Raw genomic sequence first — 72,089 nt, 5'->3', positions numbered from 1 at the left:
ATTTGGGTGAAAACCGCGCCACATAATAGGGATCAGAGTCTAGAGTGTGGCAGTCGCCACGAAATGTGGATTAGAGCCCATGTGTGCTAGTCTTTCATACCCAAATCCACGATTTTAGGTTTTGGAACGTCTTTAAGCATAAGGTTCTACATTTTTGCAGCCTCCACCACCTCTAGGACCCCTTGGCAGAAACCCTAGCCTCCATCTTCAAGATTTGAGCTTCTCCCGTCTCCTCTATTCTCCTTTGGATGCTTTTTATGATATTTTGATGAATTTTGAAGATCAACAAGGTTCTTTTTCTTTCAAGGAAATTTGTTTCAAGTTTGGATCCATCAAAGGCACTACATTTCTGGACTATTGTATGTATAAAGTTTCGATCTTACTATCTAGTTCCTTAGATCGTTTCATCTCGGGGTTTTGGAACTTTTGGTCCATTTCATGGGTAACCTTCAATTTGTGTAAACTCCAACATCTTTTGATCAGTTTAGAATGATTTTTGGACCTCATGGACTAAGAAAGTTATGATCTTTTGCCTTCCCTTCTAGCCATGCAAGTTATCTTGGTACTTTAGGTAATTTTGGTGTATTAAAGTTTAGATATTGATAGTTGGTGACATTATTATGGATAAAGTTGGAAACTTTATCCATCTAAACATCATGTTGATCTAGATCTGAAGGATGAAGACTTGGACTTAACAGATTAACTTAAGAAAGATGCATTTTGGGTCCCTTTGTGACTTAAAGTCCACATCTTGGTGGTTTGGACCTTCGTAATAGATAAAGTTAGAAACTTTATCCATTATGACCTTGGAAAGGATCAAATTTGAGCTTTAGAGCTCTTGAAATCGGAAGAAAATGGATTAAGCTCGTTTGAGTTGTTCAGACCAGTCCCCACAGCGTGGCCTTCAGGTGAGTTTTCTCACTATGCCTATGGGTCGAAGGCACTAAGGCCAAACCATTAATTATGTTTTTTACTTGATTTAGGATTATTATGTGATTAATTGTTATTTTTAAATGTCGACATATTTGAGAAGGTTGGGTTGAGGCGGGAAGCGAACAAACCCAAATGGTTGGGTTGAGGTATTGGGCCAACAAACCCATGATTTTCGGATGGGTATTTTAGGAAATTCGCTAAGCATTGGCTTACAATTTGATTTCATGGTTTCGGGTATTTCAGATGATCGGGGGAAGGCAAAGGTGTGATTGTGCACATCATCCTTGGATATTTTATGGATACATGATTTTCGGATACTCTGATTTACGATTATGGCTTTTTGGAAACAATATTTTGTATGACTTTTGGATTCGGTTGTTTATTGTCTTTATTTTGCATTTTCCGTCAGGTCCTTCTGATCATACGACTTGTGTGGTAACGAAATGAAGATGCTAGCTTAACACCAATGACAAATCCAAAAAAAAAAAAAAAACATACACATGGTCACATGGACGCCGGTTGTTTTAATGGTATTGGGTTTGTGAAATTAATAGTGTTTTCATTAGGTAATTAGTAATTACCATTAATACCATAATTACCCTTTGAGTTGCATGGATCTCATGGTGTCCTAAGCCATCTTAAATCTTTATGTGAGACAAAGGGCTCAACTCTCAGTTGTGTAGCCAAGGGATCTGGTCTGGTTAATCAAAATTTTAAGAGGGTTATTTTTACTTTCTAATTTTTTATTGTTTTTTTAATTTAGAGTTTTTTTGGAGAAAGAAAACGAGAAAGATGCATTTGTGAAAGCTACATATAGCTAACTTAAATTTTCTATAGTTTTTGTCCCTATAGTTTTGATCCTTGTATAGTTTTTGTTCCTCCAATAGTTTTGGTCCATGTTGCAACAATTTTGGTCCTTGTGGTTTTGTCTAATTTATTATTTTTATCCCTATAATAGGTTTGGTCCAGTATGTATTTTTTTCTAATCTTTTGCTTCTTGATCATATCCTTATGTAATTGTATCCATATAACAGTTTGGGTCAAGTCTGTCGATCGTTTTGAGTAATATTGTTCTCTGGTTTATCTGAAAACATGGGAGGTATGTTTTTTTATGTAATCATAATCAAATATAAAAAAATAGATTCTATTTATATGAATCATGTTTCCCACATTACACTTCATCTTCCTTAACATGGACATTCCATTTTTATACCGATTTTTCTTATATTCAATAACAACTATTTCTGTAAAGATTTGAAGTATCTTTGGATACAGGCGTTCTAGGCCTGCAACTTTTTTATTTTGTTCTTGAAGTTGCTTGGTTTTTAGTTTCTCATAAATTGGTTTGTTGAATTTTCTAATTAAATAAACTCTCAAGCATGATCAAGAGTACTTAACATGAGATGCTTACATTATGCTTTATGTTTAGTTGTTTACTAACATCATGCGATCTAAATTTAAAGACCATGTAAAATTTTATCTTCTTTATTTTTGTTGTTGTTGATGATATTATTGTCGTATTAAGTATTTCAATATATCTTTTTTTATCGTTTATTATATAAAGTTTATATTATTGTCAATTGGAATGGAATAGAGTAGTTCTCACGAAATGTGATTCTTTCTCATGGGCTTAATTTTATTCAATGGGGGATGAGAGGTGCTTTATTCCATTCCTTGATGGAATGGAATGATATATTTATAACTATTAATTACTTTAATTTATTAAATATTCAATAACACTATTTTTTCGTAAAATTGATAAAACTCTAATTAAATTAGTTTTAGTCGGTTTCAAACAATGACTAAATATATTATTTTAATGTAATTCTATTTTGAGATTTCAGGGTATTTAATCTAATTTAAAATTTTACTTTTGTGATTTGTTATCGATATCTCGATACTTGATCAAAGTTCAATTTTATAAAATACTGTTATTGTACTGATTTATCAATTTAATGTCATTTACTTTTCCAAATGTACTAAAAAGCAAAATGTTTGAATGACTCATTCCATTCCTTCAAGCCAACCAAACATAATAATGGAATGTAATGACCGTGTTCCATTACCTTGCTCAGTTCATTGTTTTTGTTCATTCCATTCCATCATACCAGACAAATCATAATTGATACCAGAACAATTCATTTTTTATTTACAAAAAAAAATTTAATTGCTTGGTGGTAATGCATATTTTCCTGTTAATATGCACAAGAAGGAACAACTTCGTGACAAGGTGGTGTCCATGATGCAATCCCAACAACATTTTCCTGTACAAGCTTAATTTATTAACTATTTAATAAAGCAAATTTTAATTTTATAAACTAGCCAACAAGTAATATTTTATTATCTATGATTCCCAACTATGAATATAAGGTGGATTCAGCTTCGGAGGTGCATATTCATCACATCAACAACAACAACATGCTCTCATAAACGGTGGTGGTCTCTCATACTTTCCTGCAAACAATCAAGATCTCCATTTTCATGGTTATGAAGTGGTGTTTACTCCCTTACAATCTTAATTTATTAATAGAGCTTTTGCTTGTGTTTTGTGGTAAAATCCATAAAAAATGGAACAATTGAATTTTGTCCATTCGGAATCCAAACATGCCATGGAACGGAATCACGAGTTCCAATACTGTAGTTCTATAAACTTTTCAGCACAATCTAAATGAATAAGACACTATTTTTTCATCCCAGGAACAACGGAATGCTTCCAACGGGATCACGACCTGTGAGCGTATTGGGTGGGTCCTACGATCAACTGATACAACAGTACCAACACTTCCAAACACAATCCTAAATACACCTAGTTAGCCCCTTTAGAGACCAAGATCTAAAATTCCCTCAACCATCACAATCTTGTGCTGACCGATTCCGTTTACTCGGTTTATATTTGTCAAAGAAGAAACTACAGTCTTGCATGCTTTACAAATAGATATAGAATCTAAGAATATCTTCAGACCCCAAATCAGGGCCATTATCTGCACTTCTTGTGGAAGGCTCTATGAATACAACATCTAAAATCCAGAACCTTCATCAACAATAGAAGATTTGGAATGATTATTACTATTTGTTGTGAAGGTGGTAAGCAAGTCAAGCAAAGTAGCTCAGATGTTGTGAAAGTGGTCGACAAGTTCTTCTGGTACTACTACTATATGTTGATGACTTTCATCTCCTTCACATTTGATGTATTACATTTATCCACTATTGGAATGATTATTTGTATGCCATTAAATTTTTTTCAATGGATTGTATTTCTTGTATATAATATTTTATTTTGTATTATGAGACATTAAATGCTAATTTAATTTGAAAATTAGTAAATCTATATATAATATTTTTTTAAACATTTAAAATTATGATACGCAAATGTGTGTCATAAGGTTACTACACGCAGATGTGTGTTGTCTTCCTTTATGACAGAGCCTTCCTTGACACGGAATGCGTGTTGTAAATGCGCGTCGTAAGTTTACAACGCGCAAAAACGCGTCGTCTTCCTTTATGAAAGGGTCCTCCTTAATATGCATTTGTGTGTCATCTGTGGCTTTTACGACATGCAATGCATGTCATTAAAGGGTATTTTTGGAGTAATGACGTCTATTATCCTGTTTAAGCATCATACTTTTTATCTCTTTGTCATTTTGACATCATGTCGTAGATTTTATGATTATTCATCCTCCAACATTATTACTTTATGTCATTGGAAACATTTATCGTTAAGTTTAAGATGCTTAACATTTGATACATTCCAACGGTCTTGTACCTCACAACTTAACTCATATTGGGTGCTCACCTTGTAACTTAATTTCCATGTCGCATTACACATCACGCTCCACATAATAGTTATGACTTGTTTTATTACTAGAGTACTACTTGTACATAAGTCTCATTTGTCTTAACACTTGTTGCATAACATTTCTTATGTATGACCACAGTATATCATGACATACATTTTCCTTAAATTTCTACCTTAATCAAATTCCTTCCAAGCATTGCACTTTCATCTAATGGTTATAAGGTAGTGTACCTTGGTTTATTGCTTATTCAAACGATCGAAAATTCACCATTTACTTATTGCAATATTTTTATCATTCCGTAGACTAATTCCATGACTTTAAATCCGTTCACTCATTATATAATGCATAACATCACACTTTAATTCCCATTTAAGTATACTATTTTCAATATTTCTATTTTAAATAACTCATTATATCGGTTTCATGCATCATTCCATGCATAATATGCAACAAACTTTCCATAAAGTCCACGCCCAATACCATTCTATCATCTTATCCTTATACATCTATTATCATGTTTAAGCATCATACTTTTTATCTCTTTGTCATTTAGACATCGTGTCTTATCTTTTATGATTATTCGTCCTCCAACATTATTACTTTATGTCATTGGAAATATATTTTTATGTGTCTTATTACAACTACCAGGTTTTCCATATAGTGGTATGTAAAGGACTACTTAAAAGTGCATTACACACAACCGTTTTTTAAATTCATTTTAAGGAATATGTTATTAATCATGAACTCCAAATACAAACATACCTAAAATCGTAATTTTCTGGATATTACATCTTTTATCTCCTCATTTGGCGTGAAATAATCCTCATTACGGAATTATGAATATCATAATGTTACATTTACTACTAAGAAATCGTGTGTCACCGTTTGCTTGTATAAGATATGGGTATTCCATTTCTTCACCAAATGTGATCGGGTGTCACAATAGATGTGTTACCCATATTTCCTATAATGACATGTTTCATGAACACAACAAGCACCTTAAGATTAATTGGCATTTTGTATTGATAATTTGTCACTAGAAGTATAGTTTGTCTATCTCCCACCTCCTCCATCCGCTAGCATACTTATGTATTTATTATAGCTTTTATCACCAGGGATGCTTCTCTACACTTCTTTCCATAAAATTATATAAAGACGTAAATCATAATAACTTTGAGGAGGGATGATACTGGTATGTATATTTCTTTTCTAAACGACATATATTAAGAAAAAATGAGCCCATGTTAGGCACATGCTAGCGAGGAAAAACATGTCATTTCAACAAATTACATATTCAAGCTAGATGAGTTTAACCAAGTACACCTATCCAAATTAATTTTTCTACTCCTTACCGAAATCCAATAAAACGCTTTCACAATACTGTTTTGAAAAAGAGTCTCCAGTTCTCCACACAGCCTTTCGAACGATAGATGATAATGATGTTTCTTAAATTCCATAGTTCCCACAAAAGCGAAGCAGACACAACAAACAAAAGAATTTTCTCTATATTTGACACCCGAAATGAGATATTACAGTGTCCAAGTCTTATATTCCATAGTTCCCCCACAACACATGACCCACGACCATCACATGAGAGGTAAATCGCATAATACAAACGAGCGAGGGATGATGCGTGGGTTCTAATCCCAACACCAACAATATAGGACTCCGCTTCTCAATGGATGGGCTCCCATTGCAGGGACTCCTTTAAATGATTGGGGTGGCTGGGCAACATATGGTTTTTTGTTACTTAGCTCAAGCTGGGTTTACATCTCGAATGTGAGAGTGTGCTGGTATTGGATCTTGGTGTCACAATGGAGGGCATCTGAAGAAAGAACACTCCAGAGGCTAAAAATGAATGGTCCGCGCGACATAACTAGAAAAAAGGAGAGCCTGTGTGGTCGTCTCCCTTAAAATCAAAGTCAATAGAGATATATATAAAAAATAGTAAAAAGCTGTTCACAAAACAAGAACGTTGTGAAGCATAAATAAATAAATAAAGTTGTCAATTAATTCTGAATTAGTTACCCACCGGCAATAAAAAACAAACGAAAAATAACAACTTGTCATTAAAGAATAATATATTTATTGCATGTGATTCAATTATAAACTTAAACTGAAAATAAAGGAGTTACACTTTGATGAGGTAGGTATATGATGATGCGTTTGTGTAGAGGGAGAAATTAAAGAGTTTTGTTAGTCCCACATCGGTAGGAAAGTAGAAGGTGTTGAAAGAGAGGGAGGAATAAAAGGTGAGGTGGACGAGCATTACAAGCATCTTTGCGCTTGGGGCAATGACGCAGCTAATGAGGTATTAACCGAGGCGCGTCAATTGCTGGTTGAAAACTATTTCCAAACCCCCTCTTTGGCCTTGGGTCTCCCTTGGCCATCGAGAATTTCTGGAAGGGTTTCCTTTGACTGGGAAGCCCTAAAAATTCTTAGTTTGTCAAAAGCTTTTATATCCTAATCCTCTTAATTAGATTAGATGGCCAAAGAGTAATATTTTCATGTAATTAAAAAAAAGTCGTTAGTAATTATGACAATAATATTTGTTTGTATGGTGATTTTTTTTGTATTTAAATATGGATAGTAATAGTATTTATGACCAATTAATATTTGGGAATTATACAGGAGACTAAATCAGTCAACACAGAAGTGAAGGTTCCCTCCCACATCGGGTGAGAGAAGATTACATACAAGATGGCAGTGGATATAGAAAGCAAGCCCCAAGAAAACGAAAAGCATACCTTTCTCGGCCTTTTGGCTAAGATCAAGTGTAGTATCTGTTCTTATCAGTTTAATATCTGATATGTAGGCCATCGGCCTACTCGATATTAATCTTATTTTTTATGGGGGAGAGTCCATCACAGTAGCTTGCTGCTGGGTCTCTCGAGTGTCGCCTTAGCGTTGCACTACAGCCTGGGCGTGGCGCACCCCTCCAATCCTAGTCCAAAACTACTTTAATAGACTTTACTTGTTACCTTGTTATGGCTAATAATGCTATCAATTTATTCGAACCAGGATCCAACATTCCAAAGAAGAGGTCGGAAGTGTTTAGCCTTGGCTTGGCACACCCGTAGCTCCAATGTAAGTTTAAAACTTATATATTGGCCTTTAATTAAGTCGTTTTCATGAGATAGGAAGCAAGCTTTTCCTGTGTTCGGAAGGCATATATAGTATAACAGATCCTGCTCAATTAGTAATAAGATGGTGATCAGTTTTCTCAACGTTTCCTGATCGCACTGTTCCTGTTACAAAATGGTTACACTTCATCTATAAATTGACATCGGTAATACTACAGAACAAATAAGCATATTATGTGGAATTTAATTATGACAAGTTTTTTTTTATCCAAATTAAGAAAACATTGTAATTCAGAAGCATGCATCAACTTTGTCTTAATCTTCATTTTTGGAATGGACTTCTCCCATTTACCACAATCAAAGATTACAATTCTTTTGAGAGGGAGAGACCGTATTGATCTAACAGGCCCAGACACACTTGAAATAATGCAATTATATAACTGCCACTTAATTGGCTGTGCGCTTTAATTTGCCCAGAGGATAGGGGAACTAATGGAACACTATAATATGTCTCATGTGATGTGAACCTGATCCCACATTGGAGGCTGAAGAAAGAAAACAGAAGCTGGATTGTTGCATAAAAGGTGAGGGCAGGAGAATGGAAAACTCACTTACCTGGACAGGGTCTATGGGCCATCAAGAAGGTCCATGGCCTAGGTTGGTGATCTCCATTGCACATTACGGAGAGGTGCCTGTCTAAGGTCGGCCCAAGTTGGTCGAACCTATGTCATAATTTGTGCCAGTGGGGGCCTGCGTTCGCGCGGCCCCTACCAATATCCTAGTTTTAACATCTACTTTTTTTATTTTATTGGTTCTTTTATTATTTTCAGATAACTTAAATCTGAAAATAAAATTTAAAGAGGATATGTTACAAAGCAGTGCTTTCAAAATTGACGATTTGTTAAAGGTGTAGATTTTTTTTTTCTAAATAAGGAAGAACGTGTTGACCAAGTGACTCCGTGTCACATTTTTCCTTTCTCGTCTTTTCAATATGAACTTTCTCTCTACATCTTAATCATGAGAGCTCCTCTTGTAACACCTCTCCCTGGCTACGTTGGTTACTGATCTATCTGGACCGGGCTTTGTAAGAATGGGGAAATCGTAAAATACAAGGTAACACTTCAACAACTGAAATCCACTACACTTTGGGTTGTTTGTAACCGTAAAAGAAATATGTGATTTCCCAAAGCTTTCTGTATAGAGACAAATGTGGCTCATAAGTGTCGGCTTATCCGACGTCTAAAATAATATCAAACACTTGGTCACATAAAACAAGTGTAGAACCAACCAACGAAACGGATTAAAAACTAGGATGCATAAATACGATAACAATACCTACAAAATTGAAAAAAAAACGTTCCAAGATAAGAAACTGTAAATGACAATTAGTCAACACATGGATACGAGTTTCTAATTAACATTTTTCCACCATCAGGGACACGCTCGGAAAAAATATTTCGGAGCCTCTAAAATATAAAAAATTTAGGCGATAAGACTAACAAGACTAACGGATGTAAAAAATACTAAAATGTGTCCCTTTATCCAATTAAATCTAATTAACATGTCTAAGTCCACCATTACATTATTTATCTCGTGAAACTCTTATTTAAACTATATTTTATTATCAGCAATTCTCTGATTCCGATTAATGAACATCGCATAATAACTTTCAAAATGCACGTCCAAATAATTTTTATCAATAAAAATTTCGCATCCTAACACTCTTTATTATGTTACCACCAACTCCCAATCATGTTTAATATTCATGGATTCAAGATTTCTAATCCTAATGAAAAACATGTCATCTTTTATCTTGCCATCGTTGGCCAATAATCACAATGTGCATTCGTAGGTGCACACATAGAACACACCAAAATGCACTTAACTATTTTGTCTCTTTGGTATTTTCATAGAGAGAAACAGCTTGTTGGCTTAACTTTTTTTTATCACTTATGGTCGGACTGTAGATGTAAAATCTCTGATGTGGTTCCCACTAGTGTCTTAATGGATAAAATTTTCAACTTTATCCATTGAGATGCTCCAAATAATAAAGATCTAAACCCCTAATTCATTAAATGCCCAAAAACTCACTTTTTCTCATGCACGGAGTAAAGAGAACACCACCAATTCCTAGATCTATGAATGAAGAAAATGAAGCTTAGATCTTTATGACTTTCAAGGGTCCAAGTGGTGTATGAGGGTTGATCTCTTTAGATGTAAATCTTCAATGACCAATCTTTCAAGAACGTACACTTCACTCTAAAACCACCAAAAACACACCAAAAGTGGATGAGAGGATAGAGAAGGAGCTTAACAAACCCTAAAAGGGAGGCTAGGGTTTCATAAGAATCGTTCATGGGTTGATGGAGGCTGAGAATGAAAACTCCCTAGGGGTTAATGTTCTTTAAATAGTTAGCAAACCTTAAAAAGACGTTCAACCCACGGGCTTGATGTCTCCTGTCCCCTTAATTTTTAAGTTACTAAATTTCAGCTAAATAAGCAGTTTAAGCCCGAACGAGCTACATATCGTGACTCGGGTGTTACACACAATTTATGTAAACCATATTTACTATCTAGATTCACCAATTACGATTAGTAAACATGACAATACAACTTTAAAATTGTGCATCCCTAAATCCCATATAATTCATATTGCATATAGAAATAACTTTTATTTTTGTTATCACTAATTCCAAATTCTGTTTTGTATTCATGGATTCAGTATTCCACTAATTGTGCAAAACTTGCCATTTCCATGTTGTTGTTGCGGGCCAATAATCACAATGCCCAACTATATCAACGCAAAAAATGGATCAAAATCTACTTGACTACTCGCTTCTTTTGTGTTTACATAGAAAGAATAAACAACTTTGTTGGTGGAAATTTTTATGTTTTCTTTTCTAGGAGTTCAAGCCTAACTCTATAAGTGAAATCTAAATGCCTAGTGAAAAAAAAAGATTACATGAAAAAATATGTGAAATATACAAAAAAATCACTAAAAACAAAGAGTGTTAGAAACTAACATCTAAACAAGGATTACCCTAATTAAGTGAAACAGATGTGGTTTTAGGATAACTTCCACATTGTACAATTAATTATCTTTGTCAAAAAAAGTTGTTTGAAAAAAATGGATATTTAGTTAAATTCCTTTGGTATTGTTTGAGTTTTTGAGAAAACGTGGCATAATGACAAATGGAACCTGCTCCCACATTGGAGGCTGAAGAAAGAAAACATCCCACATTGGAGGCTGAAGAAAGAAAACAGAAGCGGGATTGTTGCATAAAAGGTGAGGGCAGGAGAATGGAAATCTCACTTACCTGGAGAGGGTCTATGGGCGATCAAGAAGGTCCATGGCCTAGGTTGGTGATCTCCATTGCACATTACAGAGAGGTGCATGTCTAAGGTCGGCCCAAGTTGGTCGAACCTATGTCATAATTTGTGCCAGTGGGGGCCTGCGTTCGCGCTTTTTTTATTGGTTCTTTCATTATTTTTAGATAACTTAAATCTGAAAATAAAAATTAAAGACGATATGTTACAAAGCGGTGCTTTCAAAATTGAAGATTTGTTCAAGGTGTAGATTTTTGTCTAAATATGGAAGAACGTGTTGACCAAGGGACTCCATGTCACATTTTTCCTTTCCCATTCTTTTTAATATGAATTTTCTCTCTACATATTAATCACGTTCTCTTGTAGCACCTCTCCCTTGCTATGTTGGTTACTCTATCTGGACCGGGCCTTTTAGGAATGGCACAACAAAAAGTGTAACCTTTAGCGGCGACAAAAATCGTCGTAATTGATGCCACTTGTTGTCGCTAAGGGTATAAGCGACGACATGTCGTCTCTAACGGGTCGTCGTTATTACCTCGTAGCTAATACTCGTAAGTCGTCATTATTGATGTCGTCTCTATTGACTTTCCGGCAAAGCTTCTCGGAGTTATGTGTCGTCGCAATTGGTCCATGTCGTCCCTAAAGGTGTCGCTGTTTTTGTTTTTTTTTTTTTTTTTTTTGAAAAAAAACATATTTTTTATGATATTAGTTTATATATATTATAAAATGTAGATTGGATAAAAATACACAAATAAATACATACCACACTACATAAAACATCAAATATACCATATTACATATATCTAATAAATCCCAAATAAACATCTAATATATCATCCATAAACTATCTAATAAATCCCAAATAAACATCATCCATAACATAAAACAAGAATTATTATGTGTCTTCGTCTTCCCCATTGTTGTTTTCCTCGTTGTTGACTTGGTTTTTAAACGAGCGGATAATTTCTCCAATGGCCGTCACAGATGTACGTCGAGTTTTGAAGAAAAGCATTCACATCAACATCTTACAATTAAGTCACAAGCACATTAAGTCATTAACAATTTAACAAACTATCAAACCATCAAATCACAAAATGAATTAAATCGTTAACAATTTAACAAACTATTAAACGACTAAATCAATTAAGTCTTTAACAATTTAACAAATTACCGAGCTACCAAAAATTACTACAAATACATTAAGTTCTTAACAATATAAAAAAGATACTAAATTCATTAAAATTTTAACAAGTAAGTGTGTTGGTTGCGGTGCTTGTGACTGTGACTGACATTGGGATGGAACACTTGTACCCGCAGCTAAAGAAGGTTTAGGCCTAATGCCTCTCACATGCCCCCTTTGTGTACCCAACAACCCGAAATTAAATTTTAAATGAATTTCGGGCGGGTATTTCTAGGCTTTTGATGATTTAAAAATAAGAGACTTAAACTAAAAAAAACTTACTTTTTTATTATAGCATTGTACTTTAGCGTCTTAATTTTGATTTTGATTTTGATTTTTTATTATGGCATTGTACTTTCAACGATATTATATATTTGTTATTTATATCATTTTTTTTTCCATATTTTGATTTTTAATCTCAACTTATTTTTGTTTTTATTTTTCTATTTTGAATAAATTACAACTTAGTAGATTTAGCGTTTTAATTTTTTATTTTTATTTTTTCTTATAACATTGTACTTTAAACGATATTATATATTTGTTATTTATATCATCTTTTTTTTCCATATTTTGATTTTTAATCTCAACTTAATTTTGTTTTTATTTTTCTATTTTGAGTAAATTATAACTTAATAGATTTAGCGTCTTAATATTTCATTTTTATTTTTTATTATAGCATTGTACATTAAATGATATTATATTTTTGTTATTTATATCATCTTTTTTTTTTTTTCATATTTTGATTTTTAATCTCAACTTATTTTTGTTTTTATTTTTCTATTTTGAGTAAATTATAACTTAGTATATTTAGCATCTTAATTTTTCATTTTTATTTTTTCTTATAACATTGTACTTTAAATGATATTATATATTTGTTATTTATATCATCTTTTTTTTCCATATTTTGATTTTTAATCTCAACTTAATTTTGTTTTTATTTTTCTATTTTGAGTAAATTATAACTTAATAGATTTAGCGTCTTAATTTTTCATTTTTATTTTTTATTATAGCATTGTACTTTAAATGATATTATATATTTGTTATTTATGTCATCTTTTTTTTTTTCATATTTTGATTTTTAATATCAACTTATTTTTGCTTTTATTTTTCTATTATAATACTTTAAAAAGACATTGTAATTTATAACATTTTTTTTAATTATAACTTCCTATCATAACATACATATACATCCAATAATAACATATTTTATCATAACATACAATATACACACATACAAATGCACTTAAACATATTTTTTTACATATAAATACCTACATTTTCACATAAAAATGCCTACATTTCATATACATACATTTTTTCATATTTATATATATATATATATATATATATATATATATATATATATATATATATATATATATATATATATATATATATATTTCACATAGAAATATACTTATACACACATTTTCACATACATTTTTTTCATATATACAAATACATATACATTTTTTCATACATATTCACACATACACATTTGCATATACATTTTACATACATATTCATACATTTTATCTAGATTTCACATACCAAAATATACAAATTTCACATACCAAATTATATACATTTCACATACATTTCATATACATTAACAACAGAAAAAAAAGAACCTGCTGTTGCCGGAAAAGGAAAGCTGTCGTCGGAAAATTCGACCACTCGCCGGAAAATGATGAAAATGGTGGTGATGTGGTGGTGGTCACCACCGGAGTTTACTTAAAATCACAAAAAATGAAATTAGGGTTAAATATTGGTCAGAAAACAAAAGAAAGAGAAAAGGGAAGAGAAAACGCACCATACCGGAGGTTTATTGTCGCTGGAGAAACAATGTATTTGGCGGAAAACGCCGAAAATTGGCGGAAAACACCGGAAAAGGAAAGCCTACCAGCAATCTATGTTAGTGGTGGTTTGTGTTGGTGTAGTACGTCGGAAAAACGCAGCAGAGGACCTTGGTCGCTGGAGCTTTGCGAGAAGGAGGGTTACGTAGAAACTGAGTCGTCTGGGACGAAGGAGTGGTCAAAAGGACGGTACCTTTAGCGGCGACACTGAGACAGTAGCGGCGACAAGTTGGAGGTAAAAACATGCGCCATTCTTTGGTGCCTAGTAGCCGTCCGATCTAAAAGCAATTGAATGGTCACGATGACATTCACGTGGATCGCTATCAATAGCGGCGACACGTCGTCCCAATTGGTGTCGCCACTATTACTTCTCACCAGATGAAACCCCAACCGATGGATCACTATAGCAGCCTACGGTCACGATCAAATGGCGTGTGGCACAAGAGGATCGCCGGTGGAAGCCCTTTAGCGACGACAACTATAACAGTGACAATAACCTTTAGCGACGGCATTATCTATTGTCGCCGCTAAAGGCCAGTGTCGTCGCTAAAGCTTCCATCGCTAAAGGGCTTATTTCTTGTTGTGTGGTGAAATCGTAAAATACAAAAATGTGTACCTTTAGCCATTTAAATCTAACATGTCTAAGTTAACTGTTACATTGTTCATCTCGTGAAATTCTTATTTAAACTATTTTATTATCACAATTCTCCAATTCGGATTAATAAACATCGCATAATAACTTTCAAATTGCAAGTCCAAATATCTTTTATCATTCAAATTGCAAATCCAAACACTCTTTAGTATGTTACCCCCAATTCCCAATCATGATTAATAATCATGAATTCCAGATTTCCACTCATGACGAGAAACATGTTATCTTTCATGTTGTCATCGTTGGCCGATAATCACAATATCCATTCGTAGGTGCACACAAAGAACACACCAAAATGTACTTAATTGGTCTGTCTCTTTTGTATTTGCTTAGAGAGAAGTTACTTGTAGGCTCAACTTTATATGTTTTTTTCTAGAATTTATAGTCGAACCGTAGATTTGAAATCTAAAAGTTTAATCAAAACAACCAAAAAGAACAAAATATATTTGAAACTTACAAAAAGAAATTATATATTCATCAAAAAGACAAGGAATGTGAGAAATCATTGACTAAAAAGGGACTACCTTAATAAAATGAATTGTTAGTTTAATATGTGGTTCTAACTAATACGTATTAGTTTGTCTTTTCTGGCAGGTTGTGTGTAACTATAAATAACAGGGTTCGTCATATGAGAATTAACGCATTATGTGAATAAAATTTTACAGCCATTTCCATTCTTTCTACTCTCAATACACTAATTGATTCTTTTTCGTCTTACCAGATCTTTCTCTTCTTCAATCTACTTTCGGGTTTCATTCTTCAATCGATTGATTTTGTGATTCCGCTCGTATAATCGTTTTGACTTCCTCTTAATCAATTCCGTCTTGGAATCGTTTGTCTAGTTCCTTGTTTCTTATCTTCTTTTGATGAATCACAATTTATAGTGTGCGATTCAAGGTGGAGCTGGTTGAATATGAAGTTGAACAATCTTCGATTGGAAGTGTCGACTATTCTAGGCAACTATATTACAATCAAATGATTTTTGGATTCGTTGATTCTTGGAGGTCAATTTGAAGTTATCGACTGATTTGATTCTTGGAAGTCGATTTGGATTTGTTCGTACCTGGTTACCAGTTTTTGAATCAAGAATCAAAGATTGTTTTCAGAATTCAAGAAAAATACCTCTACATATGATCAAGATCGACAAGTTCACCGGTAAGAACAGTTTTAGCTTATGGAGAATCAAGATGAGGACTCTCCTGAAACACAGGGCATCTAGGCACCTTTGGTAGGAGCTAGACCTGATGACATTTCCAAATCAGATTTCACCAAACAAGATGAGAAGGCCATTCTACCATCTTATTGTCTCTGACTGATGAGGTGATTTATGAAGTGATAGATGAAGAAACTGATGCATCTCTATGGTTGAAGCTTGAGAGTCTTTATATGACCAAGTCTTTAATAAACATTTTATTGTTGAAGCAAAGATTATTTTGTATGAAGGAGGGAATGTTATTGAAGGATCATCTTGACGAATTGAATTCCATTCTTATAGTTTTAAAGAATGTTGATGTCAAGATTGATGATGATGATGTTGCTCTCATTTTATTGGTTTCATTGTCCTCCTTTTATATATATATATATATATATATATATATATATATATATATATATATATATATATATATATATATATATATAGAGCTAGGTTCAGGTGTTTAAAGTAATTATTGTGTTATTGTATGCATAAATGTGGGCCAATCAAAATTTAAAATAAAAATAAATAATTAAATTAATAAATAAGGGAAAATAGGTAATTTGATAATTAGTTTCCACAAATAATATACTATAATTATGGTAATTTGATATTAATCACGTATATTTATAGATGATAATTTTAGGGTTTCAATTTTCCAATTGACTTCTACCCAGAGTCAAGATCAAAATCCTGATTTCTCGACATCAACACATCACTCATCAGCTTCGTGAGATTCGTCGTCCGTCGATACTCGATTGCCTGTCCGTCTTCACCGAATCACCGTCTCTGGTCGTCTTCACCGTGTCCGGTCGTCTTCCTCGTCTCTGTCTGCCGAGTGCCGACTGCCGACCTGCTGCTGCCTCCGATCAAGCCTCACCGACCCTCCTATCTTGACGAAAAAGCAAGCCTAAGAAGCCCCTGCACCATGTCGATCTCGGCTACACCCATTCCGACCACAAACAACCCTACCTAAGAACCCATGCACGGTGTAAAATTAGGTTACAAATCAGCGACTCTTATTATGTTTATTTACATACTGCGGCTAGCAAGGGAGGCTATGAGTGGGCTTTTCCCGCTAACTCCTGCAATGTGGCAGCAATGGGCAAATGACGAAATTTCTCTCACCCTGTCTTCTGGGTAGGCTATTGTTATGGCTGGAGTGTTAGGTATTTATGGTTTGATTATCGCTGTGATTATCTGGAATTAACCCTAAGGCTAAATCCTATTACCTTTTCGATGGATATGCTCATCTTTCCTCCGGTCTTGCTTGTGGCCTTGCTGGTCTTTCTGCTGGTATGGCTATCGGAATCGTCGGTGATGCTGGTGTTAGGTAATTTCCTTCAGTATCTCATTCTATACGTCTCTGTTACTGTTTTATTTTTAATTACTTCAAACTTATATTTTCCACATTTCAGATCAGTATCCACATGATAATCTGTAAGTTAACATGAACGTTTTATCATGAATCCATTAAGATTAATTCAATTTCTCATAAGTTGAAAGCTTTACCATACATACAGTTGAAGTTCCAAGATTTTGATTTTTGTTCAAGTTCTTGTTTTCATACATTGCAACTGCAACAAGACTACAACCCTTCATTCATCTCTAGTTTCTTGAACTCTTGGTAACTTGAATTTGTTTCTTCAGAGCCAATGCACAACAACCAAAACTATTTGTTGGGATGATCTTCATCCTCATTTTTGCTGAAGCTCTTGCCCTATATGGTCTCATTGTTGGCATCATTCTTTCTTCTCGTGCTGGTCAATCCAGAGCAGATTAGAAGGTATTCATTCTTTCTGATTTAACACTTCATTTATGTGGACAGTGCAGGATCTTGACAAGGTTGAATTCTGAAAAGGTATCAAGTTTGTTTTTGTAGATGATTCAATGGTTGATATTGGTGAAATTCCAATTCTATTGGAATGGAATCACGAATTCCAATTCTGTTGGAATGCAAAACGGGAGCCCAATTCTGTTGGAATCACAGAATTTGATGCTTGAAGAACGGACAACAAAATTGAAACGGACCACATTATTCTTTTAGAATGTATTAGTCGTTGTTAGATTTTGATGTAATTCTTAACAATTGTTACCCGTATTCTAAAAGAAATAATGCATTTTTTGTTTTTATTCTTCAATTGATTGTTCAAGAATTTGTTATTCTACAAGAAGTTTTTAAATTCATGATCAAGAAATAGGTTCAAGAATATTTTTATTATTTATGGTTCAAGAATATTTTTATTTTTTGAATATACTCATAAACATATTCTGTCAGAATGTCCGAATTAAAAGAATTATAATTCGTAAAATCAGATTTTTAAAATTAATAGAATCTATGATCCCTTAAAAAATGCAATTTTCCTTTACTAAATCTATATTAATTGACTAAATTACCCTTGTAATTAATTAAGATGATATTTTTCAATTATATTTAATTCAATAATATATATTAATCACTTTCTTAAAATAAGTAAATTTGATTGGCCCACATTTATGCATACAATAACACAATAATTACTTTAAATAGAATAACCTAAGCCTATATATATATATATATGAGAATTTTGTAAATTCGTTCGTTTTTGGAAGAGATATTATCACCATAATATAAGTTTGTTCAAATCTACACTCTAGAGGGCTACGTCACAAAGCTTCTGGAAATATTTCAGATAACCAATCAGTAGGGCTATCAGTAGTGAACAAAGACAAAGAAAGAGGCAGAAATAGAGGTAGCGATAAAGGAAAATGGAATTGGAAGGGAAGAGGTAGATCAAGATCAAAGACTAGAGGTTCAAATGGAAACTCAATGATGGTTGCCACTACTGTTTACAAGGTCACTGGAAGAAAGATTATTCGAAATTGAAGGCAAAAGGTACAACTGCAGTTGCAAAAGATGCTTCTGGTTCAGAATTTGATTTGATGCTTTCAATGATTGTTTATAGAAGTCAATCAGATGTTTAGGTTCTTGACTGTGCATGTTCTCTCACACGACATCAAGAAAAGATTGGTTCAATTCATATGAAAATGTGGCAACTAGAAATGTCCTAATGTGCAATGATATGCCATGTAGTGTTGCTGGAATAGGGTCAGTAAACATCAGAATGCATGATGGGACAAATAGAACCTTAACTGATATTCGACATGTGCTTGGTCTAAAGAAGAATTTAATTTCTTTAGGAGTGCTAGTTTCTAAATGTTTAAAGTACAATGTTGAAGATGGAGTAATAAGAGTCACCGGGGGTGATTTATTAGTGATGAAAGAAATCAAGAAAGGTTCCTGGTATGTACTTGAAGGAAACATAATGGTTGGAACAACATCAGTTCAAGATTCTTTGATAAGATTATGGAACATGAGGTTGGGATGTTGGTGAAAAGGGGACGATAGTTCTTAGCAAGAAAGGACTTCTTGGAGGTCATAAGGTTGCTGAGTTGGGATTTTGTGAGCATTACATCTTTAGAAAGCAAAAGAGAGTAAGTTTTGCTAAAGCTGTTCACACAACTAAGTCTACTTTAGATTATTTGCATGTTGATTGTTAGGGTCCTACATCACTCACTTCTCTAGGTGGTGGTCGCTATTTTCTTTCTATTAGGTTCATAATGTTTAGATCTGATGATGGAAACATGTACATTGTTTTATACTTATACTACTCATTATTAACATACATTCTTGACTAAGTAAGTGTGAATATTACAACTTAGCAAGATACGCTGTTAGGCAGCCAAGTCATCTTTGTGTTGTGAGTTGTTTTATTTTGTATAATGTTGGAGTTGCCAAAGACTGAAGATAGATATATGTTACTGCTCTACCAAACCCTGAAGTCCATATGTCAAAGAATAAAGACTAGATCTGAGATGCCTTAGCTACTGAAGAGTTTTGATGTTGCTGAAGTTTTTGGTGCTACTGAAGATCATAATCTATTGACCAGAACTGAAGACATGCTGATGACATGCACTGATGGTGTTATTGGCATGTGAGGCCACTGAAGATGTTATCAGCACGAAAATCCACTGAAGATCTTATGCCGCTGATGATACACGACCAGATACCATTAGTTGAAGCTAAAGCTACTTGAGTTGAAGCTGAAGCTGAAGCTGATCAGTAGATGACCCGCTATGCTGATGTCCGAATCTGGAACATATCATAATTACTGTAAGATATTAAACTAGTGTTACCTTGGTGTCCAAGGATGAAATCTGAACAGGAAAAAACCCGAGAGAAACTTTAAGATTGAGATTACTATGTACACAAAACTTTATTGCTGGAATACTTAAAAAAACAAAGACAATGCCCTTATTTATACTAAAAGAGATAACATCCTAATCTAACTCAAATTCTGCTAAAAAGGAAGGTTTCCATAAAAAAAACCATGTACTCAAAATATTCGATTAACCCAACAATCACCCCCTTAATCGGATTGGTCATACCACTCGTTCAAAACACTGTCGGTTCATCTTCGATTAGACCCGCTTCTTCCTTTTCCCATTTAGGACACTTGTTTTTATAGTGACCAAGCTCACCACATTTGTAACATAAAACATGACTTTTATCCCGGACACGTTCATTACCATCTCGACTTCTCCCGGACCCCCGACCCCTTCCCCGATCATGTCCAAAGTCATCCCGATTTGAATGTCCATTGTCACAATGCTTACAAACATGTGATTTTTCCTCACTAGATAACAACAACCCACCTTGAGTGTCCTCCACTTTTTCAGTTCCTCTTATACGCTCCTCGTATGCCTTCAATCTACCAACCGCTTCATCGAATCCAACTCGAAACATTGCTCTATTGACGCCACGATTTGAAGAAACGACTTAGCCATCAAATTAAGTAAACTTTTCACCAAATCAACTTCTTCAAGCTCGTAAACAAGGCTCCTTACTTTTGACGTTAAACCGGATAATTTCGTCACAAAATCGTCAATGGTTTCACCCTCCTTCATGCGTAAACTTTCAAGCTCCCTTTTTAAGGTTGCAAGTCGAGCCGTTATCACCCGATCATCTCCCAAATACTGTGTTTTTAGTCCATCCCACACTTGCTTTGGGTCGGTGTAACTCGCCATTTGCAACACCATGTCTTCGGGTATTGCTTGAAACAAAAAGGCAAGAGCTTGTTTTGACTTCTTTTGATCCAATGCTTCACCTAACGCCTTTGGTTCGACCGTCTCCCATATGCCGTGTGCATCCATAATCAACTTAACTTTAATCGCCCACACCGGATAATTCGTTGGAGTCAAAACCGGAACTTGATACGTCATCGAACCTCCTTCTTTAACCAACGACATATTTTTCTCCTTAACCCCGACCTCTTTGATCAAGCTTGTTCCGAAAGCACTCTTCCACCGGACAACAAAACAAGGTCACGAACACCTTTACCATCTTCCGTCACCCGCAAAACGAACCGAATCAAAGACACCCGCTTTGGCGTCTTCCCGTCCATTTATTCCGCACCTACGGTTAGTCTCTCACTAGCCTGATTAAGAGAAGTCGGGGTTGCTTGTAATCAACCTCGAATCACACCCCCTTCACCAAAACCGCTCTGATACTAAGTGTAAGATATTAAACTAGTGTGGCATTTGTGCCCAAGGATGAAATCAGAACAGGAAAAAAACACGAGAGAAACTTTAAGATTAAGATTATTATGTACACAAAACTTTATTGTTGGCATACTTAAAAAAAACAAAGACAATGCCCTTATTTATACTAAAACATATAGCATCCTAATCTAACTCAAATTCTGCTAAAAAGGAAAGTTCCATAAAAAACCATGTACTCAAAATATTCGATTAACCCAAAGTCATCAACCAAAAACAAGGAGATATAGAAGATTTGGAGAAGAAACTTGTAGAAAAAGAAAAGGAGATCTCAGAGCTGAAGGAGAAGCTTGAAGAAAGAGAAGTTATAAAGAAGAACTTTCATCTATAAGTGTTCAAAAATAAGAAGTACCTAAAGAAAATTTGTCCTCAAGAAACCCTAAAGCTCGTACTGATGAACCTTACAACATTTATCACGCTGATGAACATCAACAGTTCTCGTGCTGAAGAATATCACAAAGAATTTCAAACTGATAAACTTGTTGGGTTTCTTTTAAAAATAGTCTATAAAAACTACAAGATTAGGCAACAGAAGCATTCAAAAAAATAAAATCCGCACCATCGGCTTTTGCGTCGGTTTCGATTTTTCGGTGGCGGTTTATTGCGGTTTTTGTTGTTTATATTTTAACGGTTCGGTTTTTGCTCACCCCTAAACGGATGTACAAAATAATAAAATGTGTCCCTTTATCCAATTAAATCTAACATGTCTAAGTCCACCATTACATTATTTATCTTGTGAAACTCTTATTTAAACTATATTTTATTATCAACAATTCTCTGATTCCGATTAATGAACATCGCATAATAAATTTCATAATGCACATCCAAATAATTTTTATCATTAAAATTTCGCATCCTAACACTCTTTATTATGTTAGCACCAACTCCCAATCATGATTAATATTCATGGATTCAAGATTTCTAATCCTGATGAAAAACATGTCAACTTTTATCTTGCCATCGTTGGCCAATAATCACAATGTGCATTCGTAGGTGAACACATAGAACACACCAAAAATGTACTTAACTATTTTGTGTCTTTGGTATTTTCATAGAGAGAAGCAGCTTGTTGGCTCAACTTTTTTTAGCACGTATGGTCGGACTGTAGATGTAAAATCTATGATGTGGTTCCAACTAGTGTCTTAATGGATAAAATTTTCAATTTTATCCATTAAGATGCTCCAAATAATAAATATCTAAACCCCTAATTCATAAAATGCCCCAAAACTCACTTTTCCTCATGCACGGAGTAAAGAGAACACCACCAATTCCTAGATCTATGAATGAAGAAAATGAAGCTTAGATCTTTATGACTTTCAAGGGTCCAGGTGGTGTATGAGGGTTGATCTCTTTAGATGTAAATCTTCAATGACCAATCTTTCAAGAACATTCACTTCACTCTAAAACCACCCAAAACACACCAAAAGTGGATGAGAGGTGTAACGCCGTAAATTTTTAAACAAATTTTTTTCATAAAAATAAAACAATTATCTCATTCCCAAAAAATAACAAAAATCCCACAAGCATCAAGTTATCAAAACATATGGCTATGTGTTTTGCCCAGAGGATAGGGGAACAAATGGAACCTGCTCCCACATTGGAGGCTGAAGAAAGAAAACAAAAGCGGGATTGTTGCATAAAAGGTGAGGGCAGGATAATGGAAAACTCACTTACCTGGATAGGGTCTATGGGCGATCAAGAAGGTCCATGACCTAGGTTGGTGATCTCCATTGCACATTACAGAGAGGTGCCCGTCTAAAGTCGGCCCAAGTTGGTCGAACCTATGTCATAATTTGTGCCAGTGGGGCCTGCGTTCGCGCGGCCCCTACCACTATCCTAGTTTCAACATCTACTTTTTTATTGGTTCTTTCATTATTTTCAGATAAACTAAATATGAAAATAAAAATTAAAGACGATATGTTACAAAGCGGTGCTTTCAAAATTGACGATTTGTTCAAGGTGTAGAATTTTGTTTATGGAAGAACGTGTTGACCAAGGGACTCCGAGTCACATTTTTCCTTTCCCATTCTTTTTAATATGAAATTTCTCTCTACATATTAATCATGAGAGCTTCTCTTGTAGCACCTCTCCCTTGCTATGTTGGTTACTCTATCTGGATCGGGCCTTTTAGGAATGGCACAACAAAAAATGTAACCTTTACCGGCGACAAAAATCGTCGCAATTGATGCCACTTGTTGTCGCTAAAGGTATTAGCGACGACATGTCGTCTCTAACGGGTCGTCGCTATTACCTCGTAGCTAATACTCGTTTGTCGTCGCTAATACCTGTCGTCTCTAATACTCGTAAGTCGTCGCTATTGATGTCGTCTCTATTGACTTTCCGGCCACCGGACGGAGTTTTTCCGGCAAAGCTTCCCGGAGTTATGCGTCGTCGCAATTGGTCCATGTCGTCCCTAAAGGTGTCGCTGCTAAGGTTTTTTTTTTTTTTTTTTTTTTTTTTTTCGAAAAAAACATATTTTTTATAATATTAGTTTATATGTATTATAAAATGCAAATTTGATAAAAATACACAAATAAATACATACCACACTACATAAAACATCAAATATACCATATTACATATATCTAATAAATCCCAAATAAACATCTAATATATCATCCATAAACTATCTAGTAAATCCCAAATAAACATCATCCATAACATAAAACAAGAATTACTATGTGTCTTCGTCTTCCCCATTGTTGTTTTCCTCGTTGTTGATTTGGTTTTTAAACGAGCGGATAATGTCTCCAATGGCCGTCACAAATGTCGGGTTTTGAAGAAAAGCATTCACATCAACATCCTACAATTAAGTCGCAAACACATTAAGTCATTAACAATTTAACAAACTATCAAACCATCAAAGCACAAAATGAATTAAATCGTTAACAATTTAACAAACTATTAAACGACCAAATCAATTAAGTCTTTAACAATATAACAAACTACCGAGCTCCCAAAAATTACTACAAATACATTAAGTTCTTAACAATATAAAAAAGCTACTAAATTCTTTAAGAATTTAACAAGTACTTGTGTTAGTTGCGGTGCTTGTGACTGTGACTGACATTGGATGGAACACTTGTACCCGCAGCTGAAGAAGGTTTAGGCCTAATGCCTCTCACATGCCCCCTTCGTGTACCCAACAACCCGAAATTAATTTATAAATCAATTTCGGGCGGGCATTTCTATGCTTTTGATGTATTAAAAAGAAGAGACTTAAACTAAAAAAAACTTACTTTTTTATTATAGCATTGTACTTTAGCGTCTTAATTTTGATTTTTATTTTTTATTATGGCATTGTACTTTCAACGATATTATATATTTGTTATTTATATCATTTTTTTTTCCATATTTTGATTTTTAATCTCAACTTATTTTTGTTTTTATTTTTCTATTTTGAGTAAATTATAACTTAGTAGATTTAGCGTCTTAATTTTTCATTTTTATTTTTTCTTATAACATTGTAGTTCAAACGATATTATATATTTGTTATTTATATCATCTTTTTTTTTCCATATTTTGATTTTTAATCTCAACTTAATTTTGTTTTTATTTTTCTATTTTGAGTAAATTATAACTTAATAGATTTAGCGTCTTAATTTTTCATATTTATTTTTTATTATAGCATTGTACCTTAAATGATATTATATTTTTGTTATTTATATCATCTTTTTTTTTCCATATTTTGATTTTTAATCTCAACTTATTTTTGTTTTTATTTTTCTATTTTAAGTAAATTATAACTTAGTATATTTAGCGTCTTAATTTTTATTTTTTCTTATAACATTGTACTTTAAACGATATTATATATTTGTTATTTATATCATCTTTTTTTTCCATATTTTGATTTTTAATCTCAACTTAAATTTGTTTTTATTTTTCTATTTTGAGTAAATTATAACTTAATAGATTTAGCGTCTTAATTTTTTATTTTTATTTTTATTATAGCATTGTACTTTAAATGATATTATATATTTGTTATTTATATCATCTTTTTTTTCATATTTTGATTTTTAATATCTACTTATTTTTGTTTTTATTTTTCTATTATAATACTTTAAAAAGACATTGTAATTTATAACATTCTTTTTTCAATTATAACTTCCTATCATAACATACATATACATCCAATAATAACATATTTTATCATAACATACAATATACACACATACAAATGCACTTAAACATAAATTTTTACATATAAATACCTACATTTTCACATAAAAATGCCTACATTTCATATACATACATTTTTTATGCTAGTTTCAACATCTACTTTTTTTTATTGGTTCTTTCATTATATTAAGATAACTTAAATCTGAAAATAAAAATTAAAGACGATATGTTACAAAGCGGTGCTTTCAAAATTGACGATTTGTTCAAGGTGTAGATTTTTTTTCTAAATAAGGAAGAACGTGTTGACCAAGTGACTCCGTGACACATTTTTTCCTTTCTCGTCTTTTCAATATGAACATTCTCTCTACATCTTAATCATGAGAGCTCCTCTTGTAACACCTCTCCCTGGCTATGTTGGTTACTGATCTATCTGGATCGGGCTTTGTAAGAATGTATCACTTCAACAACTGAAACCCACTACACATTGGGTTGTTTGTAACCGTAAAAGAAATATGTGATTTCCCAAAGTTTCTGTATTGAGACAAATATGGCTCATAAGTGTCGGCTTATCTGACATCTAAAATAATATCAAACACCTGGTCGCATTAAACAAGTGTAGAACCAACCAACGAAACGGATTAAAAACTAGGATGCATAAATACGATAACAATGCCTACAAAACAGGAAAAAAAACATGTTCCTAAGATAAGAAACTGAAAATGACAATTAGTCAACACATGAGACACGGGCTTCTAATTAAAAATTTTCCACCATCAGGGACACGCTCGGAAAAAAATATTTCGGAGCGTCTAAGATATAAAAAATTTAGGCCCTAAGACTATAACAAGAATAACGGATGTACAAAATACTAAGATGTGTCCCTTTATCCAATTAAATCTAACATGTCTAAGTCCACCATTTCATTATTTATCTCGTGAAACTCTTATTTAAACTATATTTTAATATCAGCAATTCTCTGATTCCGATTAATGAACATCGCATAATAACTTCCAAAATGCACGTCCAAATAATTTTTATCATTAAAATTTCGCATCCTAACAGTCTTTAATATGTTACCACCAACTCCCAATCATGATTAATATTCATGGATTCAAGATTTCTAATCGTGATGAAAAACATGTCATCTTTTATCTTGCCATCGTTGGCCAATAATCACAATGTGCATTCGTAGGTGCACACATAGAACACACCAAAAATGTACTTAACTATTTTGTTTCTTTGGTATTTTCATAAAGAGAAACAGCTTGTTGGCTCAACTTTTTTTAGCACGTATGGTCGGACTGTAGATGTAAAATCTCTTGATGTGGTTCCGACTAGTGTCTTAATGGATAATATTTTCAATTTTATCCATTGAGATGCTCCAAATAATAAAGATCTAAACCCCTAATTCATAAAATGCCCAAAAACTTACTTTTCCTCATGCACGGAGTAAAGAGAACACCACCAATTCCTAGATCTATGAATGAAGAAAATGAAGCTTATATCTTTATGACTTTCAAGGGTCCCGGTGGTGTATGAGGGCTGACCTCTTTAGATGTAAATCTTTAATGACCAATCTTTCAAGAACGTACACTTCACTCTAAAACCACCAAAAACATACCAAAAGAAGATGAGAGGTGTAACGCCGTAAATTTTCAAACAATTTTTTTTTTCATAAAATTAAAAAAAATATTTCATTCCCAAAAAATCACAAAAATCCCACAAACATCAAGTTATCAAAACACATGTCCCAAAACTTTTTATAACACAAATTCAGGATCCTCAAAAACATATCTCCGACTCGTGTGTGTGTACAATCAAGCCGGTGCCTTCCCGTGATTCTGAGAGGTACCTGAAACACATAAAACATAACACGGTAAGCACGAGGCTTAGTGAGTTCCCCAAAATACCACACATATCTCATTATCCTCTCATGGCTATGCTCAAAATAAGACCCTCCGGTCAATGTGTCTCAGTAGGACTCTTCGGTCCTACAACACGGGTGGACCCTCCGGTCCTAACTCAGTAAGCTCAGAATAATGCACGGCATAAATCACATAGACATAATGCAGGATATCATAATACTCAATATAAGCACATAAGACCCTCCGGTCACACAAAGGTTACCCCTCTAGGTAAGTATAGTGAGAAGACTCACCTCGTAATCAAGTAAGTAATGATCGCGTACACGAATCTCGAACTAGCCTCCGCCTAACACATAAGATAATAATATCTAATCAACACTTAAATCACGACTCGAAATAAACTAGGTTAATCTCCCTCTCAAACTCATTGAATGGGTAAAAGACCATTTTACCCCTCCACGGTCCTCACACTCCCTGCCTTGACCAACCCTAAAGTCAACAAAAGTCAACACTCGAGTCAACTGTACATGTCGAGTCAACTGTCCATGTTGACCCGACTCGCCGAGTGCATCTATGTGACTCGCCGAGTCCCCCTTGTTCCTTCAGAACCTCGCGAAAACCCAACTCAACTCGTCGAGTTGTCTCGTCAACTCGCTGAGTTACCGATGTTCAGACTCATCGGGGAAAACCCTAGCCGACTCGTCGAGTCAGCTCTTTGACCCGTCGAGTCCCTTAAGTCAAATTCTCGTTCAGACGTTTTAAGGCAGATCATTCACTCCAAACTCTAGATCTAGCCTCTCAAGGGTGGAATGTCACGTAAAGCTTCGATCTGTACGTTCATGCATGGCATGTTTGCTCCATAATGCCAATTAAAAGCTCTAGCCAAGGTGTTTAATCACAATAACTCTTTATGGATGGATAAAGTTGGGACCTTTGGACTCTATGGACCTCACAAGGTCCAGATCTGATGTCTCAATGCTTGGCAAGCACAAGTCATACCAAATCTCAAGGAAATATGGAAAAAGCCCCAAAAGTTTCTCATTAACAATATCTAAACAACATGATGAGCAAGGTGACGACTTTTACCTTCCAACAGAAGCTCCAAGTGAATGAATACTGGATCTCACAGACTTTCCTCGTTCCTTGCTTGAATCTCACTTCTTCTTCCAATGTTTCACCAAAACACTCAAATATTAGCTTTATCACTCTCTCTTAGCTCAATGGCTGATTAGGGTTTCTCTCAGGGAAGTAGGGTAGCTGGTGAGGCGGAAATGAGGACATAAGTTTCCTTAAATAGGCCCCAAACCCGGGGAGTTAGGGTTTCCTCACACAGCGCCAACTCGGCGAGTCGCCATCTTTGACTCGTCGAGTCGGTTTTTTAACCCGCGTGCTCAAATCCAACTCTACTCGGTGAGTCGAACACATAACTCTCCGAGTCACTCATTATTTCCCATAAATAAATAAATAAATAAATGTAATACCTAGGAGTCGGGATGTTATAATTCTCCCCCACTAGAATCAAACTTCGCCCTCGAAGTCATGCTTCAGAAATAACTCTGGATACTGCTCTCACATCTCGGACTTCGGCTCCTAAGTCCACTCGGACCCTTTCCGATGTTGCCACTGGACCTGAACCAGGAGCACCTCTTTGTTCCTCAGAATCTTTACCTTCCGATCAAAGATGGCAACCGGTCTCTCGATGTAATTTAGGCTCGCATCAACTTGAATGTCCTCTAATGATATCACCGCCATCTCATGGGCTACACACTTCCTCAACTGAGACACGTGGAAGGTGCTATGGATTTGGCTCAACTCTACAGGTAGCTCTAGCCGGTAAGCTACCTTACCCACTCTGGCGGTCATTCTGAAAGGAACGATGTATCTAGGGCCCAACTTGCCCGGTTTCCTGAATCGGATCACCCACTTCCATGGGGATACCTTCAGGAGGACAAAATCTCCAACCTGGAACTCTAGCTCTGATCATCGTCGGTTTGCATAACTCTTCTGGCGACTCTGGGTTGTCAGAAATCTCTGTCTGACCTGATGAATCTGATCGGTCTTCTTCAGCACTATCTCAGTGCCATCTATCACTCGTTGCCCTACCTCTCCCCAACAGATGGGAGTCCGACACCTCCTCCCGTATAGAAGCTCAAAGGGAGGCATGCCAATGATGGAATGGTGGCTGTTGTTGTATGAAAACTCAACCAAGGGCAAATAGGTGTCCCAACTTCCTCCAAAGTCCATAACACATGCACGCAGCATGTCCTCAAGCGTCTGAATCGTCCGCTCACTCTACCCGTCTGTCTGTGGGTGGTAAGCTGTGCTGAAGTGCAGCCGGGTACCCAACTCCTCAGGAAACTTCTTCTAGAACCTGGAAGTAAAATGCACATCCCGATCTGACACTATCAATGTCGGCACCCCATGTCGTGCCACCACCTCTCGAACATAAATTTTGGCTAATTTCTCTGCAGAAGAGCTCTCACTGATAGCGGGGAAGTGAGCACTCTTCGTCAACCGATCTACAATCACCCATATCGCGTCTACCCCACGCGCGGTACTCGGTAGCTTGGTGATGAAATCCATGCTGATCTGTTCCCACTTCCCACTGGGGAACCTCTAAAGGCTGTAGTTGACCATGGGGTCGATGGTGCTCTGCATTGACTCGACGACAGGTCAAGCATCTCTTGACTACCCAAGCCACATCCCTCTTCATACAGGGCCACCAATAACCCTTTTCATATCCAAATACATCTTAGTGGCCCCAGGTACTTCAGGCTCTTCAGGCTCTTTTGGTCCGTGTATATGGTACACCAGACACCATAAAGATAGCGGCGCCAAATCTTGAGGGCGAACACCACCTCCCCCAACTCCAAATCATGGGTGGGATACCTCGTCTCATGAGGCTTCAGCTGCCTCGACGCACATGCTATCACGTGACCCCTCTGCATCAACACTGCACCCATCCCTGAAATAGACGCGTCATAATCGACTACGAAGTCCTCCACTCCCTCCGAAAGGGCTAACACCGGAGCTTCGCACAACCTCTGGCGAATAGTCTCGAATGATGCCTGCTGATCAGGCCCCCAAACAAAAGTAACGCCCTTCCGAGTCAATCTGGTGAGAGGGACCACAATCTTGGAGAAATCCTTAATAAATCTCCGATAGTATCCGACCAATCCCAGAAAAATCCTGATCTCGGATGGGGATCTCGACACCTCCCATCACATAACTGCCTCAATCTTGGCCGGATCGACCAAAATTCCATTATGATTTACGAGGTGTCCCAGGAACTGGATCTCTTGTAACCGGAAATCACACTTGGAGAATTTGGCATATAGCCTCTCCGACCTCAATACCCCAAGAACCTCTTGTAGATGCTCCTCATGCTGCTCTCTGGAACTCGAATACACCAAGATGTCATCAATGAACACGATCACCGACCGGTCCAACATAGGCTTGCACACCCGGTTCATGACATCCATGAACACTGCTGGTGCGTTGGTGAGCCCGAAAGGCATCACCATAAACTCGTAATGCCCATAACAAGTTCTAAAGGCTGTCTTCTGAATATTCTCCTCGCATACTCTCATTTAGTGAAATCTAGATCTCAAATCAATCTTGGAAAACCAAGATGCCCCCTGCAACTGATCGAATAAATCGTCGATCCTCGGAAGTGGATAACAGTTCTTGACCGTTAGCTTGTTCAACTCCCGGTAATCAATACACATCCGGTGTGAACCATCTTTTTTCTTGACAAAAAGGATCGGTGCTCCCCACGGTGAGCTACTCGGTCTGATAAAACCCTTCCCCAGTAGCTCCTAGAGCTGTGAGGATAACTTCTGCATCTCTGGTGGCGCAAGGCGATAAGGTGCCTTGGCAATAGGAGCCGCTCCCGGAACCAAATCAATCTGGAACTGCACCTGCCTCTCGGGAGGCACGCCCAACAACTCCTCGGGGAAAACATCCGGAAACTCGCACACTATCAGAACCTCGGTGGTAGAACTCGGCCTCTCTGTGGGAACCTGCGTATCCATCACATACATCAAAAAACCCATACAGCCCTAATGTATACTCTGTCTTACTCTGGCAGCAGAGCAGAAAGCTGACCCAGATCTGGTACCCTCTCTATACATTGTAAGCACTCCCCCACTGGGGTCTCGTATAGTCATCAACTGACGCTCGCATTCGATCACTGCTCCAAAACGGCTCAACCAATCCATGCCCACGATGACACAGACATCACCCATCGCTATCGGCACCATACCTATTGGGAACTCGACACCAAAAATCTCCAACACACATCCTCAGAATACATCAGTAGCAAAAACCGCATGCTCGTCAGCTATGGAAACCCTCAGAGGTCGACTCAACGCCTCACGTCGGATACTGATGTTGCGACTAAAATCTAAAGACACGAAGGATCGACTCGCACCCGAGTCAAATAACACCAAAGCAGGTACATAACTCACAAGAAATGTACCTAAATACAACACAGATTAAGCACAATAAATCTCAAATAAATAGATATGGAAATGCGTGCCAGCCACGACATCAGGTGCTGTGCGGACCTCCTCCACTGTCAGCTGAAAAGCTCTCCCACGAGCCCTCGAAGCCTCGGCCTTCACCGGCCGACTATCAATATCACACAAAGCAGTAGGAGTGGAACCCTGGGCTGATCCCTGAACAGGCTGTGGGCACTCGGCCTTCCGATGGCCGGTCTGATTGCAGTGAAAGCAAACTGCAAATCCCTTGGGGCAGTCCTTCGCCATATGCCCCTCTTTGCCACATTTGTAGCAAATCCCCGTCCGGCAAGATCCCTCATGACTCTTGACGCACTTGCCACAAATGCAGCCCTTCTGGCCTCTTGATCTCGAATCAGCGGGCTTAGCCCGCTTAGCTGCCGGCTGTGACTGCGCCTCCCATCGGTCTCTCCCCTGAGACTCCGCCTCCTCCCTGGCCTGAGTCTCCAACTCGATCTCCCTCCTCTTGGAATTTGCCTGAAGCTTGGCAAATGTCCGATAAGACGAGTTCACCATGAACTCTCGAATATCCCTCCTCATAATGCTCAAATACCGGCTCATGCGTGCCTGCTCAGTAGATACGTGCTCAAGGAAGAACAACGCCCTCTCGTGAAACATCCTCGTAATCTCCGTCACCGACTCTGTCTTCTGCTTGAGAGACAGAAACTCTTAGGCCAACCGTTCCCTCTCCACCGGGGGAACATACTCATCTCGGAACATCAGTGTAAACCTCTCCCATGACACTGCAGTATGCTTTGCAGGAGTAAAACTGGTTGTCACAAATATCCACCAGTCCTTCGCTCCCATGACACTGCAGTAGCATCCTGTACTGTGAAAGGATTTATGCATTATAGAAAGGTATGGATTGTGTTGTGTTGTGTTGAGAGGGATGTTGATTAGGGTTACTGCAACTCAGTAGGTCGATGGATGATTACCTTCAAGCCCCTATGGTGTTGGTCGCGAGTCTTTAGGCCTATGATGGAATGAAGGCAAGATCGGCGTGGTATCGTGGGCTTATCGTTATATTGGCTAGAGGGTGTCATGATGTATCGTGAACGAGTGGTTATATGACTCATATCGGTGGGACCCGGTAGACATTTTATTGAGACTCTTAGGTCTCGGATCATTAGTATTATTGGCATGGTTAGGTGTTCGTGCATTTTTGGCAGTCGAGAGACTTAGTGACCAGCTCTGTTTGGATCATGTGGACAATAAAATTTTATTGAGAGTATTAGTTACGCATCATATGTCTATTGATAAATGGTTGCATTTGTGGGATTTTATTAGGAGCTAGATTGCATAGATGAGTCTTGGATCTAAAACTTAGGGTTGTGAGGATGGTTGATATGTCTCGAATGATTTGTCAAGTGGTTGTACGCCTAATCTGATGAGGGATGTATATGCAACATGAGATTCTTGGATGGACCATCAATATGCTCTTGGGATCAGTGGTTTGGTGATGACTTGTCAGGAAGTCAAGTAGGTATTTAATATTTTTGGGCACAACTTATGGATTTGGGATTGGTCAGAGTTCATGATCAATATGTTTTGAGTTTTCATTCGGAATGGTTTGGTGGTGTTCCTAGTCAAGGACTAGAGGTAGGTACGTCAAATAGATGATAATCAATCTTAAGGTATGGTTCCTGGAGTTTAGACTTATGGGTTCCTAGTTTTGCGGAGTTTACTAATGGAAGTAGTTTGTAATCCTAATTTTTGAGAAGTTTTCCTCTTTGAGTGGTTGTCGTTGTGATTTGGGTCTTACAGTTAGGGAGAGAAAGATAGTGGTTGTGGTTGAGTATTTTCAAGTTATTGAGTTGTTTGTTGACAACTGTGGGTTTTCGAGCAATCTCTCGACTTATATATATAGATGCCTTGATTTTGGAAAGGGTAGAAGAATCTTATGGAATATGTTGGTGTTGTTTTTAGAGATTCTAACCAAGACGAATTTTGAGGACGAAATCCAATTTTAGTGGGGGAGAGTTCTAACATCCTGTTTCGAGAAGTTTCTTATTTCGAGATTATGGATAATAAATGGAATAAGAAGAGGCCTTGGGCTTCAACTGAATAGGGTTTAAAACTTATTGGATGTAGATAATATTGGTTATGTGATCTAAGCCCTGGCTTGTGTTTTGAAGTCAAACGGTAAAATGGGATAAGTAGTATTATGGACTTTATCCATGGATTATGGTTTTTATTTCAACATGTGTTAATCCAATTTTAACTAGATATCAATGTGGGGCTTGTCAAGACCTTTCGATCTTGCTATCTAGTTCCTTAGATTTTTTTCATTTGGGGGGTTTTGGCACTTTTGGTCCATTTCATGGGTAACCTTGGAGTTGAGTGAACTCCAACATCTTTGATCTGTTTAGAATGATTTTTGGACCTCGCGGACTAAGAAAGTTATGATCTTTTGCCTTCCCTTCGAGCCATGCAAGTTATCTTGGCACTTTAGGTAATTTTGGTGTATTAAAGTTTAGATCTTGATAGTTGGTGACATTATTATGGATAAAGTTGGAAACTTTATCCATCTAAACTTCATGTTGATTTAGATCTGAAGGATGGAGACTTGGACTTAATGGATTAAGTTAAGAAAGATGCATTTTGGGTCCCTTTGTGACTTAAAGTCTACATCTTGGTGGTTTGAGATTCTAACCAAGACGAATTTTGAGGACGAAATCCAATTTTAGTGGGGGAGAGTTCTAACATCCTGTTTCGAGAAGTTTCTTATTTCGAGATTATGGATAATAAATGGAATAAGAAGAGGCCTTGGGCTTCAACTGAATAGGGTTTAAAACTTATTGGATGTGGATAATATTGGTTATGTGATCTAAGCCCTGGCTTGTGTTTTGAAGTCAAACGGTAAAATGGGATAAGTAGTATTATGGACTTTATCCATGGATTATGGTTTTTATTTCAACATGTGTTAATCCAATTTTAACTAGATATCAATGTGGGGCTTGTCAAGACCTTTCGATCTTGCTATCTAGTTCCTTAGATTTTTTTCATTTGGGGGGTTTTGGCACTTTTGGTCCATTTCATGGGTAACCTTGGAGTTGAGTGAACTCCAACATCTTTGATCAGTTTAGAATGATTTTTGGACCTCGCGGACTAAGAAAGTTATGATCTTTTGCCTTCCCTTCGAGCCATGCAAGTTATCTTGGCACTTTAGGTAATTTTGGTGTATTAAAGTTTAGATCTTGATAGTTGGTGACATTATTATGGATAAAGTTGGAAACTTTATCCATCTAAACTTCATGTTGATTTAGATCTGAAGGATGGAGACTTGGACTTAATGGATTAAGTTAAGAAAGATGCATTTTGGGTCCCTTTGTGACTTAAAGTCTACATCTTGGTGGTTTGAACCTTCCTAATTGATAAAGTTAGAAACTTTATCCATTAAGACCTTGGAAAGGATCAAATTTGAGCTTTGGAGCTCTTGAAATCGGAAGAAAGTGGATTAAGCCCGTTTGTGTTGTTCAGACCAATCCCTACAGCGTGGCCTTTAGGTGAGTTTTCTCACTATGCCTATGGGTCGAAGGCACTAAGGCCGAACCATTGATTATTTTATGTACTTGATGTAGGATCATTATATGATTAATTATTATTTTCATATGTCGACATATTTGGAAGGTTGGGTTGAGGCGGGAAGCGAACAAACCCGAATGGTTGGGTTGAGGTATTGGGCCAACAAACCCATGATTTTCGGATGGGTATTTAGGAAATTCGCTAAGGATTGGCTTACAGTTTGATTTCATGGTTTCGGGTATTTCAGATGATCGGAGGAAGGCAAAGGCGTGATTGTGCACATCATCATTGGATATTTTATGGATACATGAATTTCGGATACTCTGATTTACGATTATGGCTTTTTGGAAACAATATTTTTTATGACTTTTGGATTCGGTTGTTTATTATCTTTATTTTGCATTTTCCTTCGGGTTCTTCTGATCATATGACTTGTGTGGTGATGAAATGAAGATGCTAGCTTAACACCAATGACAAATCCAAAAAACAAAAAAAACAAACATACACATGGTCACATGGACGCTGGTTGATTTAGTGGTGTTGGGTTTGTGAAATTAATAGTGTTTTCACTAGGTAATTAGTAATTACCATTAATACCAGAATTACCCTTTGAGTTGCATGGATCCCATGGTGTCCTAAGCCATCTTAAATCTTTATGTGAGACAAAGGGCTCAACTGTCATTTGTGTAGCCGAAGGATCTGGTCAGGTTACTCAAAATTTTAAAAGTGTTATTTTTATTTTCTAGTTTTTTATTGTTTTTTTTTTAATTTAGAGTTTTTTTGGAGAAAGAAAACGAGAAAAATGCGTTTGTGAATGCTACATATAGCTAACTTTAATTTTCTATAGTTTTTGTCCCTATAGTTTTGGTCATTGTATGGTTTTTGTCCCTCTAATAGTTTTGGTCCATGTTGCCACAGTTTTGCTCCTTGTGTTTTTGTCTAATTTATTATTTTTATCCCTATAACAGGTTTGGTCCAGGATGTATTGTTTCTAATCTTTTGCTTCTTGATCATATCCTTATGTAATTGTATCCCTATAACAGTTTTGGTCCAGTCTGTCGAACGTTTTTAGTAATATTGTTCTCTGTGTTTTATTTAAACACGTGGGAGGTATGTTTTTTTTATGTAATCATAATTAAATATAAAAAATAGATTATATTTATATGAATCATATTTCCCACATTAGATTTCATCTTCCTTAACATGGACATTCCATTTTTATACCCATTTTTATTATATTCAATAACAACTATTTATGTAGAGATTTGAAGTATCTTTGGATACAAGCGTTTTAGGCCTACAACTTTTTTATTTTGTTTCTGAAGTTGCTTGGTTTTTAATTTCTCATAAATTGGTTTGTTGAGTTTTATAAATAAACTCTCAAGCTTGATCAAGAGTCAAACCTTCATGTACTTAACATGAGATACTTACATTATGCTTTATGTTTAGTTGTTTACTAACAACATGCGATCTAAATTTAAAGACCATGTAAAATTTTATCTTCTTTATTTTTGTTGTTGTTGATGATATTATTGTCGTATTTAGTCTTTCAATATATCTTTTTTTATCGTTTATTATATAAAGTTTATATTATTGTCAATTGGAATGGAACAGAGTAGTTCTCACGGAATGTGATTCTTTCTCTTTGGCTTAATTTTATTCCATGGGGGATGAGAGGTGCTTTATTCCATTCCTTGATGGAACGGAATGATATATTTATAACTATTAATTACTTTAATTTATTAAATATTCAATAACACTATTTTTTCGTAAAATTGATAAAACTCTAATTAAATTAGTTTTAGTCGGTTTCAAACAATAACTAAATATATTATTTTAATGTAATTCTATTTTGAGATTTCAGGGTATTTAATCTAATTTAAAATTTTAGTTTTGTGATTTGTTATCGATATCTCGATACTTGATCAAAGTTCAATTTAATAAAATATTGTTATTGTACTGATTTATCAATTTAATGTCATTTACTTTTCCAGATGTACTAAAAAGCAAAATGTTTGAATGACTCATTCCATTCCTTCAAACCAACCAAACATAATAATGGAATGTAATGACCGTGTTCCATTACCTTGCTCATTTCTTTGCTTTTGTTCATTCTATTCCATCATACCAGACAAATCATAATTGATACCAGAAGAATTCATTTTTTATTTACAAAAAAAAAAGATAATTGCTTGGTGGTAATGCATATTTTCCTGTTAATAAGCACAAGAAGGAACAACTTCGTGACAATGTGGTGTCCATGATGCAATCCCAACAACATTTTCCAGTACAATCTTAATTTATTAACAATTTAATAAAGCAAATTTTAATTTTATAAACTAGCCAACAAATAATATTTTATTATCTAGGATTCCCAGCTGGGAATATCAGGTGGATTCGGTTTGGGAGGTGCATATTCATAACATCAACAACAACAACAACATGTTCCCATAAACGGTGGTGGGCTCTCATACTTTCCTGCAAACACTCAAGATCTCCATTTTCATGGTTCGGAGGTGGTGTTTACTCTCTTACAATCTTAATTTATTAATAGAGCTTTTGCTTGTGTTTTATGGTAAAAATCCATAAAACATGGAAGAATTCAATTTTGTCCATTCGAAATCCAAACATACCATGGAACAGAATCACGAGTTCCAATCCCATAGTTCTATAAACTTTTCAGCGCAATCTAAACAAATATGACACTATTTTTTCAGGCAAGGAACAACGGAATTCTTCCAACGGGATCACGACCTGTGAGCGTATTGGGTGGGTCCTATGATCAACTGTTTGCAACAATACCAACACTTCCAAAAACAATCCCAAATACACCTAGTTAGCCCCTTTAGAGACCAAGAACTAAAATCCCCTCAACCATCACAATCCTCTGCTGACCGATTCGGTTTATATTCGTCAAAGAAGAAACTACATTCGTGCATGCTTTGCAAATAGATATAAAATCTAAGAATATCTTTAGACCCCATATCAGGGTCATTATCTGCACTTCTTGTGGAAGGCTCTACGAATACAACATCTAAAATTCCAGAACCTTCGTCAACGATAGAAGATTTGGAATGATTATTACTATTTGTTGTGAAGGTGGTAAGCAAGTCAAGCAAAGTAGCTCGAATGTTGTGAGGTGGTTAGCAAGTTCTTGTGGTACTACTACTATTTGTTTATGACTTTCATCTCCTTCACATTTGATGTATTACATTTATCTACTATTGGAATGATTATTTGTATGACATTAATTTTTTTCAATGGATTGTATTTTTTGTATATAATATTATATTTTGTATTATGAGACATTAAATGCTAATTTAATTTGAAAATAAGTAAATCTATATAAAATATTTTTTTTAACCATTTAAAATTATGATACACAAAAATGTGTGTCATCTACATTTATGATGGGGCTTTAATGATATGTATTTGCGTGTCGTTAACGCGTGTCATAAGGTTACGACATGCAGATGTGTGTCGTCTTCCTTTATGACAAAGCCTTCCTTGACACGCAATGCGTGTCGTAAACGCGCATCGTAAGTTTACAATGCGCAAAAATGCATCGTCTTCCTTTATGACAGGGTCTTCCTTAACATGCATTTGCGTGTCATCTGTGGCTTTTACGACACGCAATGCGTGTCATTAAAGGGTATTTTTGGAGTAGTGACATCTATTATCTTGTTTAAGCATCATACTTTTTATCTCTTTGTCATTTTGACATCATGTTTTAAGTTTTATGATTATTCGTCCTCCAACATTATTACTTTATGTCATTGGAAACATTTATCGTTAAGTTTAAGTTGCTTAACATATGATATATTCCAACAGTCTTGTACCTCACAACTCAACTCATATTGGGTGCTCACCTTGTAACTTGATTTCCATGTCGCATTACACATCACGCTCCACATAATAGTTATGACTTGTTTTATTACTAGAGTACTACTTGTACATAAGTCTCATTTGTCTTAACACTTATTGCACAACATTTCTTATGTATAACCACAATATATCATGACATACATTTTCCATAAATTTCTACCTTAATCAAATTCCTTCCAAGGATTGCACTTTCATCTAATGGTTATAAGGTAGTGTACCTTGGTTTATTGCTTATTCAAACGATCGAAAATTCACCATTTACTTATTGCAATATTTTTATCATTCCGTAGACTAATTCCATGACTTTGAATCCGTTCACTCATTATATAATGCATAACATCACACTTTAATTGTGACAACCCAGAACTTTTATCTTGTACACTTAGTCAATTCAATCAACGTTAAACTTGTTCTGTTGACTTCTTGTACTGTTTAAGGGTCCATTTAAGTGTTCTAAGCTTGAGTATAGCCAAGGTTGAGTTTAGGAATGAGTCAGCAAGGCGTATAGTGTAAAAACCGGGCCATACACACCCTTAGGGGGAGTGTACGGCCGTACACATGGGTGTGCGTCCGCACACTCACCTCTTGGCCGCACACTCACTTCTAGGCAGCACACCCACCCTTATATAAAGGGTAGACCCCTTTCCTTTCATTCCTTTAACACCTTGGCAACACACCACTCCATTTCTCTCAAGCTTCTTCAACCACAAACCCTCCAAAGCTTCAAAAACGTGAGTAATTCATCCTCTAGCTTGAAAACCATGAAAGACCACTCTATCTAAGCCTTAAGTGTGAAATTTTCGTCATGTTCTTCGTGTTTGGAAGTGAGTGCGGCCTCATACCCCCATAAGGTGGCCGCACACTCTTAAAATACCCACCAAAGTGAGAGTTTGACTTCCATATTCGAGTTGGACATGACCCTAGCTTTGCTACACCTTAGAATTGCCATTTTGGACATCATCATGTAGGGTGTACGACCGCACACACCTGTATACGGCCGCACATACCCTTGTGCAGTAACACACTCCTTGTGTGCGGCAGCACACTCCCGTGTGCGACCACACACTCATCCTAGGGCCGCAAACCCACTTCTAGGACCCTTAACTTGCACTACAATTGAGTATAGACCTAGGACACTTCATGGATGCAAGTATGGACCTTGAAACACCTCAAAGACACTTTCTAACATGAGTGTACGACCGCACACCCCTTGGGCCGCACACCCATGGCCGCACACACCTTTAAGGTGGCCATACACCTCCCTCATGCAATCCTTTAAGGTCCTAACACTTAGTGCAAGTAGTTCCAAGTCCCTATAGTGGTTCTCCATCACATCTAGTGGTGAAATACCTTCATTTGACTCCTTTATGTGTCATTACGTGTTAATTAGGATCCCTTTTTGTAATATGTTGAGCATAAGGGAAACTTTTATTTTGGAATTCTAACTTCATAGCTTTCAAAAAGGTTTTTACAAAGCATTTTCCATAACAATTCTATTAAACTATAATGGGTATAGTTTGGGATAACCCTCTAGGCAGTCTTTACCAAATCAGATTTCATGGACGAATATATATAAACTATGGCAGATTTAGTTTATGTTATATATTTTCTTAGGAGTGTAAAGTACAATTATTCAAGGATAAATATTGTTTTATACTGTTTCTAGATCGTAAATTAGATTATACAGAATTGTGAGGCTCTACTTCAATACTGTACCCTTATGTGTACAGGGCTATCCTATCTCAGTATAACCAGAGTCTCCTGGAGGGAGAGCGTGAGATTTGTGAATAGATCTATTCGGGACTGACAATCCCACACCAGAACTGCTAGCTACAGTTAGGCAGTCATGCCTGTGGTGGACAAATGCCATTTAGCTTAAAGCCTGAAGAACGTTATAAAGGTTTCTAGGTCATATCAAGTATGGTTATACGACTCGCAAATAAGTATAAACTAACTTTGGTTTACGGACTCTACTCTTCATATGTTTTATTTTAAGTAATAAAACTACTTTCTTATATACTGATAGTAATCAGGGATTTCTAAACTTGCATCTCTACCTCTAGGACGGATAACTTGGTTTTAGGGAAAATATAGGATTTTCCCAGGATAACACCGGCATTTCTAAAACTGATAGTTTACTACTCTACTAACGGATATTCACATTCATTCCATGACTCATTGGATTGTGCGTATCAAGTATGAACCGGGAAGTCATGGAAGGAATGAGTTTTCAAACATACTTTTCATAAGAAAATATGGGATTTTTTTTGAGGAACACTTTTCAAAAAGGATCAAAGGACGTTTTTCTCTAAACCTAAATGCTTATGAACTCACCAGCTTTTTACTGATATTCTTTCAAAACTACTTGTATTCTCAGGGAATCAGTAGTAGATAGGTACCTTCCGAACATTGTGAAGAAGTCGGAGCGAATAAGATTATGTCTTTATATTTTCCTTATACGTTTGGTGTATTCGAATCATATTTAAAACCGATGTGAACTTATTAAATTTTCATGTATGCAATGTTTGGTTGTGTTTACTATGATTGCTATTATACACTGGTTGTGATGCTAAACATGACGTCCTCCACCCCGGAACGATTCCGCCATTCTGGTTTCGGGGTGTGACAGATTGGTATCAGAGCCGTTGTTTATAGCGAACTAAGTATACCGAACCTTACATGGTATACAACTATAAACATTAAGGGGCATAAGTGCTCTAAACTAAAAGTATATTTTCAAAAATATAAGTATTTTTATAACAAAGTATATAAGTATACCCGAGTACCAGAATATGTGTCATAAGTAGAACAAAACAAAAGTATTTGGATGTTGGGACACTGCGGTTAGACCTGGGCAGTTATGTAATCATGTCTAGGGTCAATATAGCCTGATCAACTATATTCATTCGAGACATGACCAACATGTGCTTGGGAGTGACTGTGGTGTTACAGCAAGCCTAAAACTTACCAAGAACAAAAATATTCAACATAAAATACTATAGCAGTATTTTAGCTAGATCCAAATTTAATATATAGATTCCAAGTGTTGCTACCTCTTCTTTCTTAAGCGGTAACTTACTTGCATTAGTAACCTTTCTTTGCTTATCGCTTGGTAGAACACTTTTATTATCAGGATGAGATATATCTTGTTTATATCTTGAGGACTTACCATCCTCTTCTTCCTGGTTGTTTCTAGAACAAGATGCCTCCCCGACGAAGACCCATCAGAAGGAACAAAACCACTCCGCCACCACCACCCCCTCAGTTCGACCCCTTCATGTTCCAGGCAGCAGTTACAGCCGCCGTGACTGCAGCAATGGCACAAGTGAACTCTGGTGGGGCTGGAGGTGGAACTTACCCTCAAAGACAAGACGGAAGTCAGGGACATCAAAAGGAGTGTTCCTACAAGGACTTCATGACCGCAAAAACTAAGTCCTTCGACAGAAATGGAGGTGTTATCGCTCTGACTCGATGGTTAGAGAAGATCGAATCCATCTTCGAAATTTGTGCCTGTTCCGAAGCAAACAAGGTGAAGTTCGCCGCCTGCACCTTCACCGACAGAGCTTTGACCTGATGGAATGGTCAAGTCAAAACCCTAACCCTGCCAGTGGCTAATGTCATGGGTTGGGAAAGACTGAAGGAACTCATGCTTGCGGAATACTGCCCGAGGGGCGAGGTGCAAAAGTTGGAGCACGAACTCTGGAACTTGAGGATGAAGGGTTCCGACATCGCTGCCTACACCGCTAGATTATGTGATATGGCTCTCCTCTGTTCGGGAATGGTCACCCCGAAAAGTAAGAAAATAGAGAGGTACATCTGGGGACTGACGGCCCCAACCAAAGGAAATGTATTGGCTGCTAGACCGACTACATTTGAAAGCGTCAAGGATCTGGCGCAGACTCTGATCGATCATGGAGTCGATCTTGATGAAGTGGCAGCCGTTCCCGAGCCACAAAAGGAGAGTGGTGAGAAGAATAAGAAGTTCGACAACAAGCGGAAGGGCCAGTCGTCGCAGGAGCCCTCCAAGAAACAACAAACAATGCCAGTCTACGCTGCTACTACTCCTACTACTGCTCCCACTGCTGTTCCAACCACCCAAGCTCCTACCGGTGTTTATTCAGGGAACTACCTCTGTGCAACAAGTGTAACTTTCATCATCACGGACCCTGCCGTGATTTGAAGTGCAACAGCTATGGAAAGAAGGGACATACAGCTTGATTCTGCAGGACACCAGCCCAACCAACCAACCAGGCTCCGGGAGCGGGCGCTAGTCAATCTTGCTATGGATGCGGAGAGGTTGGGCATTTCAAAAGAAACTGCCCCAAGGCGAAAACATGTGGCAATACAGGAAGGGTACTGGCTATGGGCCAGGAGGAAGCGGTCGCTGATCCTACCGTTGTTACGGGTACGTTCCTCCTTGACAACTCTTATGCATGCATTCTTTTTCGATTCTGGTGCGGAGAGGAGTTTTGTTAGTCATGCATTCAAACACCTAATCAAATGTAAATCCCAACCTTTAACCGAAACATTCACCGTCGAGATGGCTAACGGAAAGAAAGAGAGCACGAACGACATATTCATAGGTTGTACTCTTACCTTAGACAATCATTATTTTCCCATCGATCTTATGACTGTCTCCCTTAAGAGTTTTGATGTCATTATAGGCATGGATTGGTTAAGCCCCAATCGTGCTGGTATCCTTTGCTTCGAGAAAGCGATCCGTCTCAATCTTTCCTCTGGTGAAGCTCTCATGATTTACGGTGATAAGCCTAGTTTGAACCTTCGTATCATTTCATGCATCAAAGCCCAGAAATATCTGCGGAAGGAGTGCCATGCATTTCTAGCCCATGTTGTTGATGATACACAAAAGGTTAAAGACCTCGAGAGCATCCCCGAAGTCTGCAACTTTCCTGATGTTTTCCCCGAAGATCTCCCAGGAATTCCTCCTGAGCGTCAAGTCGAGTTTCGTATCGACTTAATCCCCGGAGCTACTCCTGTAGCTAAATCTCCCTATCGTTTAGCGCCAGCAGAAATGCAAGAATTATCCGGCCAGTTCAATGAGCTGATCAGCAAAGGATTCATAAGGCCTTGGGGAGCTCTGATCTTATTCGTGAAAAAGAAAGACGGAACCTTCCGGATGTGCATTGACTACCGAGAACTGAACAAGCTAACTGTCAAAAACCGATATCCATTACCCAGAATCGATGATCTCTTCGACCAACTTCAGGGAGCCAGCTATTTCTCAAAGATAGATCTAAGATCAGGGTACCATCAGTTGTGAGTTCATGAGAATGATGTACCCAAGACAACATTCCGAACTCGCTACGGACACTACGAGTTTGTAGTAATGCCCTTTGGTCTGACCAACGCACCGACAGTATTCATGGACCTGATGAATCGAGTGTGCCGCCCTTTCCTGGACAAGTTCGTAATCGTGTTCGTTGACGATATAATTGTCTATTTGTGGAGCGAGAACGACCATAAACAACACTTGAGGCAGGTGCTCGAAACATTGAGGGCGGAGAAGCTATATGCAAAATTTCAAAGGACGTTTTTCTCTAAAACTAAATGCTTATAATCAACACTTGAGGCAGGTGCTCGATACATCTGTGCGTTTTCGAGCAATCTCTCAACTTATCTGTATAAATGACTTGGTTTTGGAATGGCTAGAGGAATATTATGGAATATGTTGGTGTTGTTTTTAGAGATTCTAACCAAGACGAATTTCGAGGACGAAATCCAATTTTAGTGGGGGAGAGTTGTAACATCCTGTTTCGATAAGTTTATTATTTCGAGATTGTGGACAATAAATGGATCAAGAAGAGGCCTTGGGATTCAACTGAATAGGGTTTAGAACTTATTGGATGTGGATAATATTCGTTATGTGATCTAAGCCCTGGTTTGTGTTTTGAAGTCAAAGGGTAAAATGGGAAAAGTAGAATTCTGGACTTATGCATGGATTATGGTTTTTATTTCAACATGTGTTAAGCCAAATTAAACTAGATATCAGTGTGGGGTTTGTCAAGACCTTTCCGTGGATATAAAGATCATTCAAAATGGAGTTCAAATGACGAAGTTATGGTTGTTTGAAGTTGAGGTGAATTTGGGTGAAAACCGTCGCCACATAATAGGGATCAGAGTCTAGAGTGTGGCAGTCGCCACGAAATGTGGATTAGAGCCCATGTGTGCTAGTCTTTCATACCCAAATCCACGATTTTAGGTTTTGGAACGTCTTTAAGCATAAGGTTCTACATTTTTGCAGCCTCCACCACCTCTAGGACCCCTTGGCAGAAACCCTAGCCTCCATCTTCAAGATTTGAGCTTCTCCCGTCTCCTCTATTCTCCTTTGGATGCTTTTTATGATATTTTGATGAATTTTGAAGATCAACAAGGTTCTTTTTCTTTCAAGGAAATTTGTTTCAAGTTTGGATCCATCAAAGGCACTACATTTCTGGACTATTGTATGTATAAAGTTTCGATCTTACTATCTAGTTCCTTAGATCGTTTCATCTCGGGGTTTTGGAACTTTTGGTCCATTTCATGGGTAACCTTCAATTTGTGTAAACTCCAACATCTTTTGATCAGTTTAGAATGATTTTTGGACCTCATGGACTAAGAAAGTTATGATCTTTTGCCTTCCCTTCTAGCCATGCAAGTTATCTTGGTACTTTAGGTAATTTTGGTGTATTAAAGTTTAGATATTGATAGTTGGTGACATTATTATGGATAAAGTTGGAAACTTTATCCATCTAAACATCATGTTGATCTAGATCTGAAGGATGAAGACTTGGACTTAACAGATTAACTTAAGAAAGATGCATTTTGGGTCCCTTTGTGACTTAAAGTCCACATCTTGGTGGTTTGGACCTTCGTAATAGATAAAGTTAGAAACTTTATCCATTATGACCTTGGAAAGGATCAAATTTGAGCTTTAGAGCTCTTGAAATCGGAAGAAAATGGATTAAGCTCGTTTGAGTTGTTCAGACCAGTCCCCACAGCGTGGCCTTCAGGTGAGTTTTCTCACTATGCCTATGGGTCGAAGGCACTAAGGCCAAACCATTAATTATGTTTTTTACTTGATTTAGGATTATTATGTGATTAATTGTTATTTTTAAATGTCGACATATTTGAGAAGGTTGGGTTGAGGCGGGAAGCGAACAAACCCAAATGGTTGGGTTGAGGTATTGGGCCAACAAACCCATGATTTTCGGATGGGTATTTTAGGAAATTCGCTAAGCATTGGCTTACAATTTGATTTCATGGTTTCGGGTATTTCAGATGATCGGGGGAAGGCAAAGGTGTGATTGTGCACATCATCCTTGGATATTTTATGGATACATGATTTTCGGATACTCTGATTTACGATTATGGCTTTTTGGAAACAATATTTTGTATGACTTTTGGATTCGGTTGTTTATTGTCTTTATTTTGCATTTTCCGTCAGGTCCTTCTGATCATACGACTTGTGTGGTAACGAAATGAAGATGCTAGCTTAACACCAATGACAAATCCAAAAAAAAAAAAAAAACATACACATGGTCACATGGACGCCGGTTGTTTTAATGGTATTGGGTTTGTGAAATTAATAGTGTTTTCATTAGGTAATTAGTAATTACCATTAATACCATAATTACCCTTTGAGTTGCATGGATCTCATGGTGTCCTAAGCCATCTTAAATCTTTATGTGAGACAAAGGGCTCAACTCTCAGTTGTGTAGCCAAGGGATCTGGTCTGGTTAATCAAAATTTTAAGAGGGTTATTTTTACTTTCTAATTTTTTATTGTTTTTTTAATTTAGAGTTTTTTTGGAGAAAGAAAACGAGAAAGATGCATTTGTGAAAGCTACATATAGCTAACTTAAATTTTCTATAGTTTTTGTCCCTATAGTTTTGATCCTTGTATAGTTTTTGTTCCTCCAATAGTTTTGGTCCATGTTGCAACAATTTTGGTCCTTGTGGTTTTGTCTAATTTATTATTTTTATCCCTATAATAGGTTTGGTCCAGTATGTATTTTTTTCTAATCTTTTGCTTCTTGATCATATCCTTATGTAATTGTATCCATATAACAGTTTGGGTCAAGTCTGTCGATCGTTTTGAGTAATATTGTTCTCTGGTTTATCTGAAAACATGGGAGGTATGTTTTTTTATGTAATCATAATCAAATATAAAAAAATAGATTCTATTTATATGAATCATGTTTCCCACATTACACTTCATCTTCCTTAACATGGACATTCCATTTTTATACCGATTTTTCTTATATTCAATAACAACTATTTCTGTAAAGATTTGAAGTATCTTTGGATACAGGCGTTCTAGGCCTGCAACTTTTTTATTTTGTTCTTGAAGTTGCTTGGTTTTTAGTTTCTCATAAATTGGTTTGTTGAATTTTCTAATTAAATAAACTCTCAAGCATGATCAAGAGTACTTAACATGAGATGCTTACATTATGCTTTATGTTTAGTTGTTTACTAACATCATGCGATCTAAATTTAAAGACCATGTAAAATTTTATCTTCTTTATTTTTGTTGTTGTTGATGATATTATTGTCGTATTAAGTATTTCAATATATCTTTTTTTATCGTTTATTATATAAAGTTTATATTATTGTCAATTGGAATGGAATAGAGTAGTTCTCACGAAATGTGATTCTTTCTCATGGGCTTAATTTTATTCAATGGGGGATGAGAGGTGCTTTATTCCATTCCTTGATGGAATGGAATGATATATTTATAACTATTAATTACTTTAATTTATTAAATATTCAATAACACTATTTTTTCGTAAAATTGATAAAACTCTAATTAAATTAGTTTTAGTCGGTTTCAAACAATGACTAAATATATTATTTTAATGTAATTCTATTTTGAGATTTCAGGGTATTTAATCTAATTTAAAATTTTACTTTTGTGATTTGTTATCGATATCTCGATACTTGATCAAAGTTCAATTTTATAAAATACTGTTATTGTACTGATTTATCAATTTAATGTCATTTACTTTTCCAAATGTACTAAAAAGCAAAATGTTTGAATGACTCATTCCATTCCTTCAAGCCAACCAAACATAATAATGGAATGTAATGACCGTGTTCCATTACCTTGCTCAGTTCATTGTTTTTGTTCATTCCATTCCATCATACCAGACAAATCATAATTGATACCAGAACAATTCATTTTTTATTTACAAAAAAAAATTTAATTGCTTGGTGGTAATGCATATTTTCCTGTTAATATGCACAAGAAGGAACAACTTCGTGACAAGGTGGTGTCCATGATGCAATCCCAACAACATTTTCCTGTACAAGCTTAATTTATTAACTATTTAATAAAGCAAATTTTAATTTTATAAACTAGCCAACAAGTAATATTTTATTATCTATGATTCCCAACTATGAATATAAGGTGGATTCAGCTTCGGAGGTGCATATTCATCACATCAACAACAACAACATGCTCTCATAAACGGTGGTGGTCTCTCATACTTTCCTGCAAACAATCAAGATCTCCATTTTCATGGTTATGAAGTGGTGTTTACTCCCTTACAATCTTAATTTATTAATAGAGCTTTTGCTTGTGTTTTGTGGTAAAATCCATAAAAAATGGAACAATTGAATTTTGTCCATTCGGAATCCAAACATGCCATGGAACGGAATCACGAGTTCCAATACTGTAGTTCTATAAACTTTTCAGCACAATCTAAATGAATAAGACACTATTTTTTCATCCCAGGAACAACGGAATGCTTCCAACGGGATCACGACCTGTGAGCGTATTGGGTGGGTCCTACGATCAACTGATACAACAGTACCAACACTTCCAAACACAATCCTAAATACACCTAGTTAGCCCCTTTAGAGACCAAGATCTAAAATTCCCTCAACCATCACAATCTTGTGCTGACCGATTCCGTTTACTCGGTTTATATTTGTCAAAGAAGAAACTACAGTCTTGCATGCTTTACAAATAGATATAGAATCTAAGAATATCTTCAGACCCCAAATCAGGGCCATTATCTGCACTTCTTGTGGAAGGCTCTATGAATACAACATCTAAAATCCAGAACCTTCATCAACAATAGAAGATTTGGAATGATTATTACTATTTGTTGTGAAGGTGGTAAGCAAGTCAAGCAAAGTAGCTCAGATGTTGTGAAAGTGGTCGACAAGTTCTTCTGGTACTACTACTATATGTTGATGACTTTCATCTCCTTCACATTTGATGTATTACATTTATCCACTATTGGAATGATTATTTGTATGCCATTAAATTTTTTTCAATGGATTGTATTTCTTGTATATAATATTTTATTTTGTATTATGAGACATTAAATGCTAATTTAATTTGAAAATTAGTAAATCTATATATAATATTTTTTTAAACATTTAAAATTATGATACGCAAATGTGTGTCATAAGGTTACTACACGCAGATGTGTGTTGTCTTCCTTTATGACAGAGCCTTCCTTGACACGGAATGCGTGTTGTAAATGCGCGTCGTAAGTTTACAACGCGCAAAAACGCGTCGTCTTCCTTTATGAAAGGGTCCTCCTTAATATGCATTTGTGTGTCATCTGTGGCTTTTACGACATGCAATGCATGTCATTAAAGGGTATTTTTGGAGTAATGACGTCTATTATCCTGTTTAAGCATCATACTTTTTATCTCTTTGTCATTTTGACATCATGTCGTAGATTTTATGATTATTCATCCTCCAACATTATTACTTTATGTCATTGGAAACATTTATCGTTAAGTTTAAGATGCTTAACATTTGATACATTCCAACGGTCTTGTACCTCACAACTTAACTCATATTGGGTGCTCACCTTATAACTTAATTTCCATGTCGCATTACACATCACGCTCCACATAATAGTTATGACTTGTTTTATTACTAGAGTACTACTTGTACATAAGTCTCATTTGTCTTAACACTTGTTGCATAACATTTCTTATGTATGACCACAGTATATCATGACATACATTTTCCTTAAATTTCTACCTTAATCAAATTCCTTCCAAGCATTGCACTTTCATCTAATGGTTATAAGGTAGTGTACCTTGGTTTATTGCTTATTCAAACGATCGAAAATTCACCATTTACTTATTGCAATATTTTTATCATTCCGTAGACTAATTCCATGACTTTAAATCCGTTCACTCATTATATAATGCATAACATCACACTTTAATTCCCATTTAAGTATACTATTTTCAATATTTCTATTTTAAATAACTCATTATATCGGTTTCATGCATCATTCCATGCATAATATGCAACAAACTTTCCATAAAGTCCACGCCCAATACCATTCTATCATCTTATCCTTATACATCTATTATCATGTTTAAGCATCATACTTTTTATCTCTTTGTCATTTAGACATCGTGTCTTATCTTTTATGATTATTCGTCCTCCAACATTATTACTTTATGTCATTGGAAATATATTTTTATGTGTCTTATTACAACTACCAGGTTTTCCATATAGTGGTATGTAAAGGACTACTTAAAAGTGCATTACACACAACCGTTTTTTAAATTCATTTTAAGGAATATGTTATTAATCATGAACTCCAAATACAAACATACCTAAAATCGTAATTTTCTGGATATTACATCTTTTATCTCCTCATTTGGCGTGAAATAATCCTCATTACTGAATTATGAATATCATAATGTTACATTTACTACTAAGAAATCGTGTGTCACCGTTTGCTTGTATAAGATATGGGTATTCCATTTCTTCACCAAATGTGATCGGGTGTCACAATAGATGTGTTACCCATATTTCCTATAATGACATGTTTCATGAACACAACAAGCACCTTAAGATTAATTGGCATTTTGTATTGATAATTTGTCACTAGAAGTATAGTTTGTCTATCTCCCACCTCCTCCATCCGCTAGCATACTTATGTATTTATTATAGCTTTTATCACCAGGGATGCTTCTCTACACTTCTTTCCATAAAATTATATAAAGACGTAAATCATAATAACTTTGAGGAGGGATGATACTGGTATGTATATTTCTTTTCTAAACGACATATATTAAGAAAAAATGAGCCCATGTTAGGCACATGCTAGCGAGGAAAAACATGTCATTTCAACAAATTACATATTCAAGCTAGATGAGTTTAACCAAGTACACCTATCCAAATTAATTTTTCTACTCCTTACCGAAATCCAATAAAACGCTTTCACAATACTGTTTTGAAAAAGAGTCTCCAGTTCTCCACACAGCCTTTCGAACGATAGATGATAATGATGTTTCTTAAATTCCATAGTTCCCACAAAAGCGAAGCAGACACAACAAACAAAAGAATTTTCTCTATATTTGACACCCGAAATGAGATATTACAGTGTCCAAGTCTTATATTCCATAGTTCCCCCACAACACATGACCCACGACCATCACATGAGAGGTAAATCGCATAATACAAACGAGCGAGGGATGATGCGTGGGTTCTAATCCCAACACCAACAATATAGGACTCCGCTTCTCAATGGATGGGCTCCCATTGCAGGGACTCCTTTAAATGATTGGGGTGGCTGGGCAACATATGGTTTTTTGTTACTTAGCTCAAGCTGGGTTTACATCTCGAATGTGAGAGTGTGCTGGTATTGGATCTTGGTGTCACAATGGAGGGCATCTGAAGAAAGAACACTCCAGAGGCTAAAAATGAATGGTCCGCGCGACATAACTAGAAAAAAGGAGAGCCTGTGTGGTCGTCTCCCTTAAAATCAAAGTCAATAGAGATATATATAAAAAATAGTAAAAAGCTGTTCACAAAACAAGAACGTTGTGAAGCATAAATAAATAAATAAAGTTGTCAATTAATTCTGAATTAGTTACCCACCGGCAATAAAAAACAAACGAAAAATAACAACTTGTCATTAAAGAATAATATATTTATTGCATGTGATTCAATTATAAACTTAAACTGAAAATAAAGGAGTTACACTTTGATGAGGTAGGTATATGATGATGCGTTTGTGTAGAGGGAGAAATTAAAGAGTTTTGTTAGTCCCACATCGGTAGGAAAGTAGAAGGTGTTGAAAGAGAGGGAGGAATAAAAGGTGAGGTGGACGAGCATTACAAGCATCTTTGCGCTTGGGGCAATGACGCAGCTAATGAGGTATTAACCGAGGCGCGTCAATTGCTGGTTGAAAACTATTTCCAAACCCCCTCTTTGGCCTTGGGTCTCCCTTGGCCATCGAGAATTTCTGGAAGGGTTTCCTTTGACTGGGAAGCCCTAAAAATTCTTAGTTTGTCAAAAGCTTTTATATCCTAATCCTCTTAATTAGATTAGATGGCCAAAGAGTAATATTTTCATGTAATTAAAAAAAAGTCGTTAGTAATTATGACAATAATATTTGTTTGTATGGTGATTTTTTTTGTATTTAAATATGGATAGTAATAGTATTTATGACCAATTAATATTTGGGAATTATACAGGAGACTAAATCAGTCAACACAGAAGTGAAGGTTCCCTCCCACATCGGGTGAGAGAAGATTACATACAAGATGGCAGTGGATATAGAAAGCAAGCCCCAAGAAAACGAAAAGCATACCTTTCTCGGCCTTTTGGCTAAGATCAAGTGTAGTATCTGTTCTTATCAGTTTAATATCTGATATGTAGGCCATCGGCCTACTCGATATTAATCTTATTTTTTATGGGGGAGAGTCCATCACAGTAGCTTGCTGCTGGGTCTCTCGAGTGTCGCCTTAGCGTTGCACTACAGCCTGGGCGTGGCGCACCCCTCCAATCCTAGTCCAAAACTACTTTAATAGACTTTACTTGTTACCTTGTTATGGCTAATAATGCTATCAATTTATTCGAACCAGGATCCAACATTCCAAAGAAGAGGTCGGAAGTGTTTAGCCTTGGCTTGGCACACCCGTAGCTCCAATGTAAGTTTAAAACTTATATATTGGCCTTTAATTAAGTCGTTTTCATGAGATAGGAAGCAAGCTTTTCCTGTGTTCGGAAGGCATATATAGTATAACAGATCCTGCTCAATTAGTAATAAGATGGTGATCAGTTTTCTCAACGTTTCCTGATCGCACTGTTCCTGTTACAAAATGGTTACACTTCATCTATAAATTGACATCGGTAATACTACAGAACAAATAAGCATATTATGTGGAATTTAATTATGACAAGTTTTTTTTTATCCAAATTAAGAAAACATTGTAATTCAGAAGCATGCATCAACTTTGTCTTAATCTTCATTTTTGGAATGGACTTCTCCCATTTACCACAATCAAAGATTACAATTCTTTTGAGAGGGAGAGACCGTATTGATCTAACAGGCCCAGACACACTTGAAATAATGCAATTATATAACTGCCACTTAATTGGCTGTGCGCTTTAATTTGCCCAGAGGATAGGGGAACTAATGGAACACTATAATATGTCTCATGTGATGTGAACCTGATCCCACATTGGAGGCTGAAGAAAGAAAACAGAAGCTGGATTGTTGCATAAAAGGTGAGGGCAGGAGAATGGAAAACTCACTTACCTGGACAGGGTCTATGGGCGATCAAGAAGGTCCATGGCCTAGGTTGGTGATCTCCATTGCACATTACGGAGAGGTGCCTGTCTAAGGTCGGCCCAAGTTGGTCGAACCTATGTCATAATTTGTGCCAGTGGGGGCCTGCGTTCGCGCGGCCCCTACCAATATCCTAGTTTTAACATCTACTTTTTTTATTTTATTGGTTCTTTTATTATTTTCAGATAACTTAAATCTGAAAATAAAATTTAAAGAGGATATGTTACAAAGCAGTGCTTTCAAAATTGACGATTTGTTAAAGGTGTAGATTTTTTTTTTCTAAATAAGGAAGAACGTGTTGACCAAGTGACTCCGTGTCACATTTTTCCTTTCTCGTCTTTTCAATATGAACTTTCTCTCTACATCTTAATCATGAGAGCTCCTCTTGTAACACCTCTCCCTGGCTACGTTGGTTACTGATCTATCTGGACCGGGCTTTGTAAGAATGGGGAAATCGTAAAATACAAGGTAACACTTCAACAACTGAAATCCACTACACTTTGGGTTGTTTGTAACCGTAAAAGAAATATGTGATTTCCCAAAGCTTTCTGTATAGAGACAAATGTGGCTCATAAGTGTCGGCTTATCCGACGTCTAAAATAGTATCAAACACTTGGTCACATAAAACAAGTGTAGAACCAACCAATGAAACGGATTAAAAACTAGGATGCATAAATACGATAACAATGCCAACAAAATTGGAAAAAAAACGTTCCAAGATAAGAAACTGTAAATGACATTTAGTCAACACATGAGACACGGGCTTCTAATTAACATTTTTCCACCATCAGGGACACGTCCGGAAAAAATATTTCGGAGCCTCTAAAATATAAAAAATTTAGGCCATAAGACTAACAAGACTAACGGATGTACAAAATACTAAAATGTGTCCCTTTATCCAATTAAATCTAATTAACATGTCTAAGTCCACCCTTACATTATTTATCTCGTGAAACTCTTATTTAAACTATATTTTATTATCAGCAATTCTCTGATTCCGATTAATGAACATCGCATAATAACTTTCAAAATGCACGTCCAAATAATTTTTATCAATAAAAATTTCGCATCCTAACACTCTTTATTATGTTACCACCAACTCCCAATCATGTTTAATATTCATGGATTCAAGATTTCTAATCCTAATGTGAAACATGTCATCTTTTATCTTGCCATCGTTGGCCAATAATCACAATGTGCATTCGTAGGTGCACACATAGAACACACCAAAATGCACTTAACTATTTTGTCTCTTTGGTATTTTCATAGAGAGAAGCAGCTTGTTGGCTCAACTTTTTTTTAGCACTTATGGTCGGACTGTAGATGTAAAATCTCTGATGTGGTTCCCACTAGTGTCTTAATGGATAAAATTTTATACTTTATCCATTGAGATGCTACAAATAATAAAGATCTAAACCCCTAATTCATTAAATGCCCAAAAACTCACTTTTTCTCATGCACGGAGTAAAGAGAACCACCAATTCCTAGATCTATGAATGAAGAAAATGAAGCTTAGATCTTTATGACTATCAAGGGTCCAAGTGGTGTATGAGGGTTGATCTCTTTAGATGTAAATCTTCAATGACCAAATCTTTCAAGAACATTCACTTCACTCTAAAACCACCAAAAACACACCAAAAGTGGATGAGAGGTGTAACGCCGTAAATTTTCAAACAAATTTTTTTCATAAAAATAAAACAATTATCTCATTCCCAAAAAATAACAAAAATCCCACAAACATCAAGTTATCAAAACATATGGCTATGTGTTTTGCCCAGAGGATAGGGGAACAAATGGAACCTGCTCCTACATTGGAGGCTGAAGAAAGAAAACAAAAGCAGGATTGTTGCATAAAAGGTGAGGGCAAGATAATGGAAAACTCACTTACCTGGACAGGGTCTATGGGCGATCAAGAAGGTCCATGACCTAGGTTGGTGATCACCATTGCACATTACGGAGAGGTGCCCGTCTAAAGTCGGCCCAAGTTGGTCGAACCTATGTCATAATTTGTGCCAGTGGGGGCCTGCGTTCGCGCGGCCCCTAAGAATATCCTAGTTTCAACATCTACTTTTTTTTATTGGTTCTTTCATTATTTTCACATAAATTAAATCTGAAAATAAAAATTAAAGACGATATGTTACAAAGCGGTGCTTTCAAAATTGACGATTTGTTCAAGGTGTAGAATTTTGTTTATGGAAGAACGTGTTGACCAAGGGACTCCGAGTCACATTTTTCCTTTCCCATTCTTTTTATTATGAAATTTCTCTCTACATATTAATCATGAGAGCTTCTCTTGTAGCACTTCTCCCTTGCTATGTTGGTTACTCTATCTGGGTCGGGCCTGTTAGGAATGGCACAACAAAAAATGTAACCTTTAGCGGCGACAAAAATCGTCGCGATTGATGCCATTTGTTGTCGCTAAAGGTATTAGCGACGACATGTCGTCTCTAACGGGTCGTCGCTATTACCTCGTAGCTAATACTCGTTTGTCGTCGCTAATACCTGTCGTCTCTAATACTCGTAAGTCGTCGCTATTGATGTCGTCTCTATTGACTTTCCGGCCACCGGACGGAGTTTTTCCGGCAAAGCTTCCCGGAGTTATGTGTCGTCGCAATTCGTCCATGTCGTCCCTAAACGTGTCACTGCTAAATATTTTTTTTTTTTTTTTTTTTTTTTGAAAAAAACGTATTTTTTTTATGATATTAGTTTATATATATATATTATAAAATGCAGATTTGATAAAAATACACAAATAAATACATACCACACTACATAAAACATCAAATATACCATATTACATATATCTAATAAATCCCAAATAAACATCTAATATATCATCCATAAACTATCTAGTAAATCCCAAATAAACATCATCCATAACATAAAACAAGAATTACTATGTGTCTTCGTCTTCCCCATTGTTGTTTTCCTCGTTGTTGATTTGGTTTTTAAACGAGCGGATAATGTCTCCAATGGCCGTCACAAATGTCGGGTTTTGAAGAAAATCATTCACATCAACATCCTACAATTAAGTCACAAGCACATTAAGTCGTTAACAATTTAACAAACTATCAAACCATCAAAGCACAAAATGAATTAAATCGTTAACAATTTAACAAACTATTAAACGACCAAATCAATTAAGTCTTTAACAATATAACAAACTACCGAGCTACCAAAAATTACTACAAATACATTAAGTTCTTAACAATATAAAAAAGCTACTAAATTCATTAAAAATTTAACAAGTACTTGTGTTAGTTGCGGTGCTTGTGACTGTGACTGACATTGGGATGGAGCACTTGTACCCGCAGCTGAAGAAGGTTTAGGCCTAATGCCTCTCACATGCCCCCTTCGTGTACCCAAGAACCCGAAATTAATTTATAAATCAATTTCGGGCGGGCATTTCTATGCTTTTGATGTATTAAAAAGAAGAGACTTAAACTAAAAAAAACTTACTTTTATATTATAGCATTGTACTTTAGCTTCTTAATTTTGATTTTTATTTTTTATTATGGCATTGTACTTTCAACGATATTATATATTTGTTATTTATATCATTTTTTTCCATATTTTAATTTTTAATCTCAACTTATTTTTTTTTATTTTTCTATTTTGAGTAAATTATAACTTAGTAGATTTAGCGTCTTAATTTTTCATTTTTTTTTCTTATAACATTGTACTTTAAACGATATTATATATTTGTTATTTATATCATCTTTTTTTTTTCCATATTTTGATTTTTAATCTCAACTAAATTTTGTTTTTATTTTTCTATTTTGAGTAAATTATAACTTAATAGATTTAGCGTCTTAATTTTTCATCTTTATTTTTTATTATAGCATTGTATATTAATTGATATTATAATTTTGTTATTTATATAATCTTTTTTTCCATATTTTGATTTTTAATCTCAACTTATTTTTGTTTTTATTTTTCTATTTTGAGTAAATTATAACTTAGTATATTTAGCGTCTTAATTTTTTATTTTTATTTTTTCTTATAACATTGTACTTTAAACGATATTATATATTTGTTATTTATATCATCTTTTTTTTTTCCATATTTTGATTTTTAATCTCAACTTAAATTTGTTTTTATTTTTCTATTTTGAGTAAATTATAACTTAATAGATTTAGCGTCTTAATTTTTTATTTTTATTTTTATTATAGCATTCTACTTTAAATGATATTATATATTTGTTATTTATATCATCTTTTTTTTTTCATATTTTGATTTTTAATATCAACTTATTTTTGTTTTTATTTTTCTATTATAATACTTTAAAAAGACATTGTAATTTATAACATTCTTTTTTCAATTATAACTTCCTATCATAACATACATATACATCCAATAATAACATATTTTATCATAACATACAATATACACACATACAAATGAACTTAAACATAATTTTTTACATATAAATACCTACATTTTCACATAAAAATGCCTACATTTCATATACATACATTTTTATGCTAGTTTCAACATCTACTTTTTTATTGGTTCTTTCATTATATTCAGATAACTTAAATCTGAAAATAGAAATTAAAGACGATATGTTACAAAGCGGTGCTTTCAAAATTGACGATTTGTTCAAGGTGTAGATTTTTTTTCTAAATAAGGAAGAACGTGTTGACCAAGTGACTCCGTGACACATTTTTTCCTTTCTCGTCTTTTCAATATGAACTTTCTCTCTACATCTTAATCATGAGAGCTCCTCTTGTAACACCTCTCCCTGGCTATGTTGGTTACTGATCTATCTGGATCGGGCTTTGTAAGAATGTATCACTTCAACAACTGAAACCCACTACACTTTGGGTTGTTTGTAACCGTAAAAGAAATATGTGATTTCCCAAAGTTTATGTATTGAGACAAATATGGATCATAAGTGTCGGCTTATCCGACATCTAAAATAATATCAAACACCTGGTCACATTAAACAAGTGTAGAACCAACCAACGAAACGGATTAAAAACTAGGATGCATAAATACGATAACAATGCCTACAAAATAGGAAAAAAAACATGTTCCTAAGATAAGAAAGTGAAAATGACAATTAGTCAACACACGAGACACGGGCTTCTAATTAAAAATTTTCCACCATAAGGGACACGCTCGGAAAAAATATTTCGGAGCCTCTAAGATATAAAAAATTTAGGCCCTAAGACTAACAAGAATAACGGATGTACAAAATACTAAAATGTGTCCCTTTATCCAATTAAATCTAACATGTCTAAGTCCACCATTTCATTATTTATCTCGTGAAACTCTTATTTAAACTATATTTTATTATCAGCAATTCTCTGATTCCGATTAATGAACATCGCATAATAACTTTCAAAATGCACGTCCAAATAATTTTTATCAATAAAAATTTCGCATCCTAACACTCTTTATTATGTTACCACCAACTCCCAATCATGTTTAATATTCATGGATTCAAGATTTCTAATCCTAATGTGAAACATGTCATCTTTTATCTTGCCATCGTTGGCCAATAATCACAATGTGCATTCGTAGGTGCACACATAGAACACACCAAAATGCACTTAACTATTTTGTCTCTTTGGTATTTTCATAGAGAGAAACAGCTTGTTGGCTTAACTTTTTTTTATCACTTATGGTCGGACTGTAGATGTAAAATCTCTGATGTGGTTCCCACTAGTGTCTTAATGGATAATATTTTCAATTTTATCCATTGAGATACTCCAAATAATAAAGATCTAAACCCCTAATTCATAAAATGCCCAAAAACTTACTTTTCCTCATGCACGGAGTAAAGAGAACACCACCAATTCCTGGATCTATGAATGAAGAAAATGAAGCTTATATCTTTATGACTTTCAAGGTCCAGGTGGTGTATGAAGGTTGACCTCTTTAGATGTAAATCTTCAATGACCAATCTTTCAAGAACGTACACTTCACTCTAAAACCACCAAAAACACACCAAAAGAAGATGAGAGGTGTAATGCCGTGCCTTCCCGTGATTCTGAGAGGTACCTGAAACACATAAAACATAACACGGTAAACACGAGGCTTAGTGAGTTCCCCAAAATACCACACATATCTCATTATCCTCTCATGGCTATGCTCAAAATAAGACCCTCCGGTCAATGTGTCTCAGTGGGACTCTTCGGTCCTACAACTCGGGTGGACCCTTCGGTCCTAACTCAGTAAGCTCAGAATAATGCACGACATAAATCACATAGACATAATGCAGGATATCATAATACTCAATATAAGCACATAAGACCCTCCGGTCACACAAAGGTTACCCCTCTAGGTAAGTATAGTGAGAAGACTCACCTCGTAATCAAGTAAGTAATGATCGCGTACACAAATCTCGAACTAGCCTCCGCCTAACACATAAGATAATAATATATAATCAACACTTAAATCACGACTCGAAATAAACTAGGTTAATCTCCCTCTCAAACTCATTGAATGGGTAAAAGACCATTTTACCCCTCCACGGTCCTTATACTCCCTGCCTTGACCAGCCCTAAAGTCAACAAAAGTCAACACTCGAGTCAACTGTCCATGTTGACCCGACTCGCCGAGTGCATCTATGTGACTCGCCGAGTCCCCCTTGTTCCTTCAGAACCTCGCAAAAACCCAACTCAACTCGTCTAGTTGTCTCGTCAACTCGCCGAGTTACCCATGTTCAGACTCATCGGGGAAAACCCTAGCCGACTCGTCGAGTCAGCTCTTTGACCCGTCGAGTCCCTTAAGTCAAATTCTCGTTCAGGCGTTTTAAGGCAGATCTATCACTCCAAACTCTAGATCTAGCCTCTCAAGGGTCGAATGTCACGTAAAGCTTCGATCTTTATGTTCATGCATGGCATGTTTGCTCCATAATGCCAATTAAAAGCTCTAGCCAAGGTGTTTAATCACAATAACTCTTTATGGATGGATAAAGTTGGGACCTTTGGACTCTATGGACCTCACAAGGTCCAGATCTGATGTCTCAATTCTTGGCAAGCACAAGTCATACCAAATATCAAGGAAATATGGAAAAAGCCCCAAAAGTTTCTCATTAACAATATCTAAACAACATGATGAGCAAGGTGACGACTTTTACCTTCCAACAGAAGCTCCAAGTGAATGAATACTGGATCTCACAGACTTTCCTCGTTCCTTGCTTGAATCTCACTTCTTCTTCCAATGTTTCACCAAAACACTCAAATATTAGCTCTATCACTCTCTCTTAGCTGAATGGCCGATTAAGGTTTCTCTCAGGGAAGTAGGGTAGCTGGTGAGGCGGAAATGAGGACATAAGTTTCCTTAAATAGGCCCCAAACCCGGGGAGTTAGGGTTTCCTCACACAGCGCCAACTCGGCGAGTCGCCATCTTTGACTCGTCGAGTCGGTTTTTTTAACCCGCGTGCTCAAATCCAACTCTACTCGGTGAGTCGAACACACAACTCGCCGAGTCACTAATTATTTCCCAAAAATAAATAAATAAATGTAATACCTAGGAGTCGGGATGTTATAATTCTCCCCCACTAGAATCAAACTTCACCCTCGAAGTCATGCTCCAGAAATAACTTTGGATACTGCTCTTGCATCTCGGACTCCGGCTCCTAAGTCCACTCGGACCCTTTCCGATGTTGCCACTGGACCTGAACCAGGAGCACCTCTTTGTTCCTCAGAACCTTCACCTTCTGATCCAAGATGGCAACCGGTCTCTCGATGTAATTTAGGCTAGCATCAACTTGAATGTCCTCTAATGATACCACTGCCATCTCATGGGCTACACACTTACTCAACCGAGACACGTGGAAGGTGCTATGGATTTGGCTCAACTCTATAGGTAGCTCTAGCCGGTAAGCTACCTTACCCACTCTGGCGGTCACTCTGAAAGGACCGATGTATCTAGGGCCCAGCTTGCCCGGTTTCCTGAATCGGATCACCCACTTCCACGGGGATACCTTCAGGAGGACAAAATCTCCAACCTGGAACTCTAGCTCTGATCGTCGTCAGTTTGCATAACTCTTCTGGCGACTCTGGGTTGTCAGCAATCTCTGTCTAACCTGCTGAATCCGCTCGGTCTTCTTCAGCACTATCTCAGTGCCATCCATCACTCGCTGCCCTACCTCTCCCCAATAGATGGGAGTCCGACACCTCCTCCCATATAGAAGCTCAAAGGGAGGAATGCCAATGATGGAATGGTGGTTGTTGTTGTATGAAAACTCAACCAAGGGCAAATAGGTGTCCCAACTTCCTCCGAAGTCCATAATACATGCACGCATCATGTCCTCAAGCGTCTGAATCATCCGCTCACTCTGTCCGTCCGTCTGTGGGTGGTAAGTTGTGCTGAAGTGCAGCCGGGTACCCAACTCCTCATGAAACTTCTTCCAGAACCTGGAAGTAAAACACACATCCCGATCTGACACTATAAATGTCGGCACCCCATGCCGTGCCACCACCTCTCGAACGTAAATCTCGGCTACTTGTACATAAGTCTCATTTGTCTTAACACTTGTTGCATAACATTTCTTATGTATGACCACAGTATATCATGACATACATTTTCCTTAAATTTCTACCTTAATCAAATTCCTTCCAAGCATTGCACTTTCATCTAATGGTTATAAGGTAGTGTACCTTGGTTTATTGCTTATTCAAACGATCGAAAATTCACCATTTACTTATTGCAATATTTTTATCATTCCGTAGACTAATTCCATGACTTTAAATCCGTTCACTCATTATATAATGCATAACATCACACTTTAATTCCCATTTAAGTATACTATTTTCAATATTTCTATTTTAAATAACTCATTATATCGGTTTCATGCATCATTCCATGCATAATATGCAACAAACTTTCCATAAAGTCCACGCCCAATACCATTCTATCATCTTATCCTTATACATCTATTATCATGTTTAAGCATCATACTTTTTATCTCTTTGTCATTTAGACATCGTGTCTTATCTTTTATGATTATTCGTCCTCCAACATTATTACTTTATGTCATTGGAAATATATTTTTATGTGTCTTATTACAACTACCAGGTTTTCCATATAGTGGTATGTAAAGGACTACTTAAAAGTGCATTACACACAACCGTTTTTTAAATTCATTTTAAGGAATATGTTATTAATCATGAACTCCAAATACAAACATACCTAAAATCGTAATTTTCTGGATATTACATCTTTTATCTCCTCATTTGGCGTGAAATAATCCTCATTACTGAATTATGAATATCATAATGTTACATTTACTACTAAGAAATCGTGTGTCACCGTTTGCTTGTATAAGATATGGGTATTCCATTTCTTCACCAAATGTGATCGGGTGTCACAATAGATGTGTTACCCATATTTCCTATAATGACATGTTTCATGAACACAACAAGCACCTTAAGATTAATTGGCATTTTCTATTGATAATTTGTCACTAGAAGTATAGTTTGTCTATCTCCCACCTCCTCCATCCGCTAGCATACTTATGTATTTATTATAGCTTTTATCACCAGGGATGCTTCTCTACACTTCTTTCCATAAAATTATATAAAGACGTAAATCATAATAACTTTGAGGAGGGATGATACTGGTATGTATATTTCTTTTCTAAACGACATATATTAAGAAAAAATGAGCCCATGTTAGGCACATGCTAGCGAGGAAAAACATGTCATTTCAACAAATTACATATTCAAGCTAGATGAGTTTAACCAAGTACACCTATCCAAATTAATTTTTCTACTCCTTACCGAAATCCAATAAAACGCTTTCACAATACTGTTTTGAAAAAGAGTCTCCAGTTCTCCACACAGCCTTTCGAACGATAGATGATAATGATGTTTCTTAAATTCCATAGTTCCCACAAAAGCGAAGCAGACACAACAAACAAAAGAATTTTCTCTATATTTGACACCCGAAATGAGATATTACAGTGTCCAAGTCTTATATTCCATAGTTCCCCCACAACACATGACCCACGACCATCACATGAGAGGTAAATCGCATAATACAAACGAGCGAGGGATGATGCGTGGGTTCTAATCCCAACACCAACAATATAGGACTCCGCTTCTCAATGGATGGGCTCCCATTGCAGGGACTCCTTTAAATGATTGGGGTGGCTGGGCAACATATGGTTTTTTGTTACTTAGCTCAAGCTGGGTTTACATCTCGAATGTGAGAGTGTGCTGGTATTGGATCTTGGTGTCACAATGGAGGGCATCTGAAGAAAGAACACTCCAGAGGCTAAAAATGAATGGTCCGCGCGACATAACTAGAAAAAAGGAGAGCCTGTGTGGTCGTCTCCCTTAAAATCAAAGTCAATAGAGATATATATAAAAAATAGTAAAAAGCTGTTCACAAAACAAGAACGTTGTGAAGCATAAATAAATAAATAAAGTTGTCAATTAATTCTGAATTAGTTACCCACCGGCAATAAAAAACAAACGAAAAATAACAACTTGTCATTAAAGAATAATATATTTATTGCATGTGATTCAATTATAAACTTAAACTGAAAATAAAGGAGTTACACTTTGATGAGGTAGGTATATGATGATGCGTTTGTGTAGAGGGAGAAATTAAAGAGTTTTGTTAGTCCCACATCGGTAGGAAAGTAGAAGGTGTTGAAAGAGAGGGAGGGATAAAAGGTGAGGTGGACGAGCATTACAAGCATCTTTGCGCTTGGGGCAATGACGCAGCAAATGAGGTATTAACCGAGGCGCGTCAATTGCTGGTTGAAAACTATTTCCAAACCCCCTCTTTGGCCTTGGGTCTCCCTTGGCCATCGAGAATTTCTGGAAGGGTTTCCTTTGACTGGGAAGCCCTAAAAATTCTTAGTTTGTCAAAAGCTTTTATATCCTAATCCTCTTAATTAGATTAGATGGCCAAAAAGTAATATTTTCATGTAATTAAAAAAAAGTCGTTAGTAATTATGACAATAATATTTGTTTGTATGGTGATTTTTTTTGTATTTAAATATGGATAGTAATAGTATTTATGACCAATTAATATTTGGGAATTATACAGGAGACTAAATCACTCAACCAAGGGCAAATAGGTGTCCCAACTTCCTCCGAAGTCCATAATACATGCACGCATCATGTCCTCAAGCGTCTGAATCATCCGCTCACTCTGTCCGTCTGTCTGTGGGTGGTAAGTTGTGCTGAAGTGCAGCCGGGTACCCAACTCCTCATGAAACTTCTTCCAGAACCTGGAAGTAAAACGCACATCCCGATCTGACACTATCAATGTCGGCACCCCATGCCGTGCCACCACCTCTCGAACGTAAATCTCGGCTAATTTCTCTGCAGAAGAGCTCTCACTGATAGCGAGGAAGTGAGCACTCTTCGTCAACCGATCTACAATCACCCATATCGCGTCTACCCCACGCGCGGTCCTCGATAGCTTGGTGATGAAATCCATGCTGATCTGTTCCCACTTCCCACTGGGGAACCTCTAAAGGCTGTAGTTGACCATGGGGTCGCTGGTGCTCTGTCTTGACTCGACGACATGTCAAACATCTCTCGACTACCCAAGCCACATCCCTCTTCATACAGGGCCACTAATAATCCCTTTTCAGATCCAAATACATCTTAGTGGCCCCAGGATAGATCAAAAATCTCGATCTATGCGCCTCATCCATCAATGTATGCCGGGCTCCACCTGTATATGGCACCCAAATCCGACCTCGTAAAGTCATAAGTCCCCGAATATCTGTCTGAAACTCGTAAATCTGACCGAACACACGCTCTCTCTTGCGTTTCTCCGGTCTCATAGCCTCTACCTGAGCCTCTCGGATGGTATCTAAGACTGGAGTCATCACTGTCATCCTCATACACACATCTCGGATCGGAGCGCTTTCGGCTTTGCGACTCAAGGCATCGGCTACCAAATTAGCCTTGTCGGGGTGATATAAGATCTCACAGTCGTAGTCCTTCACTACATCCAACCATCTCCTCTGCCTAATATTCAGGTTGGGCTGATCCATCAGGTACTTCACGCTCTTATGGTCCATGTATATGGTACACCAGACACCATAAAGATAGCGGTGCCAAATCTTGAGGGCGAACACCACCTCCCCCAACTCCAAATCATGGGTGGGATACCTCGTCTCATGAGGCTTCAGCTGCCTCGACGCATATGCTATCACGTGACCCCTCTGCATCAACATTGCACCCATCCCTGAAATAGACGCGTCACAATCGACTACGAAGTCCTCCACTCCCTCCGGAACGGCTAACACCGGAGCTTCGCACAACCTCTGGCGAAGAGTCTCGAATGATGTCTGCTGCTCAGGCCCCCAAACAAAAGTAACGCCCTTCCGGGTCAATCTGGTGAGAGGAACCACAATCTTGGAGAAATCCTTAATAAATCTCCGATAGTAGCCGGCCAATCCCAGAAAAATCCTGATCTCGGATGGGGATCTCGGCACCTCCCATCACATAACTGACTCAATCTTGGCCGGATCGACCAAAATTCCATTCTGATTTACGAGGTGTCCCAGGAACTGGACCTCTTGTAACCGGAAATCACACTTGGAGAATTTGGCATATAGCCTCTCCGACCTCAATACCCCAAGAACCTCTCGTAGATGCTCCTCATGCTGCTCTCTGGAACTCGAATACACCAAGATGTCATCAATGAACACAATCACCGACCGGTCCAACATAGGCTTGCACACCCGGTTCATGAGATCCATGAACGTTGCTGGTGTGTTGGTGAGCCCGAAAGGCATCACCATAAACTCGTAATGCCCATAACAAGTTCTAAAGGCTGTCTTCTGAATATCCTCCTCGCATACTCTCATTTGGTGAAATCTAGATCTCAAATCAATCTTGGAAAACCAAGATGCCCCTGCAACTGATCGAATAAATCGTCGATCCTCGGAAGTGGATAACGGTTCTTGACCGTTAGTTTGTTCAACTCCCGGTAATCAATACACATCCGGTGTGAACCATCTTTTTTCTTGACAAAAAGGATCGGTGCTCCCCACGGTGAGCTACTCGGTCTGATAAAACCCTTCCCCAGTAGCTCCTAGAGCTGTGAGGATAACTCCTGCATCTCTGGTGGCGCAAGGCGATAAGGTGCCTTGGCAATAGGAGCCGCTCCCTGAACCAAATCAATCCGGAACTCCACCTGTCTCTCGGGAGGCACACCCAACAACTCCTCGGGGAAAACATCCGGAAACTCGCACACTATCGGAACCTCGGTGGTAGAACTCGGCCTTTCTGTGGGAACCCGCGTATCCATCACATACGTCAAAAAGCCCATACAACCCTAATGTAGACTCTGTCTTACTCTGCCAGCAGAGCAGAAAGCTGAACCAGATCTGTTACCCTCTCCATACACTGTAAGCACTCCCCCACTAGGGTCTCGTATAGTCACCAACTGACGCTCGCATTCGATCACTGCTCCAAAACGGCTCAACCAATCCATGCCCACGATGACACAGACATCACCCATCGCTATCGGCACCAGACCTATTGGGAACTCGACACCAAAAATCTCCAGCACACATCCTCATAATACATCAGTAGCAAAAACCGCATGCTCGTCAGCTATGGAAACCCTCAGAGGTCGACTCAACGCCTCACGTCGGATACTGATGTGACGACTAAAAGCTAAAGACACGAAGGATCGACTCGCACCCGAGTCAAATAACACCAAAGCAGGTACAGAACTCACCAGAAATGTACCTAAATACAACACAGATTAAGCACAATAAATAGATAAGGAAATGTGTGCCAGCCACGACATCAGGTGTTGTGCGGACCTCCTCCACTGTCAGCTGAAAAGCTCTCCCACGAGCCCTCGGAGCCTCGGCCTTCACCGGCCGACTATCAATACCACGCAAAGCAGTAGGAGTGGAACCCTGGGCTGATCCCTGAACAAGCTGAGGGCACTCGACCTTCCGATGGCCGTTCTGATTGCAGTGAAAGCAAACTGCAAATCCCTTGGGGCAGTCCTTCGCCATATGCCCCTCTTTGCCACATTTGTAGCAAATCCCCGCCCGGAAAGATCCCTCATGACTCTTGCCGCACTTGCCACAAGTGCAGCCCTTCTGGCCTCTTGATATCGAATCAGCGGGCTTAGCTCGCTTAGCTGCCGGCTGCGACTGCGCCGGCCTCCGGTCTCTCCCCTGAGACTCCGCCTCCTCCCTGGCCCGAGTCTCCAACTCGATCTCCCTCCTCCTGGCATTTGCCTGAAGCTTGGCAAATGTCCGATAAGACGAGTTCACCATGAACTCTCGAATATCCCTCCTTAGAATGCTAAAATACCGACTCATGCGTGCCTGCTCAGTAGACACGTGCTCAGGGAAGAACAACGCCCTCTCGTGAAATATCCTCGTAATCTCCGTCACCGATTCTGTCTTCTGCTTGAGAGACAGAAACTCCTGGGCCAACCATTCCCTCTCCACCGGGGGAATATACTCATCTCGGAACATCAGCATAAACCTCTCCCATGACACTGCAGTATGCTCTACAGGAGTAAAACTGGTTGTCACAAATATCCACCAGTCCTTCGTTCTCAAGCAAAGCTGGTTCAGCACGAAACTAACCCTCAAATGCTCTGGGCATGAACAAGTGTAAAAAATCCCTCAATATCAGAGATCTACCTCATAGAAGCAATTGGATCCTATGTCCCATCAAACTCTGGTGGTTTCGTGTTGCTGAACTCCCGAAACAGCAACGAGTCACCTCCCTGTGGCCTGGCAGTAGCGACAGCTGCAGTGGCTGCAGCAGCAGCCACCTCAGTAACAACAACATATCGCTCATCAAATGTCTCGATCAGGGTGGTCTTAATAGACCCAAACATATCAGGAATCGCCTCTCGAATGGCTGCGGCCACCTCATCATGAATCATCCTGTGAATCCCATCATCGCTAGTCCCACTGCTCTCAGGGTTGTGGCGTGTACCCACCATGATGTATCTGAAACATAACACAAAAATCATCAGAGACTCGCTCAAGCATACTCACACTCGGCCACTCATCCCTACTTGTTCCTTAGCATCCTAAGGATTCTTACTTAGATTGCATACAGATCTAGTGCTTTTAGTAGTACGGGCCCAATACTACCTTCCACACCTAACCTGTAGTCATCCCAAGTCCTCATCCTAGGATTCTAATTCACAAGTACTCTATCTCTCACAAATATCATACTACTCTCTCAGTAGGCTACTCGTATGCTCATCTAGGTATCCCTCCTAGATTACCCCTCAACTCATAACTCAGCACATGCTCAGGGAAAATAACAGATAACACTGATCAATAGCATCTCCTAGGCTAAGGCATCACAAATCAGGCAACTCTAGCCCTAGAATATGAAATACCTAGCCTACTCTCTAGCATGCATTTTTAATATCTCATAAATATCTCATAACACAAATAAGTAAGGGTATTTTGGGAAATCACCATTCGGGCTCTGGCTGATTGTACACACTGCTCCAACTCGTTTTCTCTTAAAACTCTTTCTCATTTTAGAAAAATCATTTCTGTTGAAAATTTTTCTCAAATCCTTAGTTTGAGTCCAGACACCCCCGAAGGTGCATCCGAATCCCTCAAACCAAGGCTCTGATACCAACTTCTAACGCTGTAAATTTTCAAACAAAGTTTTTTCATAAAAATAAAACAACCTATCTCATTCTTGGTTGTGAGTGACCATGTTTTCATATTATTTTGTGTTGGTAGCATCTTGTACTGTGAAAGGATTTATGCATTATAGAAAGGTATGGATTGTGTTGTGTTGTGTTGAGAGGAATGTTGATTAGGGTTACTACAACTCAGTAGGTCGATGGATGAGTACCTTCAAGCCCCTATGGTGTTGGTCGCGAGTCTTTAGGCCTATGATGGAATGAAGGCAAGATCGGCGTGGTATCGTGAGCTTATTGTTATATTGGCTAGAGGGTGTCATGATGTATCGTGAACGAGTGGTTATATGACTCATATCGGTGGGACCCGGTAGACATTTTATTGAGACTCTTAGGTCTCGGATCATTAGTATTATTGGCATGGTTAGGTGTTCGTGCATTTTTGGCAGTCGAGAGACTTAGTGACCAGCTCTGTTTGGATCATGTGGACAATAAAATTTTATTGAGAGTATTAGTTACGCATCATATGTCTCTTGATAAATGGTTGCATTTGTGGGATTTTATTAGGAGCTAGATTGCATAGATGAGTCTTGGATCTAAAACTTAGGGTTGTGAGGATCGTTGATATGTCTCGAATGATTTGTCAAGTGGCTGTACGCCTAATCTGATGAGGGATGTAGATGCAACATGAGATTCTTGGATGGACCATCAATATGCTCTTGGGATCAGTGGTTTGGTGATGATTTGTCAGGAAGTCAAGTAGGTATTTAATATTTTTGGGCACAACTTATGGATTTGGGATTGCTCAGAGTTCATGATCAATATGTTTTGAGTTTTCATTCGGAATGGTTTGGTGGTGTTCCTAGTCAAGGACTAGAGGTAGGTACGTCAAACGGATGATCATCAATCTTAAGGTATGGTTCCTGGAGTTTTGACTTATGGGTTCCTAGTTTTGCGGAGTTTACTAATGGAAGTAGTTTGTAATCCTAATTTTTGAGAAGTTTTCCTCTTTGAGTGGTTGTCGTTGTGATTTGGGTCTTACAGTTAGGGAGAGAAAGATAGTGGTTGTGGTTGAGTATTTTCAAGTTATTGAGTTGTTTGTTGACAACTGTGGGTTTTCGAGCAATCTCTCGACTTATCTATATAGATTCCTTGATTTTGGAAAGGCTAGAGGAATCTTATGGAATATGTTGGTGTTGTTTTTAGAGATTCTAACCAAGACGAATTTTGAGGACGAAATCCAATTTTAGTGGGGGAGAGTTCTAACATCCTGTTTCGAGAAGTTTCTTATTTCGAGATTATGGACAATAAATGGACTAAGAAGAGGCCTTGGGCTTCAACTGAATAGGGTTTAAAACTTATTGGATGTGGATAATATTGGTTATGTGATCTAAGCCCTGGTTCGTGTTTTGAAGTCAAAGGGTAAAATGGGAAAAGTAGTATTATGGACTTTATCCATGGATTATGGTTTTTATTTCAACATGTGTTAATCCAATTTTAACTAGATATCAGTGTGGGGCTTGTCAAGACCTTTCCGTGGATATAAAGATCGTTGAAAATGGAGTTCAAATGAAGAAGTTATGTGTAGAGACATAAGAACATGGTTTGGCATGCGGAATTAAAGTTTGCACAATGAACATGGTGATTTGGGTGTTCAAGAGATGTATTGATTGTATATGGTGTTACACAAAAAGGATCTAGATCTAGACTACATAAATAACACACACTTACACACTCATTTTTACATCTCTCAAGCACACCTCTACAAGTGGACTAAACCCACCTTATATAGAGGTGTTTACATGTCTCTCTCTCACTCTCTATCTCTCATGTGTCACAAGGCTAATACTCCACATGCAAGTGGGTTTTACAAAAATCAAACATTACAAAGTAATTCAAGGAAAAATTTGTACCCCAACATTCTCCCCCTCAAAGTTAGGAATGAATGACCCACTTCAAATCTTCCAAAATCGAGCAACTACGCGATCCGAGCCTCAAGGGTGACACATGTCGAAACGAACTTCAATCTTCAATTCTTCCATGATTCTTAAATTTGGGCTCTAGGATGTGAAACCGTACAAACCGAGCATCAACGAATGATCACGAGCTTCTCAAACTCCAAATTGATCACCAAAAGTTGAGCATAAAGCACACCCTAAAAATCTTCAATAAAACCAAACCCATTTCGAATACATCACTTCCGAACTTCTAATTTCATCATTTCGTAAGCTTCAAAAATTCAAGATCACTTCAGTCGTCAAATCCGCGTAATATGAAAAATTCAAGTTCGAATTTCCATATAAATTTCTCCCCCTTTTTATAATCGAAACTTGATTATAAAACCTTCAAGGAAAGAGAACGTGCTCTATTCTGAATTTTTCGTGTCAGAACTCCCCCTTAACATGTGGCATAAAC

The 72,089-nt window shown here is 37.0% G+C and overlaps 7 non-coding genes and 3 pseudogenes across 7 annotated transcripts; all 10 read left to right on the top strand.

Moving 5' to 3' along the window:
* Positions 1 to 7,006: 7,006 nt before the first annotated feature.
* Positions 7,007 to 7,150, top strand: LOC145110045 (U4 spliceosomal RNA; annotated as a pseudogene).
* Positions 7,151 to 7,473: 323 nt separating this feature from the next.
* LOC145109994 (U2 spliceosomal RNA) lies at positions 7,474 to 7,669 on the top strand. The gene has a single exon (XR_013709387.1). It is a non-coding gene; the product is annotated as a U2 spliceosomal RNA (small nuclear RNA).
* A 751-nt stretch (positions 7,670 to 8,420) lies between these two features.
* LOC145110626 (U1 spliceosomal RNA) lies at positions 8,421 to 8,584 on the top strand. Its single transcript, XR_013709992.1, has one exon. It is a non-coding gene; the product is annotated as a U1 spliceosomal RNA (small nuclear RNA).
* Positions 8,585 to 11,122: 2,538 nt separating this feature from the next.
* On the top strand, positions 11,123 to 11,286 carry LOC145110658 (U1 spliceosomal RNA). Its single transcript, XR_013710021.1, has one exon. It is a non-coding gene; the product is annotated as a U1 spliceosomal RNA (small nuclear RNA).
* Positions 11,287 to 23,287: 12,001 nt separating this feature from the next.
* On the top strand, positions 23,288 to 23,450 carry LOC145110642 (U1 spliceosomal RNA). The gene has a single exon (XR_013710006.1). It is a non-coding gene; the product is annotated as a U1 spliceosomal RNA (small nuclear RNA).
* Positions 23,451 to 52,643: 29,193 nt separating this feature from the next.
* LOC145110044 (U4 spliceosomal RNA) lies at positions 52,644 to 52,787 on the top strand (annotated as a pseudogene).
* Positions 52,788 to 53,110: 323 nt separating this feature from the next.
* Positions 53,111 to 53,306, top strand: LOC145109993 (U2 spliceosomal RNA). The gene has a single exon (XR_013709386.1). It is a non-coding gene; the product is annotated as a U2 spliceosomal RNA (small nuclear RNA).
* A 751-nt stretch (positions 53,307 to 54,057) lies between these two features.
* LOC145110608 (U1 spliceosomal RNA) lies at positions 54,058 to 54,221 on the top strand. Its single transcript, XR_013709974.1, has one exon. It is a non-coding gene; the product is annotated as a U1 spliceosomal RNA (small nuclear RNA).
* A 1,754-nt stretch (positions 54,222 to 55,975) lies between these two features.
* LOC145110637 (U1 spliceosomal RNA) lies at positions 55,976 to 56,139 on the top strand. Its single transcript, XR_013710001.1, has one exon. It is a non-coding gene; the product is annotated as a U1 spliceosomal RNA (small nuclear RNA).
* Positions 56,140 to 64,756: 8,617 nt separating this feature from the next.
* On the top strand, positions 64,757 to 64,900 carry LOC145110048 (U4 spliceosomal RNA; annotated as a pseudogene).
* Positions 64,901 to 72,089: the final 7,189 nt, after the last annotated feature.

This window comes from Lactuca virosa, chromosome 4 (assembly GCF_052849685.1).
Source record: "Lactuca virosa cultivar CGN04683 chromosome 4, Lactuca_virosa_CGN04683_v6, whole genome shotgun sequence".
NCBI lineage: Eukaryota > Viridiplantae > Streptophyta > Magnoliopsida > Asterales > Asteraceae > Lactuca > Lactuca virosa.
Note: the sequence above shows the minus strand (reverse complement) of the source record. Positions and strands in the feature narration are given on the sequence as shown.